General features: G+C 47.6%; 1 protein-coding gene and 1 pseudogene across 1 annotated transcript; both read right to left on the bottom strand.

The window, feature by feature from the left end:
- Window positions 1-34336: 34336 nt before the first annotated feature.
- LOC144173794 (uncharacterized) lies at window positions 34337-35038 on the bottom strand (the record flags this gene model as incomplete). The annotated part of the gene is made up of 1 exon (XM_077702053.1): window positions 34337-35038. A coding segment is annotated over one exon (702 nt), but the record flags the coding sequence as incomplete, so codon positions are not given.
- An 851-nt stretch (window positions 35039-35889) lies between these two features.
- Window positions 35890-37316, bottom strand: LOC144173793 (uncharacterized; annotated as a pseudogene).
- Between the last annotated feature and the right edge of the window lie 34773 nt (window positions 37317-72089).

Raw genomic sequence — 72089 nt, 5'->3', positions numbered from 1 at the left:
CCTACAGCACGCCCCCGTGGGTGCATTCTACATCTTTATACGGACTCCACAGCGGCGATACGAGATTTACGCCAAGTATGCAACAATTGTACTATTTCAAGGAACATCCACACACTACTAGACACGTAACCCTGCACTTCAGGCTGTTGTGGATTAGGCGGAATACCCTCCCCACTCACATTGCAGCGGATAGGGCTTGTCACGCTACGTATATTCCTCAGCCGCTGCCAATCCTAACACCCGGTCTGATAGAAAAGTTTCTCCAACGGAAGGACGATCTGCGTCGCGCCACATGTGCCCTCATCCCATCGTGTGGAACAGACCTTCCCGGCAGACTGGCTCGCTGGGAAGAGGTTTTTCTGCGAAGGCTTGTGGCGCTTTCACCTGCTGTGACCCGGGCGTGGCCTCCATGCCACCATGCCCCGTTCGATGACACCTGCCCCTTCTGCACAGCTCCTGCAGAACAAGTTGATGAGGACCATCTAATATGGGCGTGTCCTTCACTGGACTCAGCCAGAAAGCGACACTTGAGAGGCACAGGCCTCCATACTGGAAAACCCCCCGACCTCCAGCGGTGGCTTTGGGGGCCCCACCACCGCTCCCTTCTTGACTTCCTTCGAGAGACAGGTGCCCATCTATGCTTGTAAATAAGGTCTTTTTATGCCAACGGGCATTCTATCGCAAAAAAAATCTTCTTTGAGACGTGGGTTCTTCGAGGCGCTTTTTAATATCCCTACTCAAAATTGGCAACAACTGTAGAAAGTCTTTTTCGAATCCTTCCATTAGGCGATTCTTCTGACCAAGCAATTTGTTGTAATGCGCAAAAATGCTTGCTTAATCTTGTCATTTTCACACTGTACTTCGTTCTCAAAAAATATTGCTTTATTTCATTTCCGCTGGCCTACCTCGTTTCATCAGCTAGAGCGCGTTTGGTCGGTGTCTCGCCCATCCAGAGTTGGTAAGAACACGCTCTTATCGCTGCTTCTCTGTACCGTACTATGTCCAATGCCTCCAGGTGATTCTTGAATTCTCTTATCTGCTTAGTCAATTTATCAGGCTCAATTCCTTCCATGCCTAAAAAAGAGCTGCAGTTGTTGTTGCAGTTCTCGCTCCTTCTTCCGTTCTTCGTGGCGAAGGATGCAACCCCTTTCAATAGCCAAAGTCTTTATCTCGCCTTTAAAGACCTCCCATGCACCTGCGATGGTTATCGTTTCAGCCGTGAGTAGTTGGCTCATCTTTTTTTAGCAGCTTTTACGAAAAGTTCATCGTTCAGCAACCGAGCGTTAAATTTCCACAGGTCCCAGTTGAACCGCGTCTTTCATTCAAATTTTCCGATTTTAAACATGACTAAGCTGTGGTCGCTAAAAGACACAGGTTTTACGTCATATTTGCTACAGTTTGGCAGCAGTTCTAGTCATACATAAACCCGATCAAGCCGCCCGTTGCTTTCCGCTTGAAAGTGCGTGAAAGTGGGTCGCACGCCGGAATTCAATACCTGACCGATGTATTCTAAGTTATAATCATGCACCAATTCACTTAGAAAAAGTGCGCTCTTGTCCCAGACAGGCTGACTTTTAGCGCGGTCTACAGCGGAGCAAACACAGTTGAAACCGCCGAGGAGAATAGTTATTTTTTCCGTATTTGAGTATTGTTCCATGCGCTCAAAAAATACCTTTCGCTCAGCTTCATTATTTGGGGCGTACACACAGATTAGGCGCCAGAACATAGCAGACAACTCAAAGTCGACGACAAGCAGTCGACCAGATTCACAGCTCACAACAGCCTGTTCGACAACACCGAGGTCTCTACGAATAAAAATGGCGCAACCACCAGAGGTACCCACGGCGTGACTTAAACACGCATTATAATGTGCACGGAAAGACGACACCATGCTGTCGGTATGCCCTTCGCTCTCTATTTTAGTTTCCTGTACAGCAACCACGTGTAGCTCATTGTTCTGAAATAGACGATTTAATTGGCATTGCCGCCTTCTAGCCCCAAGACCCCTAACGTTTAACGTTGCTACACGTAGTGCTGTTTGGAAATTAGCGCTCATGGTCATTAGTTGTACCAAATGCGCGGTAGTAAACGTCCTTTGTTTTGAAACTGTTATTGCGTGCCCCGTCTCGTGCCTCACGCCCCGGGCCAATCGTGGTTAGCCGTCCTGCCGTGGACGCCAGTTTGTCACAGAATTAAACGAGGTAATTTAGGGGCCGATGTCTCGGACGGGAGGAGCGACAAACACCTCTCCCGTACAAACGAATGCATTGGCGTGTGACTCACAATGTAGGGCTGTAGTTCTTGGCCTTCCCGACTCGTGTTGTTGAGGCGTAGTCCATTCCACACACGTACGTAAACGCTCGCGCGCACACGCGTACGCACACGTGAACACGCGCGCGCGCACACACGCGCACACGCGCACACGCACACGCACACACGCGCACACGCGCAGGCACGCACGCACGCGCGCACACACACACACACTCACACACGCACACACGCACGCACGCACGCACGCACCCACGCACCCATGCACTCACACACACACACACGCACACACGCACGCACGCACGCGCGCCCGTGGAAGCGCGGTAGAAATAAGGATGAAAAAGCAGTTCGCAAACAGTACGAGCCATGAACTGGTCCCTCGTCTGTCCACGGGCCTGGCCGCTTCTCCGGTGGACTACACGGCGGCACTTTCATACTTGGGTGTCGAAGCGTCGGTGGTCTCAGCGGCGTCGCTTTCGGTGGCGGCTCGTCCGTGTTCCGTTCTCCAAAACGTCTTGCCTCGTTGCTCACGTCCTCGTATGGACGTTTCGCGACAACGTTGGCGGTTGTCGGTCCGGTGGTTTCCTTCACTTCCCTAGTTTGACTCGGTGTCCCCGTGAGCACACCACTAGTTCCTGCAGTTGATGTGGCGTCCTCGAATTCCTGTCGCGGTGTCGGCAGAAGCTCACCTTGGCGTAGCTCGGTTTCTTGCGTATCCTTTGGGGGCGTTTCCTCAACACGAGTGTGGATGGGCGTTTCCTGCTTGGTAGCATTCTCGGTAGTGTCCATTGCAGATTCTTCCGTTTCGTCCTCGTCCATAAGGAACTCAGACGACTCGTCGTTCCTTGTGGGTCCTACAACTTTCGCGTACGTGCGCACACAATTCGCCTCAGTATGTCCGCACCGGTGACAGACGGTACACGTGGGTACACGGCATTCTCGCCTCACGCGACCCATTGAGTGGCAGTGCAGGCAGAGTGGTGCCCTGCCCGCAACCACCACAAGGGCGTTATCCGCCGCAACTCGAATCTGATGCGGGATATCTTCGACATTAACTGCTGCCTTCAGCTTGAGGGACACCGTGCGAGTTGTAGAGCCCTTGTTCGTCACACCTTGCACCCTCCATCTCTGTTTTGTTATTTCCGTCACCTTGCCGTACGGAGCGAACGCCAGCCGCACATCCTTGTCCGGTACATTGTGAAGCAACCAGTGCAACTTCATCAGCACGTCCTGGTGTATAGGGTCAATCCCCAAACATCGACGGCCCTTCACTTTGAATTCCGTTTCGGCGACCAATTTCTTCGCAGCTTCAGCGCTGCTAAACGTCACGACCCACACATGGCTCATCTGATACGCCCCCAAAGCGATAACTTCGGCGTGCAGCGACAGACGAGCCAGTGCGTCGCGAAAATTTTCTACCCGATATGGGCGAGCCCGGAGATCACCGTGTAAAATTGAAGTGTTGACAACACTCTGACCTGTTGGCCATAGAGTTTCTTAGTAAGTATTCTGGGCCTGGCAAGCCATGTAGTGGTGGGGGTTTATGGGAAGACCCCCGTTTTTGGCTTGGGCTTGGCATGACAATTGAATTCTTAAAGGGACACTGAAGTGATATGTAAACATTGCGGGATTACTTGCGCAAATTGTAGTCCGGAGTCCCCAGGCCATGTTTCGACCACCCTGGGCGCGTTTACGCGATTTTATTTAGTAGAAAAATTAATTCGAAAATGCTGTCCTCCTCTCTTTACGCTCGCCCATTTTCGGCGGCGTTTTCGTGTGACGTCAGGAGGGGATAAGCTGGCAATTGGCTGCGGTACTGCACGGCTCCCCGGCCTTCAGGCGGAGTCAGTCGGCCCAGCGTTTCGTCCGCCGGCCGCCGACGGGTCGTCGCAATTCTTTCGCTCAGTTGAAACGAAGCCAGGACACGTTTGTGAATGGTAGAATTTGCCTTTCTTTACTTCGTTAGTTTGTACACTGTATCTAGCTCCAAGTCAAGGTCGCTTCACACAAGCGCTGCACAAGCGCACATGCGACGCTTCGCTGACTATTATGCCAGTAGAAAAATATAAGGCCTCTTGAAGGCGGGAGAAGACTCAGCGAAGTCAATATAGGTACTAAGGAAATAAAATCAACTGATATTTTTACCGTACAGCGGAAAACTAGGGTGCGGGAAGCACTTTTTTGCGCTGGGCGAACAAGCACAGCGGTCAGCAGCACGACTACGCATCTGCGAACGCTTTTCCGTCTACGAAATGCAATTGCTAGACGTGAGCTATTGTGGAAACTCGGGGGACGCTTACTGCACGAACGCAATACAACAAATAGTCACCTAAGCTGCTTGAAATGCCAAAACTAAATAAAAGTGTAAACTGATTGTACAATATATACCCTATATTACCAATGCCGGCGGAGCCGCTACGTGGCTGAGCGGTCTGGGTTGCTAGGTATGCAACCGCAAGTATTTTGCAAGTCACGAGTTCGAATCCCCGCGGGTACGTGCTTTTTTTTTTTGTAAGTTAACTTTTTCGTTTTCCACCGATGTTTTCTATATTGAGTTCACCTTTTTTTGGGCCGCAACATTCATGGCTCCACGAACTAGTTCACAAAACGCGCGCAGGCTGGCACTGGCGCGCTAGCGAGTTCTCGTTGGCGTGCTGTCGCCATAAGCACCGACTGCTTGCAGGCAGTGGGCACAGGCCAGAATGAACAGACCCTTGGCCTGGTGCGAACACGCTATTTACGACACAGGCATGAGGGAGGCAAGCTCCAAATATGGGGGAAAAGCGCATCACATTTGGGCGTCGGCGGGTACGCGGAGGGCGTTCATGCACTGCGTAGGTTTCGGCTAGTGAATGCTACGATTTCAATCCGTCCTAGGAGGCTTATCTTTATGCATTTTTACAGCTGACAACATGGCAGAAGCGCGGTACGATGATTACTGAGTTATTGAGAATGCCCATCCAACAACGCCAACGGTTGTGTTTTACAGAACCGAAATCGAAACCGAAACTTGTTTGGTTGCTCACCTTGGGCATCGTCCAATCACGGTGCCCGCTCCTCCTAACGTCACAGCTTTAGTTGGTGCGGCCGCCGCAAACCGCGCATGGTAGTTTTTCTTCTTTCGCGCTTTGTAAAATAATTACCGATTTGTCAACCGAATAAACGATGAAAAGTGTGCTAATTTGAGCCAGTCTACGCAGTGCAAGCAAAAACGGGAGCTTGACAAATTCACTTCAGTGTCCCTTTAAGGGGTTTTGGGGATTTGCTTTCTTCACTATGCATTAACACGTCTACGAACTACGAGGAAGCCTAAATCCTTCCCGTTCTGCGGTAGCCGCTTGCGGTGAAACAGCAGGTAGTGCGGGATCGCACCTGACGTTGGTCATGCCGCAGTCGAAGGTCGTTGACTGAGCGCGTAATATGCCGCCGCGAAATTTGTAGCCGACGAAAAAAATAAACACAGGTACTTCGACGAAGACAAGATACGACAGATACGGGCGCCTGAATCCGTCCTATATTGTCATCGTGCACGACTGTTTAACGCCACGTTTTCTTTTTTTTTTTGTTAAACTACACCTGATGGTCGGTGCAGCGGTTCACCACGAAAGTGACGTTTTCATGGGCACGCTGCAAAAATTTCCCAACTCTTCAAACAAGTTAATATTTGAAATAATGGTAAATTTAATAAAATAAGAATCTATGATGAGTTTCCTCCCCAAATATTATCATTGTTGGTAACTGCGACCTTGGCCGGCAAAATAACTGGAGCAAACGTTCCGGCAAAAATACGCATTACCTCATTTTTTTTAGTTTAAAAGAGCCTGTTTTTACTTACATAATTGCAAACTATTTTTTGCGTTTTTGTGTAACTTTATTTAAATTTTTGGTCACTAAAACGTTTCAGTCCAAGCCAATGATGAAATTTAGGCGAGCGCATGATCTGATGGCGGTCCATGATGACACAGATGGCTTTGATGTGAGCCGCATAGACAGTAGCGCCAGATTCCTCTCTAGTGTATATTGTAAGAAACTCTATTGGCAGGGTAGGCAGCGTGACTTGATAATCCTCGTTTCCATTTCCAAACGTCCGGTTTCCGCGGCCTTTTTTGGCCGCTGTAGCCGCCCCTGACGGAGCATCCATCCTGCGTCCGTTCACTCTCGTGGCCGGAAGCGGAATCATTGGGCTACGACTGTGAGTTAGTACCCGAGAGTCAAATGGCTTACTCCCTTGCCTGTAACGGTGCGGAGTACCTTAGGACCTCCAAATGTCCGTCCGCATCCATCCTTGCGCACATCACCATCAAGCGAAAATCAAGAGAAATCGGATGTCATTCGGGCCGCAACTTGGATTTCATTTCGAGTCGCCGTACTCCGCACCCTCGCCATCATCCACGGAGTGGAGATGCTGCCATTTTTTTTCCTTTGGTGGGAAAGCGAGCCTGACGACTTGGTCTTCGGCACTCGAATTCCTCGGGCATACTGTTACTACGGGAGCTCAGAAGTGGGGATATTAAAAAATGATCGCCTGGGACAATCAGTCGCTCGCCCCTTTCGGACACGCCTGTAAAGGTGCTCCCGATTGTCACGTTTCATTGCCCCTGCAGGACCGACGCACGGGTACACGGATAGGATTTGGTTATGGCAATCGTATGCTACCGACATTATGCCAAGCTCTGGTCATTTTGGAGGGACTAAACTGAACAGTCATTCGACAAGGGGGGGGGGGTTGTAATCAAATAGCTCGACTTTATTATGCATGTCATATTATTGAGGCATTACGCGGTTCTGGAGGTCCTGGGCGAGGCCCATATAGATACAGGTTCATAGAACTGGGGGTGCTATGATGGCCAGCAGCTCTGGGCCGAAACTCGGTGTCCCAGCACGCGCAACTTCACAGTGTCTACTGCGAAATGTTCTTGCACTGTTTATCTACAAAACTATTATGTCACTACGCGAAAAAAGCACAGTGACCTGATAGTGTAATCGCAAGAGCACAGTGACAAAACACACGCGACAAAAAGGAACGCGTCAAAAGAACGCGCTTATGTAGAATACACTTAAAGGGGGAATTATCTGCCACTTTTATCTGTGTACAAAAATTCCAGAGAATTTAAGATGATTTTTATCTGTCTGTTCTTGCGCTTCATTTCTCGTACACTGAAAAAAAAAAAAGGTTTAGTGGTATCGCAACATGTCCCTCTCTTTCCCACCTTGGAGAAAACAGCGGACCGCTGTAGAAACTCGATCCTTTCTCTCGTTCAATCCTCCTCCCACGTCTCCTCACCGTCGGAGTGGGCGAACGAGCCTTCATGCCCGCGGAGATGGCGTCGAGACGAACACTTGAATGGCATGTGTTCACCGCCTCGAAAGCATTACTGAGTTAACTCCCCGCTCAGTAGCCTGCCAGATGAATCCTTCCTGCGAGCGTGTTCTGTTTCACTCCTGTTTCTTTCTTGGGCAAACTTCTCTCACTCGCGAATGCAACATCCTCTAGCGAAAGAGAAAAAAGATCATGAAACAGCGAGGCCCAAGCAGCCGCTCGTCTGTTCCGGCGCTGCCTATTGATTGCCGCATTGCTGAAAGAACGCTCAGGGTCCTTGGCGGGACAATTATTTCATTACGAGCTCCCCTAGACAACAGAGCCTTCTTCCGCTCACAGCCACTTCCCACACTGCAAGGGCTCCGGCACATCCCCGGACAAACTCCTGCCTCCTTGGAGGCTGATAACGGTCATTACCCGCACTGTTGTCAGCCCAGCCCCCTTCTTCTTATTCTCCTTCTTCTTCACGGGGGTTACTGCGCTCCCGAAGCCGAGCTGCTGGCCTCGCCGGCCTTTCTTCTTCGCTAGAACGGGAAGGCGCGTGGCACTGCGTCGGCCGATGGTACGGCGCTTGTTTGCGCTTCTGCAAGGCGTGATTGCGGCCTATCGCTGCGCACGCCTCTTGTGCTATTCTCGGGGCCAACCTGACCGGCCCATCACCCACTAGGCTGTTTGTTTGCACGGGCGCCTTTGACAAACTATTTTTGGGGGATAGCTCGCTTCTCCCGTCGATAAGTCAATCAATAAATCAAGCCGAGAGCGAGGGCGGCTTTCATCGTTACTCGTCGGGATTCTTTTTGCTTTAGCCTAGCCGCGTTTTCGCGTCTAACTCTGTTTTCTGTCCCGCGCGTTTTCTCGAAAGTTCTTTGTTCTTCGTTGATAAATCCCGTTCGCCTTCAAGTTATATTTGCTCGGATTGTTTTTCTTTCCTATTATTTTTTTTAATTTTCTTCGATAACAGCAAATCGAATGTGACTCCTCTTGGCGTCACTGTCTCAGCTCTGCTAAAGATAGCGGGGATGGAAAGATTATTGTCGCTCACCGAGTTAGCACCTCAGTTACGCTCGTATAAAATTGAAGCGTGTCGCTCCCACAGACTTCGGTAGGAGAACGAGAAGTGAGGGCTGTGCCGCAAAAATGTACTGAGATTCTGAGGATTGTCTACTAATGCGTATGCATCCCTGCTCATCTTGTCTTCATTTTAAGCGTTTTTGTTTCAACATATAATAAGCATTTACAGTATTGTAAAACTGTTGTTACATAACAATTGGGCATTTTTGTGAATATGCAAGACGTTATACAATGGGTGCTTCGGGGGACTCGGCAAATAATTTTTATGTATCAATTGCTTCCCCCCCCCCCCTGCTGTCCACGGTAGCTTCACAAATATGTCGCATTAAATCCCTGCTGGTGCACGTTTTACGAAGGTTGCGTTGGTTTTCCATCATCATTTCGTGCAGTATTACGGATGTTCTGTTCGCTCTTTTAATGTTCTCGAAATGAACCTTGCAGAAACTTCTTTTTTTAACCCTGCTACGGCGTTGCAGTTTGCTTGGCAAAATAAATGAAGTTATTAAATAAATTATTGTCAATATTGTGGTAGCAGATCAAATCGTATATGTATCGAAAAGACTTTTTTATGGTTTATTTCTTGCTTTCCTGGGAAGCTAATAAGTGGTAGTCAAAGTATATATTCCTTATGAGTATCGAAACAAAGTTAACATTACGTTCCGGGCTTCTTCCTTGCATGGCTAACAACGTTGCAAGTTTTTCGAGCTGGAATAAGTACGACTGACGTGCAATACAAAAAACATAGGAGTGTGGCTGAGCGGGCAGGGGATTTACAGAAGTAAGTGAAAATACCTTCTATATATTCATGAAGGTATGCATTCCAGGTACCAAGTTTAAACTGGCATTTTTACACTATTTAAAATGTCACCTCTTATTCTCGACCGGACCATGATAGCATTCTGCGGTCACGGAATAATTTAAATGTTCCTGTTACCTAACTTCCTAATTTAACCTGCCTGACTTACTTACCTAACCTGGCTGCTTACCTAACCTACCTAACCTACGTAACGTGCTTCCTAATTTAAACGATGTTTCCCTTCTCAATCCTTGGTTGAAGTTCAAAAATCTGTTTCTTTGTACGGGATTGAAGCAAATGCGTATCTACGTGACTCCAGCAAATAATACTGGAACGGCGCCTCCCATTTCGTTGGAGATCCATCGAATGGAAGAAGCATCTCTTTCCGCCTTAGGGTTTCGGATTCAGACGAAAACCCGGTAAATGGATCGGCGAGCCGTTAGTTCTGGTGTTTTTCTATTCGGGACATTGCCAAAAAAAAAACGAGTAGTTCTTTTTTCTTCACTCTAGCTAGTTTGGAATTACATAAGCGTTTCATATTTCAATTCTCAGACTCTACACGCACTCTCAGGCCCTCAGACTCCGACGGGAGAGTCACTATAAAGGCGTCATCTCTCGATCTCTTTATGAACAAAATTTCTCGGTGAATTGTCCATAGGGCCCGAATCTAATTCAAGGAGCTTTGAACGACTTCTCCTTGGGGCGCTGATTCCTACGACAGATAAAAAACGTCATAAATAAAAAACACAAGCAAAGGAGCTTATACTTTACAGAAGTCGCATTTAGAAGCTGCAAAACATTACTGTAAAAAGATCCCGCGATTCTTCGGCCATTCATATCCTTATTGCTGTCACACCGAATTACTTTGTGTGCGCGCTTTTAGGTATGGAAGTGAGGGGGATGTGCTCTTCGAAAATACATTGACAAACAGGCAAGGAAAAAGCCAGAATAAAAAAAAATGCGTGGGAAGCCAGAGGCACCGTGTTTGATAAATAAGGCTGCTAGAAAGACAACAGGAGAAGGTAAATGAAAAATTGTGGGAGAACATTTCCACTACGTAACCTTCCCCCCTCTCTCGATCTTTCCGCAGCTGTAGACGAGTCTGGACGCCTTGGGATGACTTCAGCAATCGCTGTCCTGTACATTAGTGTCGCCGCAGAGAAAAAAGGCCCGCAAGTTTGCCACGAACAAAGACAAAAGGCTAAGGAGATAGACTTTTGCCTAGGAAATATACTATTGCAGCATTATGACAACTTCAACACGGGTGATGTGGTGGTGGTGAAAGAACGGTCGTGAAGAATATCTTCTTCTTTACGCTTTTGTGGTGATGCTACCAGTGGTGCAACTGTGACCATTCAAGGTGCTCGTTCGAGCTGAGAATTGTTCCTGCCGTTGTCATGGCGACAACATTGGCGGGCCACTCTTTCTTGACTCGATGGTTCTATCTATATGAGTGTATGACTGAAAGAATTTGATTGACTGACTGACTGACTGACTGACTGGCTGACTGACTGACTGACTGACTGACTGACTGACTGACTGACTGACTGACTGACTGACTGACGGATGGACGGACGGACGGACGGATGGACGGACGGACGGACGGGCGGACCGACGGACGGACCGACGGATGGACCGACCGGCCGACCGACCGACCGACCTACCGACCGACTGACTGACTGACTGGGTGGTTTAACGTGCCGACGCTGCACAGGCGATTGGGCGCGCCGTAGTGGAGGGCTCCGGATTGAATTTGACCACCTGGGGATCTTTAACATGCGGCGAAATCTCGAACACACAAGCGTGTTCGCTTTTCGTCTCTACCAGAAAAGCGGCCGCCCCGGCAGGGAATCCAACCCGTGTCCTTTGGCTCAGCAGCACAACGCCATAGCCACTGAGCCACCGCGGCGGGTACTGAAAGAATAGGGAATCGGCGACATTGTGGGCTGTTCAGCCAGCCGCAACATGTACCCACGCTACGATGCTACAAACAAAAATAGGGAAATATTGGACACGCAGAGTTATATTATTTTTGTATTTCTCCTGCGCCATAAAAATGTCTTTGCGGCAGTTTTTACTCCAAGAAGTACGCCTACCGTCGGCGTGGGCTTTTGTTTGGGGCACTTGCAGGCCACCTCGCGTTCTTGGGTTCGAGTTCTCGTTCCTTCCATGGCTTGCCCAGTTCAATTACGGCTCGCGAGATTTTCGCTCTGTCCGTTGCCCGGAACGCCGGGCTGTTCATTCATGGGAGACGTAATGCTTTCGCATTGTTCAAAAAATTCTAAGGCAGGATATCGCCGACAATGGAATGCGCAACAAAGTTGCGAAAGAGTGGAAGATCATAAGGACAGCAGTAAAGCTGTATAGATGAGGAATGGGAACTATCTATTGTGAAGATACACTGCTTTCAATAGTTAAACATGCCATCATGTAACGCCGGGGATGGCAGCCTAATCCAGAGAAAGGATTCACAGGGGTAATATCGTTGAGCATTTCTTGCGACCACAGCTTCCCTCCCCCTTCCCCACACCTCAGCACATTCAGTTGTCGACCTCTCCCCATTGTGCCAGCGGCAAAGTCAAAGTGCCCGGTGGCGTCGAGCGAGCCTGGTAAGGAGCCGTCATATAGCTATGCCCTTGGTAAAGACCGTGATTCATCACCACCAATTGATGGGGCCCTGTACAGGCCCATTACCATCGCCCGCAAAGCGTCTACCATCATGAGATACGCATGGTCTACCACCATCACCGTACTGTGTTTATGCCCAGCTTCCAATCCTCTATTACACAAAATATTCTGCCTTCATACTACAATTATCAACACATTCCTAAATTTTATCGACCAATCACACTAACGCTCTAGCTGACGTCGCGCATTTAGCGAGTGTCCACCATTTCACTATAAACACCGCTATAACCCCCGTATTGAAGAAATTGCTTTATTCGAAACTTCTCTCTATTCTAAGGATTTCATTGTACCCACTGAAGTGCTTTGAGAGCAAATTATCAACACTTTTAAAGATGTGTCGCTCGTAACGAATCCGGTTTGCTTCCTCAAAGGCTTCGTTGGAACAAGTGTTTACTCTATTTCATTATAAAGGTTTCTTGATGCTCGTTGCTACCAGGACGTCGTGCATAAAACTTAATTTTATGACACCTAATTGCGTCAGTATTGGGTCTTTAATTCATCTATCATGTGAGCCTAACTAGGCATAAACCTTTAGCCCAGTCCAGACAGTGCTGTTGCACGAGGTTTGCTATCAGAAGTGCCCAAACGAAGAGGTCTACAGTCGTAACGTTTTGTCGAGGAACCTAAGCATTCTATATTACGAAAATGCCACGAGAAGCGGTCCAGGCCATCCGCTAGGAATATTATGCTAGAAAAACGAGCGCATACCCGAAATTTTTCGAAGGATTGAGGGCACGCTGCGTAATCCCGTTTTGTGTCAGTCAGGAACGCGCGCAGCGATTGCTTTGCAACTAGGATCTCCGTCTTACGCTACCAGAAAAGGAACGTTTTATTTATTTATTTATTTATTTATTTATTTATTTATTTATTTATTTATTTATTTATTTATTTATTTATTTATTTATTTATTTTTAGGTCCAAGAGGCACTACAGAAAGGAGGGGAGGGGTGCAGAACTATGACAAGCAAGAGGGGTAGTAAATAAGTGGAAGTACATAGTATTATTACACATTTTAACAAATGAGGTTTTGTAGGGCAGTCTTAAATTAGGAGCGTTCTGAGATGGCAGCAGTGGAGGCGGGAAGGTGGTTGCAGTCAATGCTGGTTCTTCGAATGAAAGAATTATTATATAGGTTAGTCTGACAAGAAAGAACGCCAACTTTGTTTATATGGTCTGTGAGGGATAAAGTATACGTAGGCGGAAGCATCAGCTGTTCTTTCAGGCAAGTGATGGGGAAAAAGTTTTTTTTGGAAAAGGCAAAGACGATGATATTTGCAACGTGTCGACAAGTAAGCCAGGCCAAGAACAGATTTCATTGAGGTGACACTGGCATTACGGCTATAGTTCGATAAGATGAAACTAGTGGCACAATTATGGATGGCTTCAGTAGATTGGGTGAGCGTGATTTTTCCGGGGTCCCAGATAGCGCAGGCGTACTCAAGGCTATGTTCAGACTACCGACGCGAACGCCATATCGTGATCTATGAACGTAAAAAAAAAAAAAAAGGCGTGTCACACAGTTCGGTTGGCTGAGACGTGAAATGACGTCATTCTTTAAAGTTATAGACAGTTTCGGCAATAGTCTGGACCCGGCCTAACCTTGGACGAACCAGTGACTTATAAAGTGTTAATTTAACAGCCGATGGCACGAAGTAGAAGTTCCGGCGCAAGTATCCAAGTATGCGGTTGGCATTGGTAGTTATGCATTCTACATGCATATTCCAAGTTAGATCTTTCGGGATATGAAGCCCGAGAAATCTGTAGGAGTCAACGGGAGAGGGGGGAATATTATTCAAATAATACGCATGCGGGTTGTTATGCCACCAAGTCGAAACAAGGGGAAATAAGAGCGCAGCCGTGCTACGCCACGTTCTCATCTTAGCTGGCTTCTGGATTTTCATTAGCAGGGAAGCAGTTGAGGAAGCCGCGATTTTTCCTGTCCGCAGTTAAAAATACCGAGAAGATACCGACCTCGCGCACGTGCATGTGAGCGCGTGCCTCGCGGTGACCATCCTGGAGTTAAAAAAACGAAGAAAATGCTGAGTGGTCATGTTTGCGTGCCTCAGAACGACCGCCGCGCGTCCCCGGCGCAGGTTTGTCGAGCCAAGCATTCCCACTTCGGTAGATTGGCCAAGATTGCGCGCGCGACTTCCCGGCGGAATGCCGAGCGCACGTGTGTGCGTGCCTTCCAGCGACCACCCAGAGTCTCCGGCGTATGACTGTCAAGCCAAGCATATCCACTCAAGGAGAAGGGCAAAAAATTGGCCAAAAAAGAAAAAGAAATCCAGTGTTCGCCGTAATCGCGGTAACACTTGCTCGGAACGAGAAAGACACGTCATATCGTGTTCCCCTCCATGGTGATGGTCAATGATTATGAATTCAAGAAAAAAATTAGGAAAGCTCACAGTTATAGCAACAATGAAAATGTTGTATATAGTATAGTATAGTACAGAAAGTAAGAAACCTCGGTAACAGCAACAGCGGAGGGTTTATTTCGACGTTTCGACTTAGAGACAAGTCTTCTACGGGAATGACCTTTACAGTATACAGTAAAGGTCGTTGCGGCAGCGAAGGAGAATCCAATCGGCTGCAATCGGGAGCTTAACCGTCGTTATGGTCGTGAAGAATGCGTAGCTTCGCTACCTTCCATCCCTAGGTGTTCGTGTGAGCTTCCTTCATTTCTTATCCCTCTTTTCTAAAAGCACAAGTTTCCCCCCTAAATGATTAAAACGTAAAAAGAGATGCGCCCGGGGTGAGGGCATAAATCTGAAATTGGCCCTCGCTTGTATACAGCTCGGTTTTGTTTAGATGAGACGCTGAGAGGAGCATCTCTTGCCGGCGGCCCTGTCCTGCGTCCGTCGTCGTCGTCCGCGTCCGCACAGCTGCGTCTCCCCTCCGCTCACCCCCTCTCCTTTCGCCGTGATAGCGCGCCCTCTCCCCCAACATCTGTGGCGCGCGCAGTATGCGCGCTCTCTCACGCCGCCGGTGGGCAGCGCTGCGTGCGGCGCAAGCGCGCTGTGCGCATGTGCAGCGCCCTCTCTCTCCGCGGTCTCCTCTCCGTCGGGCGCGCTGCGCATATAAGCGGAGTGCCGCCCTCAGGCCGGTCTCTCAGTCGACGGTCGTCCGCGCTACGCGTGCTCTCTCTCTCTCTCTTTCTCTCTCTCGCATTACCCGACGATTACTCACACAATTCGAGTAATCGACCCAACGGAAACGCACAATGGAACCCCCTTCAGCGTCGCATCGCACCAGGGTTCCCGCGAGGGGAGGTGGGCGTAATTTTTTTTTTAACCGGAAACAGCCAAATTGACCAGTGATGAGCGTGATTCTACTGGCAGTGTGCTGGTCTCGCTTTCCACATCCCTGGATTTGGGAAGCATCAAGCTCACGCCGCGGAGCCTCCGCCGGTGTATCTAGAACTGCGTGAGCCCTACGTTCCATATGCGTTCGTTCTTGAGACTCTATGCCCAGCTTTTGAAAATGGATGGTCAGATCCGGTTTTCGTTAAATCTGGACGTTTCCTCGCGGATTTTTCTCCCTTCCAGATCCGCTCTGTACACTGTCTGTCTGTCTGTAGCTCCGTCCGTCTGTCTGTAGGTCCGTCCGTCTGTCCGTACTGGTATTACCGCGTGTTTAGGGTTTCTCCTTTTGGTGCAGTGTTCCGCTGTGGGCTTTTAAAACTCACACGCTGACCCAATGACTTCCCTGCGGGTTTGCATCCACTGCCCACGACAACGCAGTGACCTCGCTGCTAATTGATGTGACAAATAGTGATATGTGCAGCGAAATCTGCAGTGAAACGAGCATGATTTGTGGGATGGCGGCTGTATTTTCGGTGTGCCTGCCAAGCGACGTCCTGCTGGCGGGTCGCTTCAGGAAAAGTTCGACCACTTCGGTCACTCCGGGGCGTATACGGCAGACGGTTGCGTTGCGACGAGCTCAGCTTGTGGAACGCGAGAGGTAGAATTTGTAGCTTGAATCGTGCACGCGCGATCGCGTAGCACAACCACGATCGCCGAATGGCTAGAGCGAGAGCTCTGGTGGACCTCCATGCACAGGACACCGGTGCGGTCTTCGTTGACGCGGCCGAACACCAGAGTAAACACACCACCTTTGCGGCTGCAGTGGTGGCAGCTACAACCGGTGACGTCCGGTCTTCAGCGTGCATCCGGGTCACCAGGACCCTGCACGCAGAGGAGGTGGCCATTACCCTGGCCATCGTGGATCCTCGGTGCACCACAGTGCTCAGTGACTCGAAGGCGACAGTGCTAAACTACGCGCAGAACAAGGTGTGCAGTGTCGCGGCGCGTGTCCTCCGTGCGGCAGGAGTGCGTGACAGTGCAATGTTCGTGAAGTGGTTCCCGGCACACATGGGTTTCAGTGTGTCCCACCGGGGCAACGCCAACCACAACGAGACGGCCCATGCCGCCGCGCGAGGACTGGTCGACCGCGCAGCGGCTAGTGGTGCTGGCATATCGGAGTGGCAGCCCCTCCAAGGCAACAAGGACCCCTTGACCACCTATCGTGAGGTGCTACAGTGGTACAGACTCAACAGAAGGACCATGCCGCCCCCGCATCCAGGGCTTACCCGAGCGGAGGCAGAGTTATACAGACAGTTACAGACTGACTCTATATTAACTCCAGTGCTGGCCATACATGTGTGTCCGGAGGTGTATGAGAGGGACATTTGTAAACTATGCGAGCGGGAGCGAGCCACTATGGCTCATCTCCTATGGAACTGTCAGCTAAGACCGCGTGAGGCCAGCGAAATCACTACGCTCCCACCGTAGTATAACGCTGCACAGAGGAGTGAGGACTACCACACCCAACAACTGGCCGTCCAGCAGGTTGCGGCGGCCCTCGAGCGGAAGCGGCCGGCGTGCGATGCGGGGAGTGGGGTACAATCCTCCCGATCCCGTAGAGCGCGGCCGGGTGCAGCCCGAGAGGCGCCGCCGTAACGACGTCACGGCCACGTCGCGGCACCAGGGCTCCCCGTCAGGGGCGCCCCACCGTCTGCAGGCCCAATAAAGTTTATTCTCTCTCTCTCTCTCTCTCTCTCCGCTACCCGCTGGCGTTTCTCTTCGCATCAAATCAGTCGGCTTTCGCGCCATTCGCCCGTCGGCATCGCTACGATGCAGCTTACGCCAACTGTCGGCGCATGCTAGTATCATGATGCACTACTTCGCTTCACCTCTCCTAGACGGCAGAACCATCCGTGTCAATGAAACTTTATCTGTGCTTGTCGTGCTCACGTCATTTCCGTGACAGATATTACGTTATCGAAATCTTGGTGTATCCGGGAATATAACACTTTCGTGTTAAAATTTTCCACGTCTCAAACAACTTTCCGTAGCGCAGCAGAAGAAACAGTGTCCGGCGACACTGGAGAAAGCCATGGATCTCTGAGCGCTCTTCTCTTACGGAAAAGGCGCGCGCAACAATGATTCACTTTCAAAGCACAACTGCACTGAGTGGTCACTGCCTTTTGAGTGAAATTACTGCTGATATACCAGCTGTACTGAGCCACAGGGGTTCTCTGTACTCTTTTGTTTCCTTTCAAGAAACCAAAAGATGAGCGGAATCGGAATGATGAGTTTCTTTGTGTTCTGTGGAAACAACAACATACTCGACTTGGTCCCATATCCCTACTAAAAATAGCACGCTCTAAGCTGTGAGGCAGATCAAGTGCATCTCCCAGGGCCTTTTTATGGCAGTAGTTGAAATAAACTGCGGTTACGACTCTTTCTTAGATCTCGGCAACTTTGGTGGCCATCCGCTCTGTCTGATACGGTATGAAAGCAAGCTACGCTCATTTTTTATGTTCCGTTTACCTCTTCTGTTTAAATTAAACTTCCTGTGTCATTTTCTTTTACTTTTTTTTCTGTATCCCTCACCTGGTAGTGGTGGTGTAATCAAACTTTCAGGGTTGGCAGCTGGAACTTAAAAAGAGAACTTAACTAAGACTTCAAGTTGGACTAGTTGGTCCTGCCGCGACATTGATCTAGCAAAAAAACTGTGTGAAGACAGGGATACAGAGAGAACTCACGAAGTTTTTTTTTCCTCCTTCCCCGTATTCACACTGGTCTTCGTCATGCAGTAAAGGAAAGATTGTTCACTTCCAACATGCTTGGTCAGTGTCTGAAGCATCGATGAGGCTGATTTATTAGTAATCCATGAGACTTCTTGGGCATATACGTTTTCCGAGCAGATCCATTGTGAATGTTTGGTCCCCCATGCAGTAGCCGTTTTAGTCTAACATTATTTAGAACGATGTACTTGACAAATTATACAGTTTATTTAGGGTTGTTATTTTTCGGGTTTTATATATACTTTTTAAAAATCAGGGGATAAAAACCGTGTGCTATTTTTCGAACTGATACTCGGGCACCAATTGGGATTTTTTTTGTAATGGCATTCTAAATTCGGGTTTTTATGGGTAAGTCTAAATATTTGCTATTATATACACTCAGTTGTTTTCATCAGAAGGTGTCAGGAGCTTCTTAAATTAAAGGGTAAAATTTTTTGTTTGTTTCAAGCATGTGATCGGGAGGACAACAGGGTTTTCTAGCAAATACTCTTGGCAATTCGGTGTTTCTTTGGAAATTAATCAGTAATGATGAAATTAAAGAGCATTGATAATGTCTTGAAAATGGACCATTTTATTCTCAAAAAGCAGGTACTCATTTTTTTACACATCCTTGTTTACATGCATTATCATCTGCACGCGCCACATGTCGATCTGCATTCGAGACCTGTCTGATCGTTGAACGTATCTCAGGCGGGAGGAAGTTTTCTCGACATCATCGCTTCGGTTATCTAGGCACAACAATGTCAGTGCAGAATTTACCATGGGGTAGCGAGCGGTGGGGTCATGCCAGTACTCAATGAGCTCGGAAGCTGTGCTTGTGGGGATTGCATCCAGCAAGTACTGGTTTAGAGCAGCGGATCCCTACTCAGAAAATTGTGCAGATCGCTACTTTGAAAATATCTCTTCGGGGAGAAACCGGGTGTAACCCGATTCTCCTGAAACATGTAAAATCGGGGTGTAAAAATCGGGTAAAACCCAAACGAACAACGCTACTTTTATTTAACATTCCCTGCAAAAACACTGCGCTAAATTGAAATTACGAAGATGAAGGACGGCGGAACACACGATGCACACTTACGAAAGCGCAAACTATCAACTGGCCTTTATTTTCCGACCCTATAGGACAACACTGGAAATATAAACATAGAAACAGAAACGTTCAAAACCCCGAACAAACCCTATCTGTGTTACGTTCTTGATGGTTGTTATCGTCACTTCACCTTTTGCGCGTTCTCACTCACAGCTGGCCACGCGCGCTCGTCGTCCCCTCTCTCTGGCTCACTGGCACACGGGGAACATCTTTCCGCAGAAGGTGAATTCCCCCCCCCCCCCCCCCCCCCGTTCCCCGTGTGCCAGTGAGCCAGAGAGAGGGGACGACGAGCGCGCGTGGCCAGCTGTGAGTGAGAACGCGCAAAAGGTGAAGTGACGATAACAACTATCAAGAACTTAACACAGATAGGGTTTGTTCGGCGTTTTGAACGTTTCTGTTTCTATGTTTATATTTCCAGTGTTTTCCTATAGGGTCGGAAAATAAAGGCCAGTTGATAGTTTGCGCTTTCGTAAGTGTGCATCGTGTGTTTCGCCGTCCTTCGTCTTCGTAATTTCAATTTAGCGCAGTGTTTTTGCAAGAAATAATGTACCAACTAGCCCAGAAGCGAGCTCTTATTAACATTCCCGTGAGAAATTAACCGAAGTGGTGCAGTGCTTGTCATCTTCCCTCTCATTCTTTTGGCTCTGCGTCAGCTAAGCTCCATAGCCACCTTCCCTTTTAGGACCATATCTGTGAGCACTGCTGTTTAATCACGTGATCTGTTTCCGCGGTTACAAGACTAATGAAATCCCTTCTTGTGGTGCCCAGGATTCCAGGATGTAGAACGAGTGACATTTACGCTCCAAATACATAATAAGGAAGATCTGCAAACTTAAATTTTACTGAATGTCGTTTAAAGCGTTTCTAAATGACACCAAAATCAGGTGCACAAAAAGCCGCCAGCCTTTATCTAAAAACAGATTACTTGGTACGGTTCCAGCCACTTCAGTTGTAATTGCAAACGGAGCGCTGTCATGCATTGAACGTTTTCTCTGGAGGCTTTTAATATATCAGGACTGAGTTTCGGAGCAAGTCAAATAAAGTGCCGGGGAATGGTGGAGGACTGAGACGGATGTCAGGGGCGAATCAATACAAGCCATTCTCAATCCAACTCTTCTTGTAATATTCCAACGTACACCTCTCTGAAACAGCCAGATACGCGGGAAAAACTGTTGATGTGGCAGATTTCATCGATAAAAAGCGGCTTCCCTAAATCCTCTACTACTGCCTTTAATAAAACTGCCAAAAGTCTGTCCTATACCGCATCCCCTCATTGCCTTTCATTCTGCTGGGGTACAGTCTTGGTAATACATACCGTGCTCTTGTGAAAAACTTTTCCCGGTTGCATAGGGGGAAATGAAGGGGAAGATTGTTGTGACTAGGACCACACCTTCCTTTGCATAAATTGTTTAGCTTTGTTCGGGAGAGGTTATTTTCCTTCTTTCCCTCTTCACCATTTCCTTTTTTACGTTTTTCTTCCATTATGGCGACGTTCCCGTCGGAAGCCGGCTTGGTTAGACGCTTGTGAGCGTCATCCTTGCAAGATTGTGGGGAGAATCCAAGGCGCCATCAATATATAAGCATCCTGTGGGGAGGAATACAGAGGGAGAATTGAAAGCGTAGCAGGACCTGAGGAAGGGGGATTTCAGTATCCATCTATCCGAATAAGACTTTGCGCTTTTCCGTGTGAACGGTTATGCATGCCGAAGGTGCTTGCGGCCACCGCAGTGCTTGTACATAAGCATACGTGTGTGCGTATAAAAGAGGACAGAATTTCCGACAGGAATGCATTAGAAAACCCCAAAGCTGCAATACATGAGCTTTGAATATTCCTTCCACGTCGCCTTCTTTACATATTCTGAGTTCTGTGGACTTTATTGTTTCTGAATGGCTTCCGGGCTTTCGCATAGCTTGAGAGCGAAGGCTGACCTATGGAGTAGAAAAGATGGAGAAGAGGCGGACCGCGTGGAGAAAAACAAAAAATACGCTGTGACGAAGAGCTTTCTTGGTGGCAAAAAAAGGAAAACTCCGAATATTTCAGTCTTTTGAGGACCCCGTCAGCTTTGGAATTCATGCTCGGCAGGGCAGCTCTTGCTCTTTTCTGTTTTTAAGCTTGAGGGAAATCACTTGGTTGTTGTTTGTGCTTACGCCGTCTCGCTTTTTGGAGAGTCTTCATCGTTTTTTCGCAATGCATCTGTCTCCTATGAATACGTATGCTTGTTAAGTTTTAAGAATGCTCCTCACGTTTTACTGCGGCCTGCTCTGGCCCATGCAATTGCGAGACTTACTGGTTTCTCTATATGCCTTCAGCATGACCAAATGAGTACAAAGCTGCCCCTATAACTGACTGCAAAGAAGGGCACTTCACATTATAATACCGCTCATTGCGCCTTCCTTCCAAACTGGGGAACAACGTATCGATAAAAATATATTTTGCTATTGATGAAGTTCTTATCACTTCAAAAAAAGTTTATGTATGCAGAGCCTGCAGCAAACACGGAAGCCACGTTGATCTATAGCGCTCGTACGCGTTACTCGCATAAAGTTTTTGGTGCAAGTGATTTAACGTAAAGTGCAACCAGCTTTTCCAAATACGAATCGAAAGACTTCGGCAAACTCAAGCCCCATCAGGGTTATAAAGGTCTATAGTTATAAGACACGCCTATGTGGAGCGCTACTAGTTGCACTATAAAATCTTGGGTTCCGCAATGCGAGCATTTTAATATTTCCATGGCTCCGGCGCAGCTTTTCTACGACCTTCAATGGACCCCAAGGTAACTATATTCACTATTGGGATATAGTGGAGGTAGTAGATGTAGTTAGTTGTTTTAGAAAAAGGGGTCTCTTAGTAGCTTTGCCTGCTCTTGTTAAATGACCAAAATGATACCTGGTTCATTTATAAATGAATAGTTGAAGTTGGCATTTGATTATAGCGTTTTACGCGTCGACGCTACACAGGTGATGAGGGGCGTAGTGGAGGGCTCCGGATTAAGTTTGACCACCTGGGGATCTTTAACATGCCACAAACTCTCAAACACGCGGCCGTTTTCGCTTTTCACCTCCGTCAGAAAAGCGGCCGCCGCGGCCGGGAGTCGAATCCGCGTCCTTAGGCTCAGCAGCACGCCTTGGCCGCTGAGCCACCGCGGCGGGTAAAAAGCTCGCTCTTACTCCCGCTTCAGCGCCAGAAAGGGCACAACATAGCTAAGTGAGCGGCTATCCACTCCTTCCCTGCCGAAGCAGAACAGGCGGTGTTCTGATTCCGCCGTTTCTAAGAACCTTTCGTTCGGCCGCGCTGCGGGGCAACAAACACCCTCGCATCCTTTCTCTCCAAGGATTTCCCGGAATATCAACCCCCGGCTGACTTCCCTCCTACCGACTTCGCGGCTAAAACTATACAACCTTCTTTCCCCCTCAATATCTTCGCCTACATACTCCCAGACCAATCCGCTTTCTGAATTCCACTTCTCTCCTCTCACCTGGGGACCTACCCCTATATAAATTTTCCGCGCCAGCCTGGCGAAGGTTTGCCCTGACTATAGTACCTAGAATATACTCGATATTCTAGGCACTATATATTCTAAAATATTCCAGGCACTCCACCCTGACGAAGGCAAGTTTTTTTTGCTGAAACGTTGCCAACAATCGTGGTTTCTACCTTGTTCAAAGTTTTATATATATATATATATTGGAAATGAGGGGCACGGTGAATTAAGACAGCATAAGGGTTGGCAGTCAAGAAAACCTCGGAAAGCAAAGGGGGGAATGCGGTAGTTCATAGAAACAGATAAACAGCTTTTTGAGTCAGCAAGAAAGTGATGAAAAAATGGCTACCACCCCCAAATGCAGGAAACAAAAATACCTTAACATAAATATCCGAGAAGGTGGTGGGGAAACAGCCCAGCCGGTAGCGTAGTGGCCATCGCACCAGACCGATATTCTGGAGGTAGTGGGTTCAGATCCCACCATGCGGGCATTTTTTCACCACTTTCTCCCTTGCCTATTTTAACAGCTTTCGTGTCATTCCGTGTTTTATTGGTATCAGTGTGGTATTTGTTTTTCGTTCTCTTTCGCCCTTTCAGGGAATGGGCATTGATCGTCGAAGCGTAATGCGCAAATTAGTGCTACCACTTTTGATTGCCGCCGCCAAAGGGCTGAATGAGATCCGTTCGCACTCTAATGAAGTAAATGGTGCTGACTCAGTGGAGGCCGTTTAGTCTGGAAACTTTCTGACGCGAAAGAAAATTACTGACGCAGTAACGCTCTAACGTGGATTTTTTTTTTTTTTTTTGTGGAGCTCTAAATAGATTCGTGCTGAACAGCAAAGAAGCCTCCAGGTTGATCAAAAAATATTAAAAAAAAACAGATGGTGGTGCGAATTTCAGGCCGCATAATTATGTATCTATCAGAATGACTGCTTGCAGTATGCTTTATTTAAAGGGAAGCTGAAGCGCTTTCCAAAAAACGTGAGTTAGAGGCACGTTTATATAGTTTCTTGCGCGCTGACTCCGAATATCACATTGAATTTTATCGTACATGAGTCGAACCCGCATTTATCTTGCAAAACGCGCTAGTCCCGTTTGAAAGACGCGCGCTTTTCGTCTTTGACTCCTCTGATTGGTTGCGCCCGTCATGACATCAAAGGAGGACACCCTTCGGCCGCGCGGGTTGACGGAAGCATTGGGAACCATCGCACGGCAGCGGCGCTTGCCTTTTCGGCAATTTAGCTTGCAGTTTAGTGTTCTCACATGACTGCAAGTTTATTTTCCAACTTCCCGTGTTGTTGGTTCAAGTATCTTGCAGCTTAAATTTCCTTTACACGACCGAAGAGCCTATAGCAGGAACTGTGGCGTCGGCTAGAGGGTTCCGTAAAAAAAATGGCTGCGTATCTGCTCCTTTCGTTGCAAATGCCGTCGAAAGACGATAGTCTTTATCGGCTTTTGCGAAGTAAATGCCTCTCTTCGCTTTCCCGCTCACCTCTCATGTTGTTCCTCTTGCGTCGCGCTCCTCCCAAGGTAAAGACGCCAAAGGTTTCCTTAAATCATTTTAAATTTCCCGCGTTCCACTGCTCCAAACCGGGTGTCTCGATGCGAACGCTGCCGTACGGCGAAGACGCGCGCTAATCGAGGCGCCCTACTTCAGCGTTTATAGAACCGCGTTTCCCTACTCCACGTGCGTTGCAAGCAGAACGTGGAACCTATCTAGTGGAACCTTGCGTAACTGTTGCCGGTTGATTTCTTAAAATGGCGCCAGAAGCTATGGTGGCGCGGGCGACAGCAGGCGACGGCAGAGTGAATTCTTTTTCTGCAGTTGATGAAGTATTTAATTTCGCAGATTCAAGCATGTTTGATTTTTTTATAAAGGAACACTGCAAATATCACTTCTGTATTGATTTGTTGTCTCATATTTGCATAATGTCTTGTTCTTCTTCAACAATGTTGACAAGTATGAACATTACACCGGACATAGACGGGTAGATTTAGCTGTGACTATATAATACTATTGCGCAGGCATTGTTCTGCTTTGGCCGGGTGGCTGAATCGGGTCACAGACAGACAGACGGACAGACAGACATACAGACAGACCAAAATTTCTGGGTTTAAGTAGCCCAAGAAAGACTACCGTCTTTAAAAAAATCCCCGCACCTCCCCGAGGGGGATTGTGAGGATGCAGAAATGCATTGGGTGCACCGATGAGTGTGATGCGATTAATGGCGAAGAGAGAGGCGAGAGTGTGAGCGTAATCATTTATTTTTTTCTTTTCCCACACCCGTCATTTCCGCTTCGTTATAGAGAAGCGTCTTCGAGACCACGTTCAACGCAACCGCCAACTGCAGAGGATCGTTCACGTCAAAGTCGTCGGGAATCGTTTCGAACTCACCGTCAGCATCATCGACGTCGTCTTCCTGTGGTTCCTCTCGTTCGCCGCCGTCATCGAAGTGATCGAGCCGACTCCAATCGACCCAAACGGATACAGCGGGGTGTGTTCCAGGTGCTTGAGCCAAGCCAGAATGTTGGCGCGCTTCACCAACCCGCGCTTGTACGTTGCCGGACTCATCAGCCTCCGCTTGATGTGAACGTCGAACGCAACGTTCTCGGGTACCATGCGAGGAAGGCACCGCACAACCTTCGATACGTCGATGGGCACGTTCACCGCCTGTCCCTTGATTCCAAACTGCCCGTTGCCTCGAGTCAGCCGCCTGATGCTCATGAAGGGGAGTCGAGGCGCGATGAGCCGCTCTTCGACCGGGTTCAGATCGGGAAGATGCGCCGGCCGAGGAGGATAACGGCAGCCAAAACTCATGCAGCCCTCCTCTTCGCAGCTTTGTCTTCTTCTCCTTCTTCTTCAGCGGTTCCCCTGCGGGAAGATGACGATGGTGGTTGAACGCGAAGCTATGTCGTGATGGATTGTTTGGTTTGCCAATCCCTAGGAGCATCATGCCACAATCATCATCAGACGCGCTGCGCATGCCGGCCAAGGGATGCACGACAACCCCCGACTATAATGCATTTCTGCATAATATTTCTGAGTTAGGCAACCAGCATAGGGGGTTTCTATTCCTTATGTTAATATTAGGTACTGCCTGAACTGTTTGTTACTATATACGCAACCATTTATGGCAAATATTAAACGGCGTTTTATAACTAATCTACCAGCGAAAAACACGTACAGGACCGCGCAGAAGTAAACGGAGCACGGGAGCGGTGGCCGAACTGCATCGCTGCGCCGCGTATGGGCGCCGACGGGTACCATGGAGCGCCGGTCAAAGAGTGTGTTCGCACTGCCCCCGCCGCCCTGTCTGATATGTTTAATCGCCGCTCTGCTGGCGTGTCAGGCTCGGCGACAAGGTCTTCAAAAGGCAGCGCTGGGCTATAGAGGGGCGATGGTTGCATTGCCGCTCGCAGGCATCAGCGGCGATCGAATCCGCTGCTCATGAGCTGGACGAAGCTGCGCGCGCCCGGAAACGTGCCTTGTTGCGCGCTGTAAAGGGCGGCATAGAATTGTGGGCCGCTGCAGTTTTGCATAGCATGTCATTGCGATATATTTCATTGTAAGCCGGCAACAAAATTGCCATGTACAATATAGAAAGCACCCCGCACGGGGCACCTTGAGCAATCTTGGTGACGGTACTGGCGATACCGCAGACCCCGAGCCCCCAAACATAAGCTGCATCCAACCGTGGCGATGTGTTTATAGGTGGAGGGTTAGAAACCACGAACGGTGGCCGTCGGAGCCTTGGTCAAGCTCCGGCCGAGCTCCGGGACCTCCGGGAGGGAGCTCCGGGACCTCTTTGACTACCAGGGTAAGGTCAAAGGAGAAAGTACCCCCGTCTCCCTGCTTTTATACTGTGATATATGGTTTCCAAATTTTCTAAATCCAAAGATCGGCCCCCTAAAAGGGGCCGCACCGAAGTATCCTTTCCTCCGTTGCCAACGACGAGTTTCCCAAAGCCGGACAACTACGCTAGGTTTTTGGTAATTGAATCTGTTGATGCGTCATACCCCCTTGCCACAAAGTCTGTCTTCCTGATCTCCAAATTTCTTGAGGGCATTGTTGGTCAGTCCTACAAAGCCAAAAAACTCAGAACAGGAGAAGTTCTTGTAGAAGTAAATAACAAGCAACAAGCTACAAATCTCTTGATTCAAACTCGCATCGCAGATCTCGACATCAGGGTCACACCCCACCGCAGCCTTAATAGCTCCCAGGGTGTGATATCTGAGTCAGATCTGATGAATGAAACTGACACCGATCTGTTGGAAGGCCTTAAGGACCAAGGTGTGACAGCAGTGAGGCGTGTCATGATTCGTCGAGATAACAAGGAAATCCTAACAAAACATGTAATATTGACTTTCGACCATTCCACAGTTCCTGAATCAGTAAATGCAGGTTTCATTCATTGCCCCGTCAGGCCATACATCCCCCCCCGCCGGTGTTTTAAATGCCAGCGGTTTGGTCATGGCACTACCGCCTGCCGTGGTCGACTAACATGCGCCAAGTGCGCACAACACGATCATCCATCTGACAACTGCCCATCACAAACCCTCGTCTGTGCTAACTGCCAGGGACCCCACGGTGCCTACTCTAGAACATGCGAGAAATTCAAGCAGGAGAAGGAGATCATCAAGGTGAAAGTCACTGAGAACCTTACCTTCCCAGAGGCGTGAAAGTGGTTCGCCTCTTTCCCCCTGGGGAGGTACGCCGACGCAGCTCGCCGGGGGGCGGAGCGGCGTCTCATTTCCACAGGGACCCAGTTCAGCGAGTCTGACCTAGTCCCTCCCCCCCCCTGGGTTGCCTCTGGCAGCCCAACCCGCCATCACGCCGCTTGCTGAGGCAGCAGCGGTTGTGGTGGCAACCTCTTCCGTCGGGACCGGTGCCGCTCCCGCCTCTGTCTCCCCGTCCTCCAGTTCGTTGGAGGGTACCGAGGTGATGGACACCACGGGCCCCGCACCGGTTCCCACCGCCACCGCACCGCCCGTGCCACCTCTGGCGCCCCGGACGCCCTCGGCGGTGGCGGCTCAAACGAAGGGCTCCCGAGGGGGAGCCAAGCCCGGGGGGCCCGGTCCGTCGGGCACCCCTCGGACATCCGACGAAGAGATGGATGTCGGGCCGTTCCTGCCTGCAACGCAGCGCAAGGAACGCGTCCCGACGCCAAAGCCTCCCGACAAGCCAAATAAGGCGAGAGTCACAGCCCCGAAAGACGACACATAAACAAACACACACACTCCAGTAGCTCTCACACTAAATAATGGGAAGAGAAAACATAATTCAATGGAACTGTAGAGGCCTTCTTAAAAATCTTGACGATGTATACGAACTACTGCATGCTAATCAGCCAAGTGTAATGTGTGTTCAGGAAACACATTTGAATTCCAAGCACACAAATTTCTTGAATAGTTATATGGTCTTGAGAAAGGACAGGGATGGCTGCACACACTCTTCTGGCGGTGTGGCCATAATTGCCCGGAAATCCTTAGCCTGCCACCCTGTCACTCTGAACACTGTCCTCGAGGCTGTAGCAATCCGTACAATAATATTTATTAGGTTGATAACGGTATGCTCCATTTACATTCCTCCTGATTTTGCACTTCTGAGCTCTGATTTCGAGGCACTGGTTGACCAGCTGCCCGAACCATACATACTAACAGGCGACCTTAATGCGCACAACTCTCTTTGGGGCACCTCCAGAACGGATGCCCGAGGTCGCCTGATAGAGAAGTTTCTTACATCCTCCGGAGCATGCCTTTTCAACAAAAAACAGCCTACATACCATAACTTAGGACACAATACATACTCGCATCTTGACTTGGCGATTGGTTCCGCAGTTCTAATTCCATGTCTTGAGTGGGGTGTGGACACAGACCCATATGGTAGTGACCATTTCCCCACTTCCCTAACGTACATAGGTAAAGGCCCATGCAGTCCATCTTCCCATAACAGGTTTAATGAATCAAAAGCAAACTGGAGCACATTCACAGAAACATCTAAACTACACCACACAAACATAAAACACCTACACGTGGAGGAAGCAGCCCAACTCGTCACGGCACACATACTCGACGCCGCCGAAAAGTCTATGCCCCAGGCCTCCAGTGCGTCCCGCAACCCAAGGAGGCCCTGGTAGAACGAGGACTGTAGGCGGGCGCGAGAGGCCCAGAACAAGGCGTGGGGTGTCCTTCACAGGTACCCCACGTCGGCTAACTTAATTTCTTTTAAAAGAGCAAAGGCCTTGGGAAAGCGCGTGCGCCGTGAGGCAAAACGGGATAGTTGGCGCTCCTTCATAACATCCGTAAATTCATACACAGACACACGCAAGGTATGGACACGAATACGTAAACTTAAAGGACAACATACACATAGCCTGCCCTTGGTCAGCACGACTGGGGACACACTAGAAGATCAGGCTAACACACTTGCAGAACACTTTCAACACGTGTCAAGCTCTGCACACTACACAAACACTTTCCTGAAACATAAAGCCTCCTGGGAAAAGAAGTCCCTACGCGACAACAACAAATCACAGACTTCTTACAACTCCCTGTTTTCACTACATGAGCTGAGGGCTGCTCTAAGCACGTGTAAACCCTCAGCTCCAGGCCCAGACAACATTACATATACAATGATACAGCACTTACACGCAGACACTCTTGTCACACTCCTTCACCTTTACAACAAGATATTTCTTTCGGGGCACATTCCAAAGTCTTGGAGGGAGGCCATAGTTGCAGCATTCTTGAAAGAAGGGAAAGACTTCCTCTCCTGCTAGCTATCGACCCATTGCCCTGACCAGCTGCCTGTGCAAGCTTCTCGAGAAGATGATAAATCGCAGGCTCGTGTACTTCCTTGAGTACAACGGTCTTCTCGAGAGCTGCCAGGCAGGCTTCAGGGCGGGGCGATCAACGAACGATCAACTCGTAGCTCTTGAAACATATATAAAGGATGCCTTTGTGCATAAACAATTTTGTCTGACGGTGTTTTTCGACATAGAGAAAGCCTATGACACCGCTTGGCGGTACGGTATTCTCAGTGACCTAAAGTCAATCGGTGTTGCGGGCAACATGTTGAACATCCTTTGTAATTATATGTCGGAGAGAACCCTTCGCGTCAGAGTTGGTCGTGCACTGTCAAATGTTCACGTGCAAGAAAATGGTGTGCCGCAAGGTGGAGTGCTGAGCTGCACTCTCTTCATAGTAAAAATGAACTCTCTTGGAAAGGCACTGCCACCTACAATCTCTTATTCCATGTATGTAGATGACGTGCAGATATCCTTTAAATTGTGTAACCTGTCCATCTGCGAACGTCAAGTCCAGCTCGGCGTCAAGAAACTTACCGGCTGGGCTGTCAAGAATGGCTTTAATCTTAATCCCGCGAAGAGCTCTTGTGTTCTATTCTCCAGGAGGCGTGGCGTCCACCCGGACCCAGACATCACTCTTGCGAATGTGGCAATTCCTGTGAACAAGGAGCACAAGTTTTTAGGTATTTTATTTGACGAAAAACTTACATTCATCCCACATATCAGACAGCTCAAATGCAAATGCTTAAAAAAAATGAATATTCTTAAGGTCATCTCACATCAATCTTATGGGGCCGACAAACAACTCCTGCTGCGCCTGTACACAGCGTTGGTGGGGTCTCGACTCGACTACGGCAGTGTCGTGTATGGGTCGGCTACAAAGACAGCACTCAAAATGCTTGACCCCGTGCTGCATCTTGGCCTTCGCCTCTCATGTGGCGCATTTCGCACTAGCCCTGTTGAAAGTCTTTATGTCGAGTGCGACAAATGGTGCCTAGGGCATCAGCGGGAGTATGTTGACCTGTTGTATGCATCCAAGATCGTGTCTCTGACCAACCATCCTTTTAATCCCATCATGAACGATACATCAAATTTACAACTCTTTTTAAACAGGCCATCTATTCCCTTACCGTTCTCTCGCAGAGTTAGGGAGGAGGCTTCTGCACTCAATGTCCCCCTTTCAGACACGCACAAGACACCCATTCATAATCTCATCGCACCATGGCATCTTCGTCCTGTATCATGCGACCTGTCATTCACTCTTGTAGAAAAAAATAGGGTACCCAGGAATGCAATTTTGCAGCACTTCCTGTTCCTGCAGGACAAGTACAGGTGCGCAGAATTCTATAGCGACGCGTCCAAAACTGGTTCTACTGTCTCTTGTGCAGCGCACGGACCAAATTTTAGAGTTATTAAAACAATGAATTTTCACAGCAGTATTTACACCGCGGAAGCGTATGGCATTTTACTCGTTTCAAATCACATCCTCGAACATAAGATTCCAAAGTCCATCGTCTACACAGATTCTCTAAGCGTTGTGCAGGCATTGTCATCAGGAAGGTCATCTAAAAACTATGTTATCAATGCTCTTTTCAAGGTACTAATGACTGCATATGCCTCAAATCTTCAAATAACTATGTGCTGGGTACCAGGGCATTGTGGAATCCCTGGCAATGAGGCCGCCGACCAAATGGCTGGTGATGCTGCTCTCATTACTACAGTTGACATTACAACAGTACCTTACACCGACCTAAAGGCACACATCAGACGACAGCACATACTAATCACATGCAGAGCACTTGACACAACACGACACAAACATTTCCCTGAATTATACAGACGACACATTCCTTTGCACCCATCATATTTTTTAGCCGACGAACCAATGTTTTCTAGTCAGCGTGTTTTTAAGTTTTTAGCTGAGGTGAACTTTCTGCAGCTCTTGTCATATCACGTGTAATCATCCTGGCCCTATACACCAGCCATCTCCATTGTCTTTTGTCTTGCATCACTTTTACTTTTAGTCACATGTTTTAGTATTTACGGTCTCATCACAATTCAGTAACTTCTTCTTTGGCGCTCTTTGCCCATAGTCGGCCTTGCGCCAATAAAACCCAACTATCATCATCAATATAGAAAGCACATTCACAGACATTTTCGTTGTTCGGAAAAAAATCTCGCTTACAAGATTTCTTCTTTAATTTTGAGTTTGTCCCAAGTTATTGCTGCCGGTCAGTCAAGGTCTGTTCTGACGAAAGGGAAATAAAAAATATCCATGCGGTGGAAATTCTGTATTAGAGAACACTGTAAAGAATAGGTACAATCGTTTCCTGCTATTACAGCAGACCTCATAGGGCGCATATTTTGTGGTGGCGACCTTCCCGTTTCGCCCTTTCCCACTTGGCCCGTTCCCGTTTGAACCCATTCCCATTTCAACCTTCCCGTTTGTTCCTTCCCATTTCAACCCGGGGCGAAAGAAGATTCCCGTTTCGTATTTTCCTATTTAGCCTGTTCCCAGAATAACGTACCCAGTTTATGAAACGTTATAAAAAACATTTTCATTTTGTTTTTCATTTACTTCCGTTTGTTCATAGCCGCTGCGATAGCATGCTCAGTACATCCAGAGTCCATGAATGCTTTTCAAACCTGGGCTTCACTTTTTGAATCTAGAGACGACGACATTTGGTTACAATTCAAGTCATACCAATTAAGAAATCTTTTAATCTTTTAAATTAACAAAGCCTAACAAACGAATTAACAACTAACAAATTAACTAACAGATCTTCTAATTTAACAAACAAATCTTTTAAATTTACAAACATATTAACAAATAAACTACAAATTAACAAATAAACAAACACGTCGCTTATGAAAACGAAAACAGTGAAATACCTAAATGCACTTAACTAAATGTATTTAGGTCGCGAGGGTCACCCTGCGTCTGCCCTAGTTTACTCTTGTTCGGTCGACTGACTCTCGTCTCTAGCTTCCTTAGATTCACCCCCAAAATATCAGGCACTTAAGTTTTATTGCATTAAAACGGCGCCATCATGACCGTGTCCCGAAATAGTATGAGGAGGAACTACTAACACACACGATCAACCAAAGGTTTATACACAAACATATATTTTATTTACACTCTAGAGCTAACTTTAACTCAAGCATCAAGATATTCTTCAAAGGACGAGTAAATAACTAATAAAAACCAACCGACCCATAGCAACTCCGAGCGCTGGCCATCGACCCTCGGGCGGCCTCTATAAGTATTGTTCCTACGACGCGCGCCGAAAAATGCTCAGCGCCGAAGGAATTTCGGCCTTTGTCAACCAGGCGTGTCCATTACAAAAGGAGCTTTCAGTCCCTCGTCACATATATCCATCGTAGTGTTGACACTGTAGACCAGTTGCGAAGTCGAACCTCACTGCGTACCTTGGCCTGTGCAACTTTGCTAAGCGCCGCGGCGGGCCTTTCTCTATTCATCTCTAGCCCCACGAATGACGCCGCGTTGAGGGTAACCCCACCGACCAGAACGCACCCGCTCTTTGCATGCTGTAATGCGGTAATTACCCCCGGCAACTAGAGAGACCTTCCGCCGGGGTCACAAGGTACCCTCGGCGCCGTATAGACCTGAGACAACAAAGGTGCGGCTCGCCCCAAAGGACCTTAACCACCCTTCCCTGGCTGGGATTATTTTTATCGGCTAGAAGCGCTCCGCGCTTTCCAAGAAAAACGACGAAAAGCGGAAAGCTCTTCCGCGGCTGCTCCTAGCGCCCCTTGAACACTTCAGGGATGCCTGCACAAAGAAGCCGTGCGGGCTTTTATGCAACAACAAAAACGCCCTACGTTCTCGCAAAATGTGTAACTGACTGATTTAACACATTCAATCGTTATAATGCATATCCTTGTTCGGACCCCTTTGCGTTCGGACCCCTTTGCGTCTATTGCATATCTCTGTCTTTTACTTATTTGTGTTGGGCGTTTTTAAACTACGCCAACCAATACTGATGTGTTTTTATGTTCACTCCTGTATGATCCCGACCAGGCCGTAAAGTATCGGTAAATAAATAAAAACATCTGTCCATTACTCCCGTAGGATAGGCATTAGTAGCCAATTCTCAGATTTCTGCACATGTTTTTGCCTTTTTTAAAGTCTCTCCTACGGACATCTTTCATCTATAGATCTCTCGAACTCGACGACAAAGCTACGCTCCAAACAATTAGCATAAGAGCGGCTGATAAATAAATTTCAGCCGCACGTACGAACACCAACTGCAGAAAAATCCAATACGCGCATTACTCAGGTTATTGGCTATCTTTCTAGTACACTTTTGCCGCCACAAATTTTGTGTCAAGAGGGCAGTATCGGCCTAAGGCATTCGGAAACTTTTAGCGGCCGGAAATATCGGTCGATTACGGAAAATTTGGTGCATACAAGTTTTTAGTGCACGACCCATTGCTTGTAAGCACATTTTGGGGAACAGTTTCGAAGACGGTAACGCATATTTTCAGAAATTCAAATGGGTTGGAACGATGCGGGTTCAAATGAGAAGGGCGCTTTGGGAGCGGGTTGTAACGGGAAAGGCGTTTTGGGAACGTGCTGAAACAGGAAGCGCCTAAACGGGAAGGTCGTTTCGGGAACGGGCGCACACGGGACGGATCAAGCGGGAAGGGTTTTTCGGGAATGGGTTCAAACGGGAAGGGGTCAAACGGGAATAGGTTCTTTCGGGCTACACCCTCTCGCTCGCCGTTGCCGGCTCGCCAGGCCTCTGCCGTGCTAGCGCGTCGATGACCTGCTGGACGGCCCAGTGCTGATCTTCCTGGTTTTCGCTCCCTGCGGCTGCTTCCAGTCGCGTTGGGATCCTTCCTGACTTGGCGGTGGGATCCTTCCTGACCTCTCTTACTAGTCGATATAAACGCTTGGTGCAATTCCACAGGATGTGCGTGAAGCTTGCCGTCATGCCTCGGCAGACTTTGCACATGTCGGTCGGGTGCATTTCAGGGCACATGGGGTGCATCAGTGACGGGATGGGTAGCGAGCCGGTCTGGAGCTGTCTAAATAAAACGGCTTGTTCTCGACTCAACCCCGGGCACGGGGGTGGGAGAGTTCTGTGAGCCAAGTGGAAAGCCTTCGTTATTTCGCTGTACTCAGTCATACGGTCTTTCGTGTTGAACCACGTCGGAAGGCCTGCCGAGGTGCGGTCCGTGAGTGCTCGCGCCTCGGCATGTGCCCTCTCGTTGTGGTTGTCGTTGCGGTCCGACGCATTGCCTGCGTGTGCCGGGAACCACTGGATTCTAACTTTTCTGTATTTTTTGGTAACCGTGTGATGTATGCGTGCCGCTTCCTTTGCTACTGTGTTGAAGAAGGGACCAGGAAGAGCCAAGACGCCCACGGCGTACCAGAACTGGGAAGAAGCGTCCTTCCTCTTTCTTTATTTCAGTGCTACTGCGCCGCGCGCACTTCATCATGCTCTACTTCTATGACATCCTCCCCGGGGCTCTTGGCGAGCTCGAGAGGGTACAACTTTTGAACAGGACGGCTCAGGAACTGTCCATTCGGGATTCGGACTTTGCAAGCACGAACTATGCCGTCACGACCGGGATGTGTTTTCGCTATGATTCCTGTCATCCAAATTCCACGTGAACCCTTTCCTTCGATGAGCACGACGTCTCCGAGTTTAACAGATATGGTCTTTTTAGACTTGACACGATGGAATGATGACAGTTGAAGAACGTAGTCCTTTGTCCATCGCGACCAGGAAAGGTTTTAAGAGTTGTTGGCGGTAATACCATTTTTTCGTAATTTCTGCAGGATTCTGTTCACACAGTTCTGCGCACAGTTGGTAATGATGTTAAACGTCTGCCGATGATAAAGTGAGCAGGTGTGATGACTTCTGGCTCGTTGATGGAGCTTTCCACGAAAGTGAGAGGACGAGAGTTTACGACTACTTCTATTTCGCACATGAGTGTGCCCAACTGCTCTTCGGTTACAGATGCCACGTTCAGCAGCGAAGTTGCGCATTTCGTGAAAAGAGCAGAGTCTGTACAGGGAACGCAGCTCTTTGCCTGCGCGCTTGAACGTAAGGTTGTTGTCCGAATAAACTACACTTGGCAGGCCTCTTCGAGCAATAAACCTCTGGAAAGCCTCTAACCTCTAAAGGGCCCTGGCTGGATCCCGGGTTTCGGCACCAAGATGTGTTGAAGAAGGGACCAGGAAGAGCCAAGACGCGTACGGCGTACCAGAACTGGGAAGAAGCGTCCTTCCTCTTTCTTTATTTCAGTGCTACTGCACCGCGCGCACTTCATCATCCTCTACTTCTATGACAGCTACCGTGCCCTCGGCGTAATTTCTTACTGCCTGCCTTTAATCACACAACACCGTGTGACAGTCGTGGTTCGAGATGGCCAGGGCGATGGCCACCTCTTCTGCTTGTTCAGACTTGGTGCATCTCTCGCTAGCGGCTGTCCGCAAGACCCCGGTCGTCTCAACGACGGCTGCTGTGAAGCCGTTCTTCAGATTGGCGTACTCGGCCGCGTCCACGTAGCGTGCGTGCCTGTCGTTGGCGTGCAGGTCGATCAGGGCCTTGGCCCTCACTGTCCTTCTTCCCTTGTTGTGCTCGGGGTTCACGTTCTTGGGTATTGGGTCCACCCGGTGTTGCGCCGGATCTCGTTGGGAACGGGGAGTTTCGTTTCAGTCCTGTCTGGGTATCCTATTCCTAGGTCCTCCAGAATCTGTCTCCCGGTCCCGGTTGTAGACAGCAGCTAGAGCTGGGCGGCGCGTTGTGCCTCCGCTATTTCCTCGAGCGTGTTGTGTACTCCCAGTTGCAGGAGACGAGTGGTGCTCGTAGTTTCGTACAGCCCCAGTGCTGTCTTCTACGCTCTGCGGATTAGAATGTTTATCTTGTCTCGCTCGTACTGCAACCACTTGTGCTAGGCGGCTACGTACGCAACGTGGCTTATGACAAACGAGTGGACGAGCCTGATTAGGCTCTCCTCCCTCATGCCGCCTCTTTTGGATGTTACTCGTTTGAGTAGTCGCGTTGCGTTTGGTGCTTTCGCCATGAGCCGGGCGATGGTGTCGCCGTTTCTTTCACTTTTTTCTATTACCATGCCTAGTATTCTAATCTTGCTGACCTTTTGGATTACGTTGCCTCATCTAGTTGTGATATTCATCTCCACGCATTCTCTTTGGCTGATCTTGGGTTTGCGTTTCCTCATGGGAGGATATACCAGGAGTTCCGGTTTGTTCGGCGAGCAGCTCAGTCCGGTGCCTTCAAGTTGACCCTCAATTGCGTCGAACGCCGCTTGTAGTGTGGACTCGATGTGAGAGTCGCTGCCACCTACCACCTACACCGTTATGTCGACCGCGTAGATTGTATGTCTGGCGTCTTCGATGCTCGCGAGCCTCTGGACCACTCCGATCATTACTAAGTTGAAAAGCATCGGTGAGATGACAGACCCTTGTGGCGTGCCAGTGCTGCCGAGCTTCTTCTCTTGCGTTTGAAGGTCGCCTGATCGTAACTCGGCGGTCCTGCCCGTGAGGAAAGCTTTGATGTAATTGTAGGATCTTACTCCCCTGTGGAGCTTGGAGACCTGGGACAGGATCGCCGAGGGCTTCACCTTATCAAAGGCGCTCTGCAGGTCGAGACCCAGTATCGCTTTGTTGTCGTCGGTGTTGCCGTCGATGATTAGGTGATTAAGCTGTATCATTGCATCTTGCGTGCCGAAGCGCTGTCTGAAGCCGATGTATGTCCCAGGTAAAGGTCCTCCCGTTCAAGGTAATCTTGCCACCTATTGAGCAGGACGTGCTCCAGAAACTATTTCTGCCGAACTTCGAGTTTTGTCTGCTCCCATTCTGCTCAAAGGCTACCTCCCGCATGTCTTTTACTCCAGCTCATTATCCACGTCGCTGAACCACGCGAAAGACAACTACGCACGAGAAATCAGCTCCAGGATTGGGCCCAATACGACAACGGTGGGTGTTTTCTCATTGTCGGGTATGATGTGTCAGGCAATGCACCGACTTGGAATGACCACAACCTCTGCTGACATGTGGATTGACTTTGTGCTTGTATAATATCATCATATGCCGTGTCATTGTCAACGACTGTGAAGTCAGCTGTTCGAGACCCGCGAGAGACAACCGTAACTGGTGATGCCCATGGATGAACTCATGGAACAACTGCTGGAAAAATCGGGAATTTCTTTCTTTCCTCAGTTAAACAAAAAAATTCACATTTCGGTAGTTTGAAACACCGAAAATGCACGCTGGCTATGAAGCGCCATAGTGGAGGGCTCTGGACGAATTCTAACTGCCCGGGAATCTTTAATGTGCGCCAAAATTTCGACACATGGGCGTTTTCGATTTTCAGTTCCATCTGAAGAGGGACCACTGCTCTAAAAATTGCTTCCTTTGGCTCAACAGCACAACGCCTCAGGCACTGATACCTGGCCTGAAACGGCTACTCGAAGGCTGCTTTACGTAGAAACATTTGAAGAATCGACGCAGGGGTGGTGTACAGGCGTCTGCGCAGTAATAAAATGTGAACTCGAAGAAGTATCCAGGAGTATATACAACCATTCTAACCTGAGTAGGGGTACAATCGGGGAATGCTGAGTCATATTCGTAGGGAACGTCTGCCTCTCTTTGCTTACCCACATAGAATGCAAGGTATGAAGGAGCTTTGAGAATATTCTACGGAGAGAGAGATAGAGAAAGGAGAAAGAGAGAGAGAGGAGGTAGGGAAAGAGGGAAATGGAACTTTATTATGTCCCCTACTGGCCGACGCAAGAGGACGAGAATGAAGAAATTTCTCTTGGGAACCAAAGCGTATATCTTGAGCCATGGTAGGGCTCACTCCACATTGAGTCTGTCATGAAGATTAAGTCTTGTGAAATCACTGTTAGACTGCCCTTCTGTCTTCAGACTGCCATAACGCTTGTTCAGCCCCAGGCCTCAAAGACCGGGATCCATGATTTCTACCCTTTATTCTCCAGCTTAACACAGATTTATTTATTTATTTATTTATTTATTTACAATATACTGCGGTCTTGAAAAAGACCAAGCAGGAGAGGCACAAAAATTAAGTGGAAAACACACGTAAGCGTGATAGATGAATGATAAAAACAAGCGTACACAAAATACAAGAAGATAAGTACATTATACAGAGATGTATAGATGAGCTTAAACACAGGTTAACACGACCTTCAGAACAACGGAGATGAGTATATCTCCCTATTATACAAACACAATTGCGATAAACAGTAAAGCAAGTCGAGTACAGACTACAGTACAGACAATATGGCACGCTCAAAATGGCAAATGGACTGAGATGTGAAGACCACTTCAGGCAGTGAATTCCATTCCGATACTGTACGTGGAAAAAACGAATTCTTGAACATGTTTGTGCGGGCTCGATACGGAAGCAAATTGTGCGTGTGCCGATGTCTCGTGGGGCGCGATTGAAATGGCTGAATGTATACCGATGCATTTACCTTTGTGGAACCAGTATAAACAGCAAACAACAGTTTCAGCCTATCAATTTTTCGTCTATCTTCCAGGGTTGAAATGTTGTTCGCCAGCATTAGAGAAGTTGGTGAGTCAGTGGTCCTATATTTGTTGAAAATGAACCGTATAGCGCGTCTTTGCACCATTTCAAGCCGGTATTTATCTTTTTTAAGGAAGGGGTCCCATCCAACCGAAGCGTATTGCAGTTTAGGAAGTATTATCATTTTGAAGGCCAGTAATTTGACATGCGTTGGTGACGCTTTGAGTTTATGCCGTAAAAAGCCTAACTTGCGTGTGGCAGATGCGCAGATGTTTTCTATGTGCTTTGACCACGACAGAGTATTGGTGAACGTTATCCCGAGGTATTTGTACTGGCTTTTTTCTACCACTGGTGCACCATTTATTAAATAAGAAAACTGAAAGGGTTGTTTTTTGTTCGTTACACGAAGTAGAACTGTTTTGTCGGCGTTCAAGCTCATACCCCAGGTAGCGCACCACTGACCAATTCCCGTCAAACTGCTGTTTAACAAAACTTGGTCATCGGTGCCCGTGATTTCCTTGAAAATAAGACAGTCGTCTGCAAACAACTTAATAGAAACTCTCGGGTCAATAGCAGATGTTATGTCATTGATGTAAATTAAAAAAAGAACCGGTCCCAAAACACTGCCTTGTGGAACGCCAGATGTTACTCCAAGTCTTTCAGATGCGCACCCGTTGACTTCCACAAACTGTGTTCTGTTGGTTAAATATGATTTGATCCAGTTAATTATAAACGCAGGAAGACCCAAAGAAGAAAGCTTAGTGAGTAGTTTATCATGGGGTACGCGATCGAAGGCTTTGCTGAAGTCAAGAAAGACTAAATCTATTTGGCTAGATGAATCTAAAGCTTGTGCGATTTCATGAGTGGTTGTAACAAGTTGAGTAGGGGTAGAAAGGTTTTTGCGGAACCCATGTTGGAACTCGGAAAGGACGCTGTTTGTTTCCAGAAATTTGTTAATAAAAGAGGCGATTATGTGTTCCAAAATTTTGCAGCAGGTTGATGTTAGTGAGATGGGTCGATACTTTTCCATTTTCAAGCTATTTCCTTTTTTAAAAACAGCCACAACGCGGGCTAGGCGCCAATCATCAGGCAAGACTGAGTGGCGCAAGCATAAACAAAAGATGGCGGTCAAAATGTGCGATATCGGCTCGGCATAACGGCGCAAAAAAGCATTTGGAATTAGGTCTGGCCCTTCTGACGACTTTTCATTTATATCCAGCAGAAGTGCGAGAACGCCTTCGCACCCGCCGCGGTGGCTCAGTGGCTAAGGCGTTGCGCTACTGAGCACGAGGTCGCGGGTTCGATTCCCGGCCGCGCGGCCGCTTTTCTGATGGAGGCGAAAAGCAAAAACGCCCGTGTGTACGAGATTTCGGCGCACGATAAAGATCTCCAGGTGGTCAAAATTAATCCGGAGCCCTCCACTACGGCGCGCCTCATCGCCTGCGTTGCGTCGGCGCGTTAAACCCCACAATCAATCAATCGAGAACGCCTTCGCAAGATATAAAGTCAGGATCAATATCAGTCACATTCGTAAACAGCCCGTTGTTTTCCGTCTGGGGAGAGAAGACCGAATGAAAATACTCGTTCATTGTATTAGCAATGGTCTTCGGTTGAGTTATAAGGACGTTGTTATGTTCAATTTGCTCCAAGCGTTTTTTACTGCCGCCCAGATAGCGCCAGAACTTTTGTGGTTGTGTTTTTATAAAATTTGGCAACGAGGTCAAAAAGTATTTCTTTCTGGCTGTAGATAAACTTGCTGAAAGCTGTGTTTTAAGACTCTGAATGAGTTCAGCTCTAGGTGGTTTTGTTTTCTTGGCCCGTTTCAGTTTCCGCTTTCTAGTGCGGCGCGGATAGATATCCGGTGGAAGGGGCCGCCTGCGAAAAGCAAGAGCTCGTCGCGAAAGGTCTCGTGTTGCAAAACCTATGCATATCGTAAATGGTGAGCATGCCTTATGCATCGGTTCTAAATTAACAATCTACGGAAGCAGAAATGCCCGGGACTGCGCACAAAATTTCTTCTAAGAAAAACATCACCGGATGTTATTTCAATGACACTGAAGGACCTAACATAGGCCTGACGAAAACAATCACGCCCATACAACATTTTGCATCATATTCTGTTTCGACGGCACAAGATGAGAATTTTAGGAAATTCCTTCCCGCGAACTGGCCGTTTCTGCGCCTCTCGGAAGCTTTCGCAATGATGATGAGGAGCGGGTGGTGGTGAAAGGGCTCCAATGATCTAACCTATCTACGAAAAAAAAACCGCCATTTATCTTTCGTTTTGCCTTTTATTTACTCATTCACGAAAAGCGATAAAGTTGTAAGAAATCATTGGTGAAAATAGAGACTATGAGGATATTACGCAGGCCGCTGTCTACGCGAAAACATACCCAAACCACTCGACCATTTATAACTGCACAGCATTACTACGCTTCAGAAAGCAACGCCTAAATTGCGGGGAAGTTTCCGGAAATAGTAACGTAACACTGGAGTCCCTTGTGTCTCAGTACGAACCGGATTACTTTCTCAGTTTGTCAACCAACACACATGATCCGTAAAAGCTTTGATGCTAACGGCACATTTGCTGCTGCTATTAGTTCCTCCTGCCAGTGTTTCCTCGGTTGACTGACAAAAAAAAAAACTGCAGACACTGCGCACGTGAATAGGAGAGAACAAAGAAAGGAGAGTATGTGAAATGCAGAGCATCTAAAAGAGAATGGCACACGACAGCTCTTAGAGCGTTGAGGATAAATCGGTACGCTCAGCCCGGGAACGTTTAGATGCCTTCTTGGAAATTATTGCCCTCGTTACGACACCAATATTTCCTAATACCGCAGAGGAAACACTCCGCAACAGAGAAGTGCCAAAATACATGGAAAGAAAAACGTGTTCTACACATTCTTTTCTTGAGCGGAGAAACGCCCACACGTGGCTCGCTACAAATCTTTTTCAGAGAAACTAATCCTGGCAGAGTACTTCTTCGAGCCTGTGGCCCTAAATGCTAAAGATGGTTTTATCACTTTTAAGAGACAATGTGGGTACAAGAAGTACCATTGGTAGGTCAAGGCATCTTAAAATTCCTCTCGGACTTGACTTCCCGAATTTTCCTCGCAAACACTCATTCATCAAACAGCCTGGCATAAAAACTTGGCTCCCATTCGTATATAAATGCGTGCTGTAATTTTCGTGCCCCTTAGGACTCGATGAAAGTCTAGGGAAGGAAGTTAAAGCGGAACTGAAGGCAACTAGCAAGTTGGGCTAGTTGCCTTCAACTGCCCCATAACTTTCACAGAGTTTATTCGGCGGCGAAAGATGCTTTAATTGCAAGAAATCAGCATTTAAAAAGCGTTTTTCATCCCTCGCGCCATTTCATGACATTTCGCGTGACACAAACGGAGACTGGAAGCAAGTGAGACAGTGGTGTCGCCTAGCAGGAAAACTAAAACCTACCAAGCGAACCATCGTGGCCGGAGGAACCACTGGTGACGCTCTCGGCGTATGCGACAAAACAACTTGCCCTACCCACCGGTATAGTACCGCTCGGTGTGAGTCAATATTGGTGCCGCACGGGACGTGCGATAGTGGTTAAACAATGTGAATGTGCCACGCGGCCTGCGCAACCACAGCCAGGACGATGTTAGGGCGCTCTTTTCCTTTGCTTCATCTTTATGGATACTCGGGTTTTAGTCGCTTCGGTGTACTCGGCTTGACTACGTGTCGGCATCTGCTAGTTTACTTGTAATAGCGCCTAATACCTAGTCTGAAAACGGGGTCTAGGTACAGGCGTCCACAGAATAAACCGGACCAAGCGAGCGGCGCGCGATAGCTATCGGTGCGAGACCTTCCGGCCCAGCGCCTGCTGTCGAGATAGCGGAGGGCGCATGCGTGTCCCTCCCTTTAGTTTGTGCATGTCAGCTTACTTGACTGCGGCTGCAGCACTCCGTTCCTCCCGAATGTGAAGCGCGGCGGCGCCTTGCGCGGCTCGCCTACCGAGCGGGCGTGATGCTTGGCAGCAGCCGGCGGCGTGCGCCATGCGCTGATGCCGCGTAACTGTGCGTTCATCTGAGAATGTTTGTTCGGCGCTCTTTTTCGGCGCTCTAAAATGTGAATACACTTTATAAGCGACCCCAAACCATCCACCGCCGGCGGCGGCGTCGGCGTCCGCAGTGCTCCTCTATAAAGAAACAGCATCCGGCGCCAGGTTTCGATCCGCGGACTTTGCGGCCGCAGCGCGACGCTCTACCGATCAAGCCACGGACGCGACGGTGATATCAGTGTTGACGCGCCTTATATCTTTAACGCATTCAAACTACGTCGTCAGCGGCGTGCGTTGGCGACTCAGGGGCGTTATAGCGGCTTGATAACTGCGTGGTGTACACGTGATACTACAAACCCGATGGAAGAGATGGAAGAGAAGGCGGCGAGGCGGTGGGCTGCGGGGGCCGAGCGCAAGCGCCGCAAGCGGGCCGACAACCGTGCATTCGCACTTTCACATTCTCCCCCTCGGGGAAATGCGGGGGAATTTTATCATTTTAATGACTGGAACACAAACTGGCGTTGAAGAACACATGACTAAAACAGTGCTGGTCGTTATGCGACGAACACAGTTGATAGCAAGAACTGAATACAGCGAAGGTTTATTCGGTTCGGAACAAAAAAAAAAGACATCGGTGATTGTCCGAGTGGTTCCCCTTATTAATTGTGTGTGAAGTTTCCGTCGTTTTTGATAACTTCACGAATGCGTCGGGGAAGCGACTCAAAAAGCGACTTTATGATTTCGGGACGGGGGCGCAGGCGTCTTCATTCATCTTCCACTGCCCGCCACAACTCGTCCCCCGTGCGACCGCAGTCATTTCGTTTGCCGAGATTCATCTTCATAATCCCGCACACATTTTCTATCGGATTTAGGTCTGCCCCGCACGGAGGCCACCGCAGCTGTCGCACCGCGTGGTCCTCGACCAGTGAGCTCACGGCTCGTGCTGTGAAGACAGGGCTTCGGTCCTGTTGCAGGATGAAGCACCCGTCCAGGACGTAGGGGAGCAGACCTGTCGAAATGATGTTACAGTACTGGAAAGCATTGAATGGCCCAGAAATTCTGACGAGGGGTCCCAGGCCGTCCGCACTCATTGCGCCCCATACGCTGACGGAGCACCTCCCACTGGAAAGGACGCTTTGGATGTAGCCGGGCTGGTATCTAAATACCATCGGGCTAAATACAGAAATACATTCAGGAAAGATATCTCCGAGGAAAGATATCTTCGAAGATGTTCGGAGGGTATCCTAGCTAAATCAATGAAAGGACATTCGCCGTGTTTAATACTTTACACCGATTGAAATTACTGGCACATTTTTTTAGCGGGAGGCTGCACCCCCCCTGCCACGTAGGCGAACAGTAGCCTGCATAAAACTATGCATCAATTTCATCCTGTTTCTACATCGGGAATTACAAAAGCCCCGTTAGCCGATGCGGATTACCTGAAGTGTTTCGTAAAAAAAACAGCGACAAGAAACGCTTAACAAACGGTGCTTATAAAACTACGAATAAAACGTTTCAAATGAACCCAGCTGAATAAAAGTTACAGTGACATTGCATATCGGTTGCTCCAAAATATAGTTATTAACAGGTAGTCATGCATTGCTAGCCTTAACAATTACGCTTAGGGTTGCACTCGGGACCCCCGAAGGAGTACTCAGCAATTCTCACATTAAACCGTGCTCCCGATTTGACCTCTTACACTGTAGTTGTTTATATATCATCTAGAATGCACATTACCAGCTACGTTTCACAGTTTAGTTTCGTACCTGCAGCTCATCGGACGCCAAACACGCCGCTGTTGATCCCAGCGAGGGGAGAAAGTCGATTCGTCTGTGAATATAACTTCCTTCCACTCGTTTTCAGCCTCTGGCGGTCCGTCACGCGAGGTTTCTGCGCTGCCACGCAACTCCCGAGTCCCGCCTCCTTCAGTCGTCTTCGAATTGTTTCGCAAGAGACGTTCAATGACAGCTCCTGTCGAATTTCTTTTGCAGACAGGGGGGGGGGGGGGGGGATCTGCCACAGCGGCTGCGACAATCAGTAGTTCCTGCTCCTCTCACTGGTGACTTTAGGTCGCCCGCTGCGCTCTGCGTCAATGCGTCTGCCCTGATCATCGCGGTAAGCTAGAATAACGCGGCTTACAGAAGTCCTATAGACCTCCCGGTGAGGTGGCAACTTTCCCACTGAGTAGTCCCTTCGATGAAAAGTCACACGATGTGCCTCCGTTGCTCGATGGGGACGCGGGAAGGCATTCTTCACTAATATGGCCATGCAGGACGAGTTACGTGCTTTATACGCTTCATAGCTATCACTGTCCAATGGGTGACATGGAAGGAAACGCCTCATTGCTTTTCGATAGCAATTCACTCACACCGACAGCTGTGTATTTCAGTCTATTTTTCCGAAGCGAATAAACTCTTTCCTTCCTACTTTCTTCCCTCGTCCCATCTTTGAACCGCCTCTCATATGCCGCACGGGAAAAACTCGAAATAAAAAAAAAACATCGCTGTTCTTAGTGCTATCAACTGTGTGTTTGTCGCATAACGACCAGCACTGGTTCAGTCATGTGTGAATCTTTATCGCAGCCTTTCTTCAACGCCAGTTTGCGTTTCAGTCAATAAAATGATAAAAAGAGCGCCGAACGAACATTCTCAGATGAACGCACAGTTACGCGGCATCAGCGCATGGCGCACGCTTCCGGCTGCTGACATGCATCACGCCCGGTCGGTAGGCGCGCCGTGCAAGGCGCCGCCGCGCGCCGCATTGGAGAGGATCAATGTGCTGCAGCCGAAATCAAGGAAACTGACATGCACAAACTCTAGGGAGGGACACGCATGCGCCCTCCGCTATCTCGACAGCAGGCGCTGGGCCGGAAGGTGTCGCGCCGATAGTTTTCGCGCACCGCTCGCTTGGTCCGGTTTATTCTGTGACTGCCTGTACATTGTACGAGACCTGAATGGGAGTACGTGTGCATTGGCATGCTATTTCTAAGCAGGCGTGCGTGTTCCCTTTCATCCCAAACTAAAAAAAAAAAAAGACATTAGCGAGTTTTAGTATAGCGCTGGCGTACATACAACGCTACCTTTTTCAGCCTAGCTACGTCGCCACCCCGGCGGGAGTTTTAGAACAATTTTTCGTAGGTTTTCTAACACGTATTCCGCCATCTGTTGAACGTTTCGCGAAGCGAGATGCCTACCGTGCCACCAGCTGTGATCCCTGGGCATGAAGGCTCGGGCGTTGGCTTCGCATGGCGAGTCAAAACGCTACCTCATGAAAAGAAAGCGTTTATTAAAACATCGTACATAACGGCAACGCACGCCAGAGGTGAAAACAAAAGAAGCAGATGCAAACTAGGGGGTCCCAGACTTTGCTTCGGCTTCGAGCTGCGTCGGCGTAATGGCACTGAAGGGGTGCTAGTGATGAGCTAGGGATTACAGCACAAGCTGGCGCTCACACTGCCAGAACTCTGCATAGACCTTTTGCAAGCACCCTAACCACTGCTAATAAATGCCTTGGAACCAGTTTGTAGTCTGGAGCGTGCATAAGGTGATAAAAAAATATCATTTTACCTAAGTACGCACTGTAGTAGAAACATAGCAGCTGTTTTGCACCGCCGAACACAACGCCCTGTACCAAAAGTCCCGGTTTGACGTATACATCTCATTCAACATTAAGATAATCAAGAAATGGGTTTCGAATGAACACATCACCGCGAAACGCGCTTTGAGGCCGAAGTAGGAAATTTACAGGCGATCGATTGTCTCCTGCCCGTCGTAATGGTAGCACTTCCTTCTTGCGATTTACGGAGCCGAACAACAAGTCGCTTCACTCCGGTGCAAGCCGAGAAGGTTTTTATCGCGCACACTGTACATACCCGGTGTAGGGTTAAATCGTCGCTAGTGGTAATTTCGAGCGTAGTGAGCACAGCCCACCCGCAGGAGCACGCTGTCGCATTTCAATGCTAAGCGAACGGGACCACTACAGACACGCAACTGAATCCGTTCGGGCAGACAGTGATGTCACGGACTCACGGAAATTCAGCGCTGCGTGAGGGCAACGCCGCCTCTATAAACAGTGCCTAACGCGTGAGTGAAAAATGGCCAAACAGCCACTCTCCTGTTGCTCTCTCCTACCCTTCCCCGCTCCGTAGCCTTCCAGCGTGCTTTTGTGTCCGCCAGCCAGCGCCGCTTCTCGGAAACTATGCAAAATAGTGGAAAGTTTGTTTAGCGTTCCCGAGGCGGCGCTCCTACGCCTTCTTGTTTTTCATCATGCCTGTCTGTCTTGGTCTGTCACTGATAAAACTTCCTTTGTCACGAAGCAAAATCCCTGGCGCTGCAGCAGGCTGATGCCGGCTTTGCGCGCTTATCTACTCGGATCACAGGCCCTGAAATTTTCTGAGTGGGGCATCCCATCTCTATCCCCTCCGCATTTAGGTATTGTTTTAACCCCGCTGTTCGCACTCCGCATCGGTACGCACTTCTAAAATTGAGGACTGTACTGTACAAGCGCCCGGACAGCGTGGCGGGATCCCAGCTGCTTATCCTTTTGTTTCCTATAATTTTCTGAAGTTTAAAAGCACGTGATATTATTGGAAAGTAATCGTAGAAGTGAGCGCCTGAACAAAAAACGCGCACGCAAGTTTTTCTTCTCTAAATACCCCAGAAAAAAAATATCAGCAAAATAATGGCTGCCCCAGCAGAAAATATCGTTTTTCTGTTAGCTATATGTCTACCCGACAATCAGTATGTTCTTACACTGTTTCAGTTCGCCTCCGTCTTTATCTTTCGAAAAATGCAGCAAGTATGAAGCGAGCGACACGTTGAACGAGATCCCCCGTGCGCCACAGAACTAGCGCCGCGTCGCGGCTAAGATGTAAGCAAAACGGCCCTTCAAGCCCAACAGGTAAGCTGACAGACACACGTCGTAGAAGTGGGTGCAGCGTTCGCGACTCGGGAGCAGTGACGTAAGGCGAGATGTCCGCCGGAACGCGCCACATGGTGGATCAGTGCCTGAACTAAGCGTCCCTACCCTTCCCATTGAAAAGCGCGCGACGCGTCAGGCAATGTTAATACAGGCGGCGTTGGTGAGGGCAACGTGCAAACCACGTGACTCATTTAAAAAGGCATGAGCAAAGAAATTTGCCCCATATCTGCTTACTTCGTTGCGAATGGCGATGAAATACGATAGTCGCCTGGCGCCCATGCCAAGTGCATGCCTCCCTTCTATTTCCCGCTCACCTTTCATGCTTTTCCTCTCCAGTGCCGCTCCTTTCAAGGTAAACACGCTAGCGGATTGCTCAAGTCAATTTAAACTTACCGCATTCCACTGCTCCGTGCCGACTGCCTCGATGCCAGCGCTGCCGTTCGGCGAAGACACGCGTGCATTGAGGCATCCTACTCCACGTGCGTTACAAGCGGAACGTGAAAACTATCTAGTGGAACCTTTCGTTGCTGTTGTTTGATTTCTTCAAATGCCGCTAAGGAAACCGCGAGCGACCGCGCTTGTATTCTTATGGATGTTTTTTTTATATTAAACACGTGTATTTCTAGTTAAGAAAACACAACAAATATCACTTATGTATTGATGTCTTGCCCCAGATGAGCGTAATATATTGTTTGGTCTCAACAATGTTTACAGGTATGAACAGTACCACTGGACTTAGGCGTTTAGATTTGGCTGTGGCTATTTAAACCAATTGTGCAGCTTCTGTGTCATTTTAACCGGGCGGCTGAATCGAGGGACAGACGGACGGACGGACAGACAGACAGACAGACAGACAGACAGACAGACAGACAGACAGACAGACAGACAGACAGACAGACAGACAGACAGACAGACAGACAGACCAAAATTTTCGCGTTCAAGTAGCCTAAAAAAGACTATCGTCTTTAAAAAATTCCCCGCATTTCCCCGAGGGGAAGAATGTGAAAGTGCGAATGCAGGAGTTGAATTTGCGCGGTTCGGTAATGTTCGCGAAAGAGAGATCACACACACACCACACACAACTACAAAGAAAGAAAGATGCATTTATTCACAGACACCTATTTGTGTTGTCGTTGTACTTGATTGCTAGAGCGGATCTCAGCTTTGAAATTTCGTGTCAGTACTCCTTTAAGCGGGTGCATTAGCCCTTCTCACGCCCGATTCCTGGCCAATCCCCCACGTGGGTATGTGTCATGCACAGACACCTATTTGTGTTGTGGTTGTACTTGATTGCTAGAGCGGATCTCAGCTTTGAAATTTCGTGTCAGTACTCCTTTAAGCGGGTGCATTAGCCCCTCTCACGCCCGATTCCTGGCCAATCCCCCACGTGGGTATGTGCCATGTCAGCGGCCAGGCAGCGCGCGCCCATCTCCCCCCGTTGCCAAGGAAGACGAGTAGATTCCTGGCCAATCTCCCACGTGGGTATGTGCCATCTCCCCCCGTTGCCAAGGAAGACGAGGAGCGCGCGCACCCGGAGCTGTTGCTATGTGGACGGACGGCGGTCAACGGAATTCAGGGTCGCTTATAAAGTGCATTCGCACTTAAAACGTGTTCTAATATAAGCAAATGACTATCCACAGGAGAGCGAAACCATGGAGGTCCGACGTGCTAGCTTCCGCCGTGATGTAAATAAGAAGACACACAAGCCCCCTAGCGTACCAGCGAGCAACGCAAAGAACGTAGAAGTAGCCCACGCGAACTCTTTGCGTACGGCTGCGTACGCTATTCTAAAACTCTCTATCCAAATTTACGGCTCCGCAAATGGGCGTCCGTAGCGCTGCTTTGGTATAGGGAGAGTTGGAGGTAACAGACTACGCCTAACCCGCAATAACCATTGCAACAGGGAACAGCGCCGCGGCTGGGCAGCTTGCAAATGTGGGCACGGCTGGAATTATAGCTGTACATCGATAATTGTTTATGAGTTACGAAATCTAACGCGCAAAAAAGATTTTACGTGATTTGTTTTGAGAGCTCGTGTCCGCGCTTTTCGTTCTGTTGGTCGCCAAGTGGCCATTGGCACATCCGCTCAGTTGCTGTTTACGTCATCTTTGCTGGGCGACTAGTTAATGGCGCCATTTTCATTATTTACGAGGTAATTTGAAAGATACTGCAGCAGAGACTGGTATATTCATTTTCTGAGGATGCCAGTCTATCAATTAAGACCAACTTCAGTTTTGTCCCTTCAAGGTAGGAACTGGCTCTTGCCCAACCACAATGGAGGGGCTTACGACATTCTTAGACGGACTTACGCCTTGGAGACCTCCAGGTGTAGATTTATTTCACACAGCACCGTTTAACTCTTGTGAGTGCTCATACGAATTGATCTCCTCGCAACACTGCTATAAACGCCACGAAATACGTCCTCAATGATAATCGAGACGCTGATTTTAACTAAGTAGTACGACTGAGCGAGAGGTTTTACCGGAGAACATTTCTGATGGGAAAAGACTGGTACAGCCAGGGAGTCAAGAGTTTTATTTCCTCCAATATTGTTGCACAAGTGAAAAAGGTGGGGAAAGGAAACGCTGAAACCATGCAGCTTGACAGATCACCATTCGCCGACGCAGCAATTACAGGCTAGAAAGTGAAGATGTATATCAAAATATGATAATACAGAAATACAACAGAAACAATGACAAATAGGACACCTACTTAACATATCGAACGGGCGGTCATTATTGACATCCAGAATGTCAACTTACTGTCTGTGAAGTAATTGAGTATATTGGTAAGTGTATGTTTTAGTCGCTGCTGCGCATAGTGTGTCCGTGATGATGAGATCCTTTAAGGAGGCTTATAGCGGTGTAAGTATACACTTACGGTTTGCTGTAAATATGCTATGTCCAGAAAAGTATCTATTTTGCCCAGTTTAGCACGCAGACGTCAAGCGACGAATGAGTATATTGATATATTTTTTCCCTTAGTTTTTTGATGTTTTAAAAACAGTTATTTAGTGTGTGCTAAAACAGGAACATTATCAGTTGCCCGAAGGGCTTTCTTTTGCACTATTGTTATTTTGTAAACGTTTGGTGACGTTGTGTTTGTCCATGCTAATGCGCGGTTTTTGATATGTGAATGGAACAGTGTCTGTTTAAAAGTCGCTTCATGTCGGTGGGTTGCAAATGACACCTATTTATATTTCCAGCGGCTTTTTGTGCTCTCGATCAAAACGATTTTACATGCTCGCTCCACGACATATGCTCTGTAAAAATGACTTGACGCGTTTTCAGACAGTTAGCCATATTGATTTTAAACGGACCTAAATCTATGCTATCAGGCACTACGACTGCCATGCCGAAAGGGCGGAAAAGTACACATTTTGTTTTGGATTCATTAGGCGTTAGGTAGTTTTTCTGGGACCACTCTTGGATTTCGTGACATATACAACACACAGAGGTACTATAGACCCTAAATTTTAAGCAGAAAAAAAGGGCAGTCAACAGGATATATATTAAACTTACAATTTGTCTGTAAGCGTGTAATTTCCTTTATGCAACATGAAAAGTTCCGAGAATACTCCCTTGTGGCACGGAAGTCTTCATAGGCTTAATTTAGGGTTTGTTATTGTTTGTTTCTACTGATTAAAAACGCACCCGCGAGTACGATTGAATGCGACTATGGGACGACACAGAAAACCTCAATTTTGCAAATATTTTAAGGATGAATGCACAATTGATACGATCAAATTTCTGCTAAAGTCTGTGCCGGCACAGGCTGTTCCTAAAATCTTTTGTGCTCTAGAGCACACAAGCATAAAAGCGCGTGCACTAAAACGTTTAAAGCAAAGTTTAAACACATGCACTTGGTGAAATGGACTACCACAAGTGCACACACGCACGAACACAGACAATCATACCTCTATGTCATTTTGACGTTAGCAAAGGACGGGTGGTGCGCGGTTAATTGTCTGTCTTGAGAAGAGGGACCCAAACTTTTTTCTACATGATTCCAACGAATGACGCTGCATTACTACTTTTCATAAATATAGCGATTATAAACTTACTCTTCAACGGAGAAGGGGGTGTTTTATTCTGGTCTTCTGTGTCGTCGTAATAAGAAAAGCACGCAAGAAGAAGGTGGTGTTATGTCTGTTAGTGAACAGGTAGTAATTACGCAGATCACGATGGCCATGTGTCGTGACGCACGCATGCTCGCGCGGACAAATTTTCACTTGGAGCCATGCGTACAGCACACCTTGTCAGCAAAATTTCCGTGGTCCATAGTTTGTTGATTTTATTCCACCGAACAACACACAAAGCACAAAAAAGAAACCTGGAAAAGCGGAAAGACGGGTTCAGACAGGCACATGTACGCGTGCTCTCTACCCGACCCTTTGATGCTTTACACGTAATGCCTCGGAGAGGCAACCACCTCGCCCAAACCTTAGCGGAACGAGTCAACTTGTGGAGAGTACAATCACCTGCATGCTGTCATGCCCGGAATCCGTTCGCAAGAAATCAGCGTTGGACCTCAAGTTTAATCATATTTTCCCGTATGCTGTCGTTCCGTGCAGTTTGTGGAAGCAATCAGTTTTATGTTTGGAGCACGAGGTCGCGGGTTCGATTCCCGACCACGGTGGCCACTTTTCTGATAAAGGCGATAAGCAAGAACGCCCGTGTGTACGAGATTTTGGCGCACGTTAAAGATCCCTAGGTGGTCAAAATTAATCCGGAGCCCTCCACTACGGTGCGCCTCATCGCTTGCGTTGCGTCGGCATCAATCAATCAAGTTTTATGTTGGCACTTTCGTTACTCCCGTATGGATTTCTTTAGAGTGCCCGTATGAATACGTGACCGTACGGACCGTTCAGACAGCCTTTACGCCATTCATGCGCAACTGGCATCATTACTTCCACCGTCGATTGCGTGCGACTGTTCATCCGAGCTACAGCTTGTGTAGCACGATCGCAGCCCCAGAAGGCGAAGCGGATGCGGCGCGATGTTGTGATTAACGCAACCCCAATTGGAACCGACGCCCGTGCGAACTGCGCCGTCGGAATAACCGACCCTGAAGGGCCTTGCGATCGTACACGCTGCCTCTCAGAAGTGCGCTGGAGCGCACTTTCATGCAATATTAACGTGTCTCAGTGTGCACCTATTATCTGCTCTGTCGACTGGAATGATGTCCGTTATTACAGCTAAAACGCCCTGCCAAGGATGAACTTCTTAGTCAGCAAATTAAGCGTACGGGGAACATATCGGGAAGTATTGAAGCTTGTAGGTGGTATTCACAGAAAAGTTGAGCGGGCGATATGTTCACTTGACAACACTGAAAACCATCGTGGCCATGTTCACTGTTCCTGCACATGCGCTTTGCGCCCGCATCTCGTGGAAAAAAAAACCATCAGTGTGCAATGCCTGCCGCGTTTCAACCCGTTTTTTGTCGGCGGTGGCGTCAACAGATATATTATTAATCGTACTCACATTATGTGGGGGCGCTGTACTAGCCCTCGAGCACTTCGCATCCCCGGAGAATGAAACTACGGCAGCGAACAGAAGCGACACGGCGCGCTACAGGCCGACGCTGCAGTTGTCTGCGACCACAGATGTCACCGCAAATGCTGTCTTATGCCAGGCTGAGTACATAAGCCTAATAGTGGTTCTGAAGAAATGTTTCACGTGCACGCCAATTTAAATGCCATGGTAACCTAGCAGGTAGTGCACGAGAGGCTGTCTCCCGAGCGGTGCGGTGCCCGCACTTCCCAGCCGGCACAAGCGCTGGCAAATCGCGAGTGACCTTTGAACAAATCGATTAAGTTTGGGATCCACGTGGCAAAATTTTCGGCAACGCTGTTTTATGACCCTGAACAGATGACAGATCTTGAGTGGCAATCGGCTTTCGCTTGCATACGCACTCAACTTGCTCCATCACGACACAATTTCACGCACACTGTAGGTTCTGAAGTTTTTACCCGTTCTACCTAGGCTTGCAACGATTTAAATCATGTGCGGCGATATGTAGATCGTAGGGTGCTGCAAGTAACAAGTATGTGGCGTCGAGGTATTGCTTCGCGTTCGCTGGGGCACGGTTTGGAACATCAAACAGCTCGCTGATGCGTGTGCTGTGCTTAATCGCAAGCCAGCAAGAACAAGTACTGCCATGTCGTGGAGTCCGACGTAACCAGTGCGGTGTCGCCTTAGCAACATAGACGCTTAGGCAAACGCATGGCAGCGCACGTGCGTAGTTGCCCGCATGTGTGCCACGCTAGTAAATACAACCAATAGGAAAACTGCTTCAAAAAGGAGTGCACGAGAAAAGAGGATGCGACGCTCTTCTACCAAAACACGAAGTGTACATGAAAGGATAAAAAATAGGCAACAACAACAACAAAAATAGCATGAGCATCACCTCGTCTTTTTTTCAGTGGTGTTCTGCAGTGCGCATGATGAAGTGTTTGTAGTGATACAGCACCATGTCTAGAGGTTTGTTTTCTGGGTAACACTTTCGCGCTATTTTCTTTAATAGTAAAAATCAACCGAGTAGTTCAACTTCCTGCTCTAATGCAGTTCAGCAAACAACACTAACAAGGAGGGAAGGATGAATTATAAAGCTGGCAATATGCATCTTCGAATATCTTTCTGCTCATCAAAAAAGCCTGTACTCGAAGGTAGAACCGGAGAAGTATGCCGAATGGGGTACTGGGACTAAAATATATTCACGAACCTGTAGACAAAGCCAAAAATATTAGTTGTCACTTTCAATAAAAATTCTTCTTGAAACAAAAGTAGCTCCAGCATGAGATGTATCTAACCATGATCAGATCACGACTAGTCAATTTGATTACATTCAATATAAACAGTAGAAGCTGCCCCAAACAAAAGGACAAGTCGTATGTGTACTGTTAATCAAGTGTGATCTTATTGTGCGCTAATACGATTCGCAGGGAGTCCCCGCATAAAAAAACGAAGAAAAATTTAGCACGTTCCTCCTTTGAAGCTATTTTCTAATTAGCGGGATGTCATTTTCAACGAGGCTTAAGACAGCTTAGGAAATTAGACTGTACATTTTTTTTCCCAGAACCAACTTCGCGGCATCATTTTATTACATTCAGGACTAGGGCACTAGTAATGTAGTTATTGAAGTTTTAGAGCGCAACCAATGTCTCTCAATTTCGTTCCCGGAATACTTTCTTTGTTATGTACTGATAACATGTTCTCATAGTTGTGACTCCAAGAAACCGAAGGCACATTTACCTGATGCGGGTTTCCTTGAAGGCAGGACTTGAAGAATGCAGGGAGAAGGCAGATGGAAGCAACTGCCACACCATATTTACAGGTACTTACATGCAGCTGACATTAATAGATTATGTACTACAGCGTTAATGCTCGGGCGCTCTCAATGTGGTGCAGATGTCAGGATAAGAAATTACTGCCTGGGCAGTTTCCTCCGGTGTTGAGCGCCAGAGTTATGTCCTCATCTAGATTACAGATACAGAGGGCGACATATGTGTCCTCCTTTACTTTGCACGCTCCCCCTCTAACACTTTTACTCACGGCCAGCGAGTTAAGGTGAATGAATGAACAAATTGCAGTAGTGCAGGAGAAGCCAGAGTAAACATTGAAGAACTGGCCCATTTATGCCCGGGTAGACATGGAGGCTTGGGAAAGAACTTTGGTTAATGAAAACAACGCGGGTGTGGAGTGCCCGAGAAAGAGAATTAAAGAGAATTGGTTAGGCAGATACGACCAGCTTTGACCTCTCTCGCACGGAGAATGAACAGGCAGAGGTAGCTTAAGAAGGCACTGCAGATAAGTGGCTGGGCATTTGCATTCTTTGTTCCGCAAATTTGTATAGAAACAGGCGCCCACTGAGGTGTGTCCGAGTGTGTGTGGGAATGTTCCTTAGTGCTAGTGTGCATGTGTGCGTGTTTTCGTGTGTTTGCCTGTGTAAGTGTGTGTGTGTGTGTGTGTGTGTGTGTGTGTGTGTGTGTGTGTGTGTGTGTGTGTGTGTGTGTGTGTGTGTGTGTGTGTGTGTGTGTGTGTGTGTGTGTGTGTGTGTGTGTGTGTGTGTGTGCATATGCGTGTGCGCGTGTGCGTGTGTGTGGGGGGGGAGAGGGGGCATTGTGGCCCCTAAAATTTTGTCCAGATGCAGTGGATCGCATATTGTTCCGGTTACTGTTATTAAAAAACAATAAAAAATGTTATATATCGCGCAAAATGTCGGAAAAAGTTGCGAACTGCTGACGGAAGTCGCGCTCCAACTGGTAATTTCTTGGTGCATTGAACCTTGTAGATAGTCCGGCATTTGGGGGGTGGGGGGATGAATTCGTTCGTGGGGGAGAATCGTAATACGCCACGTTTCAATAGATCGGATTTTTACGTCCCCAAACTTCGAAATTTTCTATGCACTTGGCCCCTTCCCGCCCTCGCCCCCCCCCCCCTTCCTAAAAAAAAAGAAAAAAGATGCAGAAATTCAAAGAACTATCTACTTATGCACAGCATTATTATGCCGCTTGTCTTGAATATGAGTTCTTTCCAGCCAATTTATTGGTTTTTCTGAATCCTGGCCGACCAATTTTTTTGAAATAGTACCAATAACTGTTCATTATCAAGGGGTACATACAGAGGTAAAATGGGCCTGACAAAGCCTACGTGTGGGCTTGTGCGGCGTCGCCCGGCAGCAACGGCCTTCACTTCTGTAAAAAGCACTCATTAACAGTGATAACGAAATAGGGAGGTAAAAAAAAAAGACAAGCAAACAAAAAAAGCAAATAAAGAGAAAAAGCAGTAATAAAAAAGGTAAGCAAGAAACAACAGAAGAGACGAAGTCAAACAGACAAATAAAAAATCAATAAATCAACATGGGTTCTAGCTACATGGGTGGCATTTTCATCATCACCAAGCAGCATTTAGGAAATAAGAAACTGTCACCGCACATAAATGCATACTTCAGCATAATTCTAATGCTAGAATAGCAGCACACCAGTTACGCTATTATAACTATTAGAATTTGAACGTTCGCGAAATCTGCATGATTGTGGAAATGCAGGGCGCTACATTGCTCGATTGTTTTATAATCTTTTTTGTGTGTTTCAAAATTTCGTTGCACCAATTATCTCATTTACACTAATATAACGATTATGGGAGGAACTTCCGTAAAATCTGAATTATTGTAGAAATGCAGTTCGTTTTAACATTTGCAATTTTTCGTATTTTTTTTATAAATATTTATATTTTTGTTGTTTAATATTTTTTTCCAAATTTTGTTAGGCCAGGTATCAGCATTTACGCTATTATAACGACTACAGGTGGAACTTTCCTGAAATCGGCATTATTGTGGAAATGCAGGGCGTTACACGGTTCGGCTTTTTCTGTAATTATTTTATATCTTATTTAGTTTTTCAGTTTTTGAAAGTTTCGTCCGACCAATTATCCCAATTTACGTTATTCTAACGATTGCATTTAAAACTTTTGCGAAAACTCCATTATTGTGGAAATGCAGGGTGTTGCATGGTTCGCCATTTTCCATAATTGTATATTTGTCTTATTTTTTTAGTTTTTCCAAATATCGTTCGACCAATTATTTTCATTTACGTTATTATAACGATTCCAGGTGCAGCTTTCGCGAAATCTGCATTTTGATGGAAATGCAGCGCGCTACACGGTCCTGGCTGTGGGGGTACTCGGCAAAGAGTGCTACGCATCAAAACAATCGGACAACACTTGCAATGCATGAGACTAACATAGAGCTGAGACAGAATTTAGATAAAGGTGTGCTCCTCGTGAGTGTACACTCTACACGGCCTCCTCATTATCACAACAGAAGAGAAGCCAGATTCAATCGGAATAATGGCGACTGGTCTTTCTTGCTTTTATGTTATGTAGACCCGCGCGAGGTCCTTGCACGCCGGTAGAACAGAGAAAAACTGCGCATTGGAATGATGGCGAATGGAAAGCGCTGAGTTTGCCCGCAGACATAAGAATTTACGGGAACTTTAACCAACTAAGGACAACTTCACTGTAAAAAATCAATACACAACGTTTAATTGTAGCTGCTCAACGTAACAGCAAAAACAATAACACCAGTAAAAATCACTCCAGCAAAAAATGGGCTCGAAAAATATACCTATGCAAGAAATCATCGGAAAGATCGAGAAATATAATAGAAAAGTAAGAAAATGTACAAGACAAATGGACCCCGAAATAAATTTCTTGTAGTACATATAGGAAAAATATGGCACCAAACAAATTTCTGCACATTCGGTTGCAAAAGCTATCTGTCAAGGCACCCTTCTGAAGCTGGAAGAACAGGTGCGCCGCCTCAGTAACATATCGCCCCGTTCAAAATCACTGACCTGAAAAAAGGCGTTCGGCAATCTTGTGATGCTAAAAGAGCGGAATTACGGGGCATTATTTCTCGGAAGACGTTTCTGTTTTAGCGGTCGAAAGATATTCTTAAAATTAAAACATGGCTGATATTCCTGTGTTCCTCGCTGGAGAGGAGGTTGACGCATGGTCGCCGAAGAAGGAGAAATTTTGGGGTACATTTTGGGAACAGGCGAATGACGATAGAGCATGTGCAATAAACGAACCCGCGCGTTTCCTGGCTGGTGTGGCCTGGTAGTCCGACCGAGCTTATTTGTTAACACATTCTTGACTGAGGAATAATAATAATGACTGAGGAATAACGCGTCTGCGAGTCCTCACTGTTTGAAAAAGAAATGATTAGCTATCCTACGGACACCGCGGAAAGATAATATAAATGCGGTAGGAATGCGTATTCGAGTAAAAGTAGAGGGAGCAAAACCCACGTTCTTTTCTTTTTATCCTTCCGCTTGTCTCTTAATCATTAATTTGCCGGCGCCATTTGTGTTCCTTGTTTTGTTTACCTAGGATATGCACCTTTGATGCGGCTTGGGGCTGTCGTAACACCCCTTAAACGCGCCTCTCGTTTGTAAACCTGTTGAGGAGCAATGAGTCATCATTTCCAAAACAGGCACAGAAGAACGCGAGACTCTCCGTAGCGTTGATTAGTCATGCTCTTCTGCGTTTTAACGGCCCTCGTCGCCGAGGTTTACGTTCCTTCTAACGGTTTTTGATAAAGCATCTCTGTAGTGTTCACACTGATAGCGTCACCACCTATATTAGCAGATATATAGGGCAGGGCATGTAATGCGAAGGAAAGATAACCGTTGGTCATTAAGGGTGACAGTGACAGGAGGCTGTGGCGTGTTCCAGTCTGCTCAGGGATGTAATTCACACACTAAGAAGAACAAATGAACAAGAAGAAACTGACGCAAACTCGTGATAGCAGAAAAGAAGCCTTTTGAAGCCATTCGTGCCAAAAGACAAAGAAAGGAAAGCGACGAAAAAGGCGCAAGTACAATGTATCACAAAAGTAGCTAATCCGTATCGCCAGTCTTTCGCCTTAAAAGCACGTAAGCAGGTTAAAGTGCCCCGAGGAAACTTTGTGACCAAAAGCAGAGGGTTTCGATAACGTAATACGAGGAACAACTGTTTGTAATGTGGCGTTGCCAGTCGGCCATAGTCACGTGATTGCACTGTCTGCCACTGGCGGCCGAAACTGCTTCTTGGGACGAAAAATTTCAAACAAAAAGCTCATATTAATGCCCAGAATACAAAAAATAAAATGAACTCTGCAGTGAAGTGCAGATTAATGAAATGAATGTACAATAAAATAAAGAAGTTGGATTTGCTTTCTCCCAGTTGCCACTGGTGCAGCACTGGAGCGAGAGAACGTACTGAAAGATGCGCCACACCCTAGTTGCGCATCCTGGGAACGCGCTGCCCTGGACCAATTACGTCACCTCAATAATCAGCAAATAGCCCGAATCCCATTTTTAAAGCGTTTTAACCCTGCCCCGAAATAATATCATGAGCTTATTATCACCGCAGCTCCGCCTTGCCCGAGTTTCGCTTAAACTCGGGGCTTCTGGAATAGCACCCCAAATGTGGGGCAAACGTGGTATCGTCATTGTGGAACCGACGAAGAAGCCTATATTGCCAAAAATATACTCAGTAGAGTGCATAACAAGACGAATTTCGTGCTAATTAGCCGAGTAATTAGTCTCTTCGGGACCTTGTTTGAATTATTATAACGGGCCGATTCACAACGTCGTACCTTCCGCTACTTCACCGTATATTTAGGTTTACCTTCTATTTCTATCTTTTCCTTTCAAACAAAGTACTAGCAGAGAGCTTTATCTACGTTTCATTTTTTTGCTGCATTTGCGATCTGCGCTGTCCCCTCTGCATCGCTCGACGTCTTGCATACGAAACTTCCGTCACAGGGAAAGCTTCATTAGTTCTCTGCAAGCCTGCGGCAGTTCTGTGGTTTTTACAAATCCTCTAAGCTAATGAGTGGGCAACGGTGTCCTCCTACTCTAAAGATCAGTGAAATAAAATGCGTAGGAAGCGTTACCACGCTTATCACCAACAGACCTCACCAACCAACACAACTGATGCAAATACCACACGCGTGATTTGTCCATCAATCAGCGGGAATGATTTTGTCTCTGTAATTAGCCCAATCCTCTCGACCAGGGCGTGCGTATGCTTATCTGCGGGCAAATCCCGCTTGTGTCAAAGGGAAGGTGGGCAGCGCCAAAAAGAACCGCGAGAACGACGAAGTACGATGCCCGAGCGACAAAATAAATGACAAGTGGTGTCGGCCAATGTGCTGCGGAATGCGCTTACTGAGAGACGAGAAACCATATTGTGCGTCTCGATCCTTTGGGGAAGGGTGAGGGGGGGCGTAGCAGTTCACCTCTTGCGTTCTATCTATCTATCTATCTATCTATCTATCTATCTATCTATCTATCTATCTATCTATCTATCTATCTATCTATCTATCTATCTCTCTATCTATCTATCTATCTATCTATCTATCTATCTATCTATCTATCTGTCTGTCTGTCTGTCTGTCTGTCTGTCTGTCTGTCTGTCTGTCTGTCCGTCCGTCCGTCCGTCCGTCCGTCCGTCCGTCCGCCCGCCTGCCCGTCGCTCGGATGTTTTGAAGCGGCTACTTCCTGTTTTTTTGTGTTTTTAACGTTTCTTTTTTTTTTTTTTTTTTTGCGCGTTCGAGAACGACAGTGACCTTATTACAAGGAGCAATGATCTGGTTCGTGTGGGGTGAAGTAGAACAAGAAAGCAAGACGTCTTGTCCTTTCTTTCAGAAATTTCTGAACGGCGTACCCGAAGAGAACTGTACGCTAAACAACCAATCTTATGTTGAACCTAAGATTCTTTTTCTGGACTAGCCGGATCCTTTCCTGTGTGGAATTGTAAGTTTTTCAGGACACGAAGAAAAGCTCGCTTGTCCTGATTGAGCGGGCAAGCCTGGAGTAATCTCATAACGGAGTTAAGGCGAAGGCATTCTCTCATAATCTACCGATTATATCCCTTGTTGCGGTTGGCCCTGGCTGCAGCTGTTCAGTGGGATGAAGTCGAGCAATGCATTTGCGCGCATGTTTTAGTTTTGAAACTCTTTATAAAAGAAATTATAGTATTTTGAAATCAGGATTTTTGGTGGGCACATAAGCCGCATTAGTTTTTTTTTTCTCCGGGGTATACAAAGCGCTAGAAATTAAAGGCCAACTGCAACGAAATTTTCGGCTCCGTAAATTCACTATTTTGCGGTATTATAACCTTAAAAGTTGCTACCTGCGAAATTTGGAGGCCCAAATGTGCTTCGCTGCATCGTAAACGCAGATCAAAAACGCTCTTTTCAAACCAAAACTGGAAAAAAAGGGCGGCCATTACGGACGGCCGGAAGTGACGTTACACTCAGGAATCGAGTGGGCGCAGCCGGCGGATTTTCCCACAGCTGCCTGTGAGAGGACGGCGCGCATTCGATGTGTCTTGGGTCGTCTGTTGCTTTAGACATTTAAAACATGCGCGAAAAGGGGTTGGGAGGTTCGTGCAACCATTATTACTTCGTTGGGAGCTGCTGAGACGTGCCCGTAGTCGTTCGGTAAAACGAAAGCACAGGCATCGCGAAAACACAGGCATTGTGGAGTTCAAAATTGGGTCACATGGGACTTTAGAGGTGCATACCACACAGTGAAGCACAATTTAGGGCAGGTAAATTTTCGTTGCAGTTGGCCTTTAAATGTGAAGCCGTTTCGTTGTCACCCAACAAAATAAATAAATAAATAAATAAATAAATAAATATGCAAGCACTCTTGCACACACCGGAAGAAAAGCACACACCTACAAAGGTGTGAAAGACACCGCTTTATAACCAAACAAAAATGATGCTGATTTTGGTGCAGACACGTTGAAGAGTACTGGTCGGATGCATTTTGAGCTGCTTAATGGCGCAAATAAGCGAAATCAGGCTTTCATTCGCCTTAACAACGCATCTGCATCTGTTCGTCAATTATTAGATGCAGAGCATCTGATTCACTCGCCTTGTCCCTCCGGCGTCGTCGTCGTTGTCGACGTTGTCCACCCCTCTGCCATTCTCCTCGCCGCGCGAGCTGCGCTCTCCGCCGCTCACCCCCTCTCCTCTCCGATAACGAACACTCTCTCGCGAGGGGCATTGGATTTGATTTGATTTGATTGGATTGGATTGGATTGGATTGGATTGGATTGGATTGGCTTGTATTAGGTTGGATTGGATTTGGATTGGATTGGAATAAAGTGGATTGTGTTGGATTGTGTTGCGTCATAGCCGCGGCACGTTGCGCCATAGCCGCGGCAGACGCGCTGGGGCCGGCGCATGTGCAGTACTCTCTCTTCCGCGGTTTCCTCTCCTTCGGGCGCGCTGCGCATATAACCGGTGTGCCGTTCTCCGGCGAAGCAACATCCACGCTTGGCTCAAACACCAAGAGTCCACGCCGCTTTACAAGTACGCCAACGTCGTCATCGACTGGGACCGGCTTACGCAGTCCCCTCAACGTTATGCGCGCTATAAAACGCGTTCCCTTCGCCGCTCCGCCTATGCGTCGCATCTACACAGGGGTTCCCGCGAGGGGAGGTGGGAGTTATTTATTTTGAGAAAGCACCCATATAATTTTAGTTAAGTGATATGTTTAGGTAATAATATGCGGTGTTATTTTGTAACCTACGGTAGGATCTGTTAAATATGCTCAGTAGCCAACAAAAAAACCTGAAAGAAAAATAAAGTTAAATTTTTTCCCCTTGAGTTCAGTGCGATAATAATACGCCATTCTCCTGTTCACTCATGCATACAAATTTTAATCTGCCTAGCATCAAGTGATAAATACAAGGATAGAATACAAAATACAGCAGTTGTAAGATGACAGCCGACAGAAAGTACATAGTGCAAGTGACATATTTGGACAAAACCTTGGCGGGGGGATAAACGTGCAGAAAAAGGCATTCCTCCACTCTCAAAGAGGGTAATTACAATTCTTTTTGAGAAGTGCTTCGATTTTGATTCCAGTCAACGTTTTGGAGTTAATTTGTATTATGCACACAGAGAATTGGATCTTCCGTTTCAATACCGCGGCGGCTGTTTCCAGCGCTATTTGCCCACTTTAATCTGGAGACGTCTTTTGGTTCTGCTGCTATGGCGCGTCTGTTCTTCCTGTCTCAACAGAATAAGGATTTGCATTTTAGAGCGGACGTAAAAAGAAAGAATTGTGAGGTAAAAACAGGCAAATACTTGTACCAAGGACTGCATCTCTAACTTGCCGGCAGCGACACGGACGCCCTGTGCTGCGCCGAATTGATTCATACGCTTTCTGCTTGGAACTTCGTATTTCAATCATCCAGTAGTCCTTGACGAAGGCAAGTATGATGAAACAAACTGAGTTCAAATAAAAACACAGGAGACATGGGTGACGTTCTTTTCAGGATGCTAAATGCAAATTTTGCATTGCAAACTGCATTTTTTATATCGAAAATGCCTAAAATATGAGATAGTTCTCGACACAAGAAAAATTATTTGTTTCTTCAGTAACACTTTCGTGCAACAATTATTTATTAAAAAGAAAATGCGACTTTGGAAATCAGGATCTTTCCTGCAGATGATTGCCAGAAGCGCTCGTTCGGCACATCATTATGCTTTAATTACGAAGGTATCACGCCGATAAGATGCTACAGAACCACAACAAAAATTTAGTGCCCTTACACTCCATGAAGAAGAATGAACTGCTAAGCTGGAGGCATTTCACAGAGGGCACGAAAGAAAGCATGTTTAGTTGTAATTTGCTATTGAGCACAAATTTAGCTGAATGCAACTTAGAAGGACCCGAGCGTTAGCCTCGCGGACCAAAGTAGCCGTCGGTTTCCCTTCCATGTTACTCGTAGGCATCCAAGTGTTTGTATAACACACCAACCCAATCCGATCGACCACTTAGAGGACACCGGACAGGTCGCTTTGGGCCATTTGACGTCCACGTTTAAACCTCCTGCCTGCACAGCAGACATGTCCTCAGTAAGGGCATGAAACCTATAGCTTCGCGTGCACGCCCATCCCACCTCTCAACCTGTGCAGGCCGGCAACCGGTTGTGTGCGCGTGCTCAGAAGTGAAAGACACCTTCCAAAATGTCGTCCTGAAAGCTCTATAGAATTAGTAATATTGGCCTTCGTCGGCGTTCAAAGCGGTCAAGTAGTCGTTCATCTGGGAGGGATCCGCAGCTACTCGACGAGCTGGAACTTGAGGCGGCAACGGCGGCGGCAGCGGCTTTCCATTCTTTTCACGCCCATTCGCACCTGTTTTCGGACCGACTCTTCTCCAATTACCGCTCCTCAAAGCGAACGACATGCGTCCGCCTCATAGCGAGTTAAACCTGTAAGGCCTCGAGCTTTGTTCGAGCGGACAAACATGTGGCTGTCTGTTTCCCTCCCCTTTATAAAAACCTTACTGTCTCTCTAACACATCAACGCAACGTAGAACAGCAGACAGTCTGCGAAAGACAGACGTCTTTCCATTAAATCGAGTTGAAAGTCTGCGCATGTCCTGCTCACTTCTTTCTGAATTGTGTCCCTCTTATTTCGCTCTGTTCCCCAAGATGGTACGTGTATTCACAAGTCTTGGCGCCAATATTTCGTCTCACTTCCGGCAATACTTGGCCTCCCTGTTTAGCAATAAATGAGCACGTTGACGCTTGCAACAAAGACGCAAAGCGAGTGCATGGCGTAGCCAGCACCAGTAAGTATGCCTACTGAACATTGGGAATTCACTCAATAACTATACATATGGAGGATCGTTGTAAACAAGCTTCATTCATTCGTGGCTATACGTGAAAAATTTTTTTTTTCTTTAAAGGAGCCATGAAGAGAAAATGCAAGTTGGTTTTGTTCGAAAGATTTCGTGTTTTATAGTGCCCCCAGCGCTTGTCCGGATACAAACGGTGCTTTATTCACTGAGAAATTAAACAATTTAGGTTAAAAGTTTGATTTTCCCACTCAATCGTGCGTTTTCGTGGTCCCAAATGACATCACAGGAACCGACCGCTCTGCAGCCTAGAGTACCTTCATTCACGCATCCGCCGTACAGGCTAGAGACACGTATACGCTGGCGCCGCCATTTTCGGTTGCTCGCTCGCCGCCGAAGCAAGTCATTGTGTCAAAACCGCGCTAAAATTATCGCCGCAACGCGGTTTACTGAAGAAGTTTGAATCATATTGTCTGTTTCGCGTTGCTAGGCCTCGTGGGAAACGAAAAGAATAACGCGTTGAGCCCGTTGGCCCAATTGCGGCGGCACGGGACCGTTCAAAGGTTGTCTCCACCCTGTACAGCGGTGTTGGTTTGTTCCCGCGTTTCTTTACGTTCCGTAACCTAGATGGCGCCACCATACCGTGGCAAGCGTTTGGTTTGTTTTTGCCCACATTTAAACCTGGCTTGTTTTTGTTCTGGGAGAAAATATTCGTTCCCTGAAACAGTGCTCGCTCGACAAATGGGGTCACGTAAGACACCGTTGCTTGCGTCAATCGGCCAGTGTCGTCTGAGACAACCCCAAGCCCCGTAGAGCTGTGCAGCTAAAGCAAGCATGCTGTGCGCAGTACGAACAGCAGAACGCATCAGTACTTCTATGTTTACATGTGCTTTCGTAACTTCCACTGTTTGTCCCATCATTCTTATTGCTTTGTAAAGAATGTGCCCTAAATTTAAGCGCAATTCGCTCGTTCGTCTAGTTTGTAAGCTCTACCTAATTTGCGTCAGCTTCTGCCAGCCTCCGCCAATCGCAGAGCTTAGCTCATGTGACATCATAGGTTCTGTTGCGGGAAATGAGCTGGTGGGTCGCATGACCATTCCCGTTTTTCCTAATTATGTAGCTTATTTGAGCGAAGTTTACGTTAAAAGTGGTGTCAGTATGATTCTAACGAGACAATCTTTTGAATAAACCAAACTTGTGTTTTCTCTTCATGGCTCCTTTAACTAATTTTGTGTATTTTGGTAGGAGGCCTCACTTTCCTTTCTGCACAGCCATTGCATTGCGTGATTCCCTGTCGCATTGCCCCGGGGACCACCATGTAATTCACCTGACATTTCGGCCCGTGTCTTTTGTTGCTGTCCCGCTATAAACCCGTGGTTTATGTTTCTTGCTTTTGTGTTGCTTTGTAGGGTGAGATGCAGATCGCGAACCCTTCCCACCTCGAGGAGGTTCGCCCAAACACAAACATGCAAGCAACCTTGAGATCTTCCCTGCAGCCAATTCCTGCCACGAAACGCCCTGTCACGAAATTGGAGAGACTTTCTTCAGGGTTTTTTGCCGCCGTGGAGGGAGCGACGCTCAGCCGTGCACGGTAGTCCTCATGCGCGTGCCTCCCCAGTCCTCGTGCGTGCCAACGCGCCACTTCGTTCTCAGCGTCTCTACAATCGCAATCACTGTCCATGTTGGCAACAAATTAGAAATCCGCTACATGCCCTTCTAGCTGGGAGGCATGGGTCAAACCCCCTATGGAGCTTGAGGAGCTGTATTGGACCACGGTAGTGAACCGCATTAAAACCACGCCAGGACTAGAAGAAACCCTGTAACCCAAGCAAGAAGCCGAGCAGTACTTTGAACACAGGCTCCAAAATAATCTCTCTCTCTCTCTCTCTCTCTCTCTCTCTCTCTCTCTCTCTCTCTCTCTCTCTCTCTCTCTCTCAAACATACATAGCATGCACCGGATAGTTGTTGCAGGCTTTGTCGTATTAAAGAAGTCATTTATTTCAAGGAAGGCTTTCTTTATTTTGTGTGTGTGTGTGTGTGTGTGTGTGTGTGTGTTTTAGAGACAGAGAAGGAGAGAGAGAGAGCTCATTAATGGGAACTGGTGAAGTCAGCCCTGCTAGTGACCGGGCTTGTTGCGCCAGGTGGGGGATAACTACAATGAAGAGTGGTGAAAGTTGGACATCACGCGTAGAACAGTGAGGAGGCAACCGAGAAACGGTGAAAACAAACATCAAGGAAATGCATCAAGCAAAGGTAGGAGAGAAGAATAAATTTCAAAGGGAAATATTTAAGGTAAACTATCAATTAAAATACACAGCAAACGGCGCAAAAATGGGAAGAACAGCAGCCCAAAGGAAAGAAAATAGAGAAACACCACAGCGCGACAGCGTACATAATTCAAGACACTTGCACTGTGAAATACTGCGGGGGGGCAATGGGTTTCCCAAATACGGGAGTGTCCTAGATAACAAGTCATTTTCATCATTTTATTTCTGCCGCTTGGTCGCATGAAAGGGGCATATTTAGGTCGTACATACATGACGCATTAAGAACTTTTTGACGCACTACTCCACGCCCTGTGACAAAAGACACATAAATGGAGCTAGCGGCTGTTCGGACCGCAAAATGCGTGAAGGAACGTTTCGTCCGAACGCCTCCAAAAAACCAGCTATCTAGCGAAGCAATGCTAAGCACTAAAAGCAAAAAAAAAAAAAAAAAAAAAAACCTTTCGCATTTTGCGTGGCACTGATGTGGCCGTAACCATGCATACGTTCAACGGTTAGTGTGCTCCGGCATAATCAGCGGGGCCCTACTGAGAGCGGCCTATACGCCCTCTATTATGCCTTTTTAACCTACTCTATTTTTTGTGGATGTTTGAAATACAGGCCTTCAACGAATGTCATAGAAGGAGTAATTGTTTATAAGTAAGAGCGACATTACTGGATAACATTGCGACGGTGTGTGCGTGCGTGAGTGCGTGCGTGGGTGTGCGTGAGTGCACGCGTGCGCACGTGCGCGTGTGTGCGTGTGTGTGTTGGAGAGAGAGAGGGAGAGAGAGATAGAGAGCTCATTAATTTGAACTGGTGAAGTCAGCCTTGCTAGTGACTGGGCTTGTTGCGCCAGTTCAAGAAAAACGAAACATGCAATCTCAGTTAGGTTGTGCTTTCGAATTTATTAAAAAATAAATAAGGACTCCTCATTAAGCCGTATTCTTCCGTTGCGGCTCGCTGCTGTGAGAAGGCAGGAAGGCGAGAATAATTTTCTCGTTCTCACTCGAGCCACACCTTTCTGTTTCGATTCTTGAACCATGCGTAACGAATAAAATCCGCCCCAAACAGCCTTGCAAAGGCAATGCCCCGCAAGAAAAGCATCGTCTCTGTGTACTTTAATCAGCAACCGGCGACGGGTGTGTCGATGTGTTCAGGGGCGCAGTGCTGCAGGCAACAATAGAAGGGGAGACTGAGCGGGGGAAGAGGATGGATCACGTCGGAGAAACGTTTTTCTAATCAGTCCAGTTACTTCGTCCGGAGTGCGTTGATGAGAGTGTAACACGCACCAGGAAATCAGGACGAGACAAGAACGGTGACAACGCAGAGAGCTTGGCGTGCGAAGAGAACTCGCTAACCCAATCCAAAATGAGCGGCTTGCGCGGGAAAAACAAACACAGCAAAAAAGCGAACGACAGTCAGTGACAAGTAAACAAAACCCCGCCTTAACCGACAGAAAATAAAGTGTATGCGATGGCGAAAAAAAAAAATGCCCTTCTGAAGTCCCCGCAATTTCACTGCCTAGAGGCAAAGCATTTGACTCCTCAGGACAGTCTTTCTGAGGGGAAAGTCTTTGGTTTATATGTTTTAAGGTCGCGTTGAAGGGCATAGAAAACGAGCAAGAAGAGTTGAAGCTGCGTAACACAAATTCCGGCGGATGCTTTCAGCTTCCTAAGAATATGAAGACGAAACCCTAGCTGGACCTTATGTTGATCTGGTGTTACCTGGATGTTGAACTTAGCGGCCGCGCCCGTCAAAGCTTGACCGGCCTCCTGAACACTTTGTATAACAGCCAACGCCCAATCTCCGACCACCTACTCCCTAAACTGTACACACCCGAACTCCCCATTAACAACACTCCACTAGGTATGTAAGTGTCCTACTAACCCTCCAGCCCTCACCCGTCCAAGCTACGAGCAGTGAAAGTGCGTGCGGCGGAGCGGCGAGCTCAAGGACCGGGCTACACTGGTCGAACGGGCTAGGTCAGCGGTCGCGGGACGTGGCCTGCAGGACTAGGATAGCCGCCCTTGCCCGTTTTCTTTAACTCCCTCCGTCACCCTCCCCCAGTTTTCTGAAAAAAATGTTTGCTCTCTCTCTCTCTCTCTCTCTCTCTACGAATTACCCTATGAAGCTCGTTCTACTCACTCACCATCTCCAGGAGCCTACTGTTAGCCACCGTCGGTACCTTCCTATTTCAAGGATGGCCTTGTCACAAGTGCGAAAGGGGATTGCAATCTCCGTCGCTGCCACTGCTTTCTCAAAACCCACCTCCAGCGTTGCTGTTTCTCTTTCCTGGCACGCACTCCACTGCTGGCCGCCATATTTTTTGTGCCACCAATTCTCTGCACCTAACAAGGAATTCATAAAACGTAAGAGATCTAACTGTCGTCATAAAATCGGAGCGCGCGCCGGAAGTGCGCGCGTGGGAAAGAAAACAGCAGCGCCGAAGGAGGGTTCTGAGAAAGAGCTTCGGACCGGACGCCGTTCGGGACGCGCATTGTACACGTCGCCGCGAGGCCTCAAAGTTTAATTACACATCGCTATGGGTGACGACGCACCAGACTCTGTTGCGGGCGCTGAAGACCAAGGAAGTACTCCGCGGTGGAAGAGGCTAGAGCAGCTTGCAATTCTCTTCGTCGTTACCGCCACCGCAACTAAGCAGCTATGGTTGAAGTTGAGGCAGCCGCCTATGCGAGAGTAGTATGAAAGTTGAATGTTTAACATCAAGTGCGACAGCAGATGAATAAAACTTCCGACAAGGCTTTTGCGCTCCCATTATCGGAACTTTTTAAGCATTGCCCATAATTTCCTACAGTGACATCATTTTATTCTTTGTAACACTATTAGGGAAGTTTTGTAATGACACTAGAAACAGGTATAGATCGCGAAGTATCGAGCAGCACATGACGAGGGACAGAAACACAGAAGACGACACACAGAGCTCTTTGTGGTCTGTGTGCCGCTGTGTGTGTCGCCTTCTGTGTTTGGGGTCCTCATCTTGTGCTGCGCTTCGATATTTCGTTATGTACCAACTCGCTCGTGATGAGGATCTACTCTGCCGTGTAGATCCTCATCACGCCAGGTTTCCCTTCACAGTGGTGTCAGCGTTGGTGATATTCCTAAAGTCAGAACGGCCTTTGTCCATCGACTCCGCTGACGTGTGGTTACTTGGGTTCCTACAGCCTCCCTGTGATGGGTTTCTGATGAGCTTTCTTAATTTTATTACGTTTGCGCAAGCAATTTCGCCGCCCTATGAGGAGTGAAAATCGATCTAAATGGCGGTGGTTTGTGGGAGCCAGCAGATTTACGACAGTAGCGTTAACCCAACGGTAGGTGCGCAAAAATTCGCGTCCTTTCTTTTGGCGTGCACGAGCCGTTGCGTGTTGGTAGAATAGAGGATAAAAAGATGTCCTGTTATTTCGGAAGGCGAGGCAGACGATCGCGCAGGTGAGGACCTACGCAAAAAAAGAAAAAAAAGCGGAAGTTCCGAGGAAGTTCCGAAAAAAGAGAGCTGAATACGCCTTTGAACGCAGACGATCGTATAAGCGAGTTATTTGCGCTATAAATGAGGCTTCATGGATATATCGTTAAAATTCTACGCACTATATAGCAATTTCCCAATATGAAGCTTCGGCCCCTAATTTTGGAGGCACGTTTCGGTCATCACACTTTCGCGCCGCTTGCGCCACTTTTTAAAAGCCGTTTTTAGCTCCAGAGAAAGAGTACACAGCTGCGAAATCCTTATGCTGTAACAGGAAACTTGAAGGCAAACTATGCATAGGCAACACCTTTCTCGACTGTTTGTCCTTGTAGAACGGCTCATACATGTCCGTATTGATTAACACGAAGTAAACTACGGGCGTATTTTCATAACATATAGCAAGATAACTAAAAAAACGTTTGTTTGATTAGGTGTATCAAATTAAGTGCTAGAAACAAGTCTAAACATTGCCTATATATAAAGATAAATACATATATGGGCCTCACTGCCACTGGTGGTGCCGGGAAGAACAAGAAGACTTTATTTTTCAGCAGACGTTGTTACAATGCCTGCTGACAGGGCATAGCTATAGGCATTGAGTGCCTGACGAGGGCTCCTGACCCTCTGGAGTTCACAACAGAGGAGTTCACAGCAGAGGACATGTTCAAATCAAGTAAGCGTGCTTAGCAATAAGATCCAGTAATACAGAGAGAAAAAAATAAGTAAAGTAAGAAAAACAAAAAAAAATCGTACATTTCCAATAATGAGAATCCCAAGTTATACAATATACATAAAACTTTTTTCTGCAATACCTGTTACCAGCAGATACAACAGAACACGATACATTTATTGACTGATAGTTCGTTATGTCTATAAAAAATCACGTCTACATTATACTCATCAATCCGGCTATCACTTTTAAAATGTTTTTGTATACGCAGTTACCTCATGACGCAGTATCATCGTCCTCATTAACTAGACGTCCTCTTCACAGAACTCCGCTGGGTTAATTACCCTCACCCAGGATACAGTTGGGGTTCATCTGATGCTTCGCATGAGTGAGGAGGAGAACAAAAAGC

This window comes from Haemaphysalis longicornis, unplaced genomic scaffold (genome assembly GCF_048455015.1).
Source record: "Haemaphysalis longicornis isolate Haplotype H1 unplaced genomic scaffold, Haemaphysalis longicornis Haplotype H1 scaffold_3, whole genome shotgun sequence".
Lineage (NCBI taxonomy): Eukaryota > Metazoa > Arthropoda > Arachnida > Ixodida > Ixodidae > Haemaphysalis > Haemaphysalis longicornis.
This window is presented reverse-complemented; position numbering and strand designations above follow the sequence as displayed.